At 51.4% G+C, this 68,007-nt stretch overlaps 7 protein-coding genes across 7 annotated transcripts; all 7 read left to right on the forward strand.

Annotated features, from left to right (window-relative positions):
* The first annotated feature begins 262 nt into the window (after positions 1-262).
* On the forward strand, positions 263-28,571 carry LOC128271162 (uncharacterized). Its single transcript, XM_053008602.1, has 16 exons — positions 263-372; positions 5,009-5,519; positions 10,320-10,437; positions 10,542-11,122; positions 11,253-11,375; positions 13,197-13,390; positions 14,065-14,233; positions 14,306-14,406; positions 14,992-15,332; positions 18,488-18,822; positions 24,390-24,504; positions 25,908-26,097; positions 26,162-26,546; positions 26,924-27,460; positions 27,528-27,784; positions 27,850-28,571. Exons 2-16 carry the CDS (start codon positions 5,195-5,197, stop codon positions 28,192-28,194), a joined length of 4,116 nt encoding a protein of 1,371 aa, XP_052864562.1. The 5' UTR covers positions 263-372; positions 5,009-5,194; the 3' UTR covers positions 28,195-28,571.
* Positions 28,572-29,561: 990 nt separating this feature from the next.
* Positions 29,562-31,664, forward strand: LOC128275207 (ATP-binding cassette sub-family G member 4-like). Its single transcript, XM_053013622.1, has 5 exons — positions 29,562-29,793; positions 29,861-30,438; positions 30,505-30,758; positions 30,824-30,992; positions 31,063-31,664. The coding sequence occupies exons 1-5, from the start codon at positions 29,564-29,566 to the stop codon at positions 31,662-31,664; spliced, it is 1,833 nt and encodes a 610-aa protein (XP_052869582.1). The 5' UTR covers positions 29,562-29,563.
* Positions 31,665-32,246: 582 nt separating this feature from the next.
* On the forward strand, positions 32,247-34,146 carry LOC128275208 (ATP-binding cassette sub-family G member 4-like). Its single transcript, XM_053013623.1, has 3 exons — positions 32,247-32,350; positions 32,412-33,485; positions 33,545-34,146. The coding sequence occupies exons 1-3, from the start codon at positions 32,251-32,253 to the stop codon at positions 34,144-34,146; spliced, it is 1,776 nt and encodes a 591-aa protein (XP_052869583.1). The 5' UTR covers positions 32,247-32,250.
* Positions 34,147-34,807: 661 nt separating this feature from the next.
* LOC128275205 (ATP-binding cassette sub-family G member 4-like) lies at positions 34,808-37,960 on the forward strand. The gene is made up of 5 exons (XM_053013620.1): positions 34,808-34,970; positions 35,728-36,022; positions 36,095-37,122; positions 37,187-37,287; positions 37,350-37,960. The coding sequence occupies exons 2-5, from the start codon at positions 35,796-35,798 to the stop codon at positions 37,848-37,850; spliced, it is 1,857 nt and encodes a 618-aa protein (XP_052869580.1). The 5' UTR covers positions 34,808-34,970; positions 35,728-35,795; the 3' UTR covers positions 37,851-37,960.
* Positions 37,961-38,931: 971 nt separating this feature from the next.
* On the forward strand, positions 38,932-42,125 carry LOC128275206 (ATP-binding cassette sub-family G member 1-like). The gene is made up of 6 exons (XM_053013621.1): positions 38,932-39,017; positions 39,973-40,212; positions 40,276-40,850; positions 40,906-41,001; positions 41,061-41,366; positions 41,469-42,125. The coding sequence occupies exons 2-6, from the start codon at positions 39,977-39,979 to the stop codon at positions 42,074-42,076; spliced, it is 1,821 nt and encodes a 606-aa protein (XP_052869581.1). The 5' UTR covers positions 38,932-39,017; positions 39,973-39,976; the 3' UTR covers positions 42,077-42,125.
* A 1,437-nt stretch (positions 42,126-43,562) lies between these two features.
* On the forward strand, positions 43,563-45,827 carry LOC128275209 (ATP-binding cassette sub-family G member 1-like). The gene is made up of 5 exons (XM_053013624.1): positions 43,563-43,933; positions 44,010-44,584; positions 44,655-44,750; positions 44,805-45,098; positions 45,165-45,827. The coding sequence occupies exons 1-5, from the start codon at positions 43,716-43,718 to the stop codon at positions 45,764-45,766; spliced, it is 1,785 nt and encodes a 594-aa protein (XP_052869584.1). The 5' UTR covers positions 43,563-43,715; the 3' UTR covers positions 45,767-45,827.
* Positions 45,828-49,679: 3,852 nt separating this feature from the next.
* Positions 49,680-53,367, forward strand: LOC128271163 (uncharacterized). The gene is made up of 6 exons (XM_053008603.1): positions 49,680-49,700; positions 49,853-49,928; positions 50,370-50,594; positions 50,665-50,834; positions 50,901-51,275; positions 52,597-53,367. The coding sequence occupies exons 1-6, from the start codon at positions 49,680-49,682 to the stop codon at positions 53,302-53,304; spliced, it is 1,575 nt and encodes a 524-aa protein (XP_052864563.1). The 3' UTR covers positions 53,305-53,367.
* The last annotated feature ends 14,640 nt before the right edge of the window (positions 53,368-68,007 follow it).

Raw genomic sequence — 68,007 nt, forward strand, 5'->3', positions numbered from 1 at the left:
TTAAGTTTGGATGCAGAAATAGACTAATAAGTATTCTATCAAACGTTTAAATAATAGTTCACAGTTCATAGTTCATAATAGGAATACTAAGGCATTAGATTGTTATCCGAAATTCGTTATTGAATGTTGAAGAAAGTTCGTAGATTCTTCTTAACACCAAATATGTCCGTCTGTACGATACAAATTCCTCATAGTGCGATCCCATCGTGGCCAGACAAGTTTTCCGCGACCGTTCGGAGCACGGGTCAGTCTGTCCGCGCCCGCCGAAGAGTTAAGATGCGAAACAGTGCTCGGAACTAGTCGCTACAGACGAAAGGATTGTGTGTGGTTCGCGTCGGTAGGGTGTACAACAATAACAACAGCAATAACCGGGTGAGCCGTAGGTTGCGAGCGAACACAATTTAAGGGTGGCAGCAACAGCGGAACGGAACGGATGATTCAATTCGGTTTCGTACGCTTCTCGTGCAACGTCGTCGGAATCGTAACGATTGCTTGTGCTGCCGAGGGAAGCAATCTAACGGCGCTCTAATCAACGGACCGGCGAAAGCATAAGCAAATGTTTACGTTCCCGGTCGTGTGTGTGTGTGTGTGTGTCTGTGAGCGAGATAGAAAGATTGCGGCACATTCGTGCTGGTTTCGATCGATTTCCGATACCCGGACGCTGAACGACGTAAACAATAGTAGCCGTGAGTGTTTCGTCTGCCAACGCCAGAGCTAATCCTCAACACCCGCGAGTGGCAAGTGAAGGAAGAACAAAGTGGTTCGAAGTGTTAAAATATTTCCCAACCGGTCAGCCAGACTCCTTGCGACCCGGGAACCGGATGGTTTCTGTTTGCATTTCCAGTAGCAGCACACAGCAGCGTGTGATAAGAACGCAGCCAACGACGATAAGAACGATCAATTCCGTGCGTTCCAACCACTCTACATGCGTGTGTGAATGTGTCTGTTTCGATGTCTCGACGTCATCGCCTTCAGCGTATGCGGCGAATTAAATCTTTTCCGGGGTGTGATTAAACCTTTGGCCGGGGACACATTTTGCAGTTGAATCGCAGGGCAGCGTAGGAATTTAAAACGGATCCAGCAGGCCATCGGAATGGTAATCGGACCGTTTCGGGTGGCGTCTGGCCGGAAGGTTAACGCTGTTTAAAAGACGGCCCATGTGTGTGGATCCGTTGCTCAAAAGCATCGGTTGTCGTCCGATAAGCCGATCGAGAATGGGCTCGCGTATGGCGTCCGTAGAACCTACCTACCTTGCGACGAAGGGGTGAGGAAAAGAAAGAAGAAGCCGAAGGGCTCAGAGGGGAGAGGGGACGGTTTCGCAAAATCGGAAGCCGCGCAACGGTCGTGACGGTCGGCGGCGGCGGCGGCGGTCTGTGCCATGGCAAACGAGTCGGGCCTGGGTGTGGAAAGAAGCCGCCGGCGGGTCGGCCAGGGCTTCCCGCGCGCGCGAGGCAACACACGTGTGTGAAGGGGAACATAAACAACCTTTCAATGCTGCGCCTAAACGACGGCCCTGTGTGTGTGTGTGCTACTGATGCACTTGAGTGCACTCGAGCGCTCCGTGGCGGACCCTGCAATTGATACGACGTTTGGAAAAGATTGTGATTCAAGAGACTCGCGGTCAACAGCTGTCGCCGGCAGTTCTCGGCGCGGGAGCATGTCCAGCGGAGCGAATCGAGCAGCTCGTGGCCAAGAATAAAACCGCGCGTATTAGTGCGGAAAAGAAAACTCGTCGGAATCTAGAACATCGCGTGTGTTGATCGGCCGTGACTCTGAACGTTGTGGTCGTTAGCTGGACGAGTGGGCGAGAATCTCCGTGTCTGGTTTGTGGCGCCCGATGTTGTTTATACGACCGGGTACGAAATTTTGGAAAACAACAAAGTGGCTGGCAGAAACCACGGAACTGAGTCCAAGAAGGCCACAATCTGGTTTCCAGACATGCTGGAGCTAACGCAGTGTACGGTTTTTATTCTTCGCGCTTTGCGTGCTCCTTTTACAACTCCACTTTATCTTTATCCGCCCAATAAACTTCGACCAAAGAGTTGAATGCCCAGCGCCATTAGCCGAGGCCAGAAATAAACACGAAACTGGTGGCTCGCGAGCAGCCACTCGCTGAACATTGAGCTGGCAGATAATTAAAACTATTTTATGCTTACACACGGCTATACTTTTTGGCCGCGTGATTTCGGCAAGGTCACGATGCCCCCCGGGTGGTCAATGTCAAAGTGCTACGAAACGAGTAAGCCAGCATCAGGGCATTCTAAGACCCCCATCGTGATCTTGGGCGAGCAAAGAATTTGTTGATCGCGCTTGCTGCGTGCCTGCAACAGCGGATGATGCTTCCGTGCATTAGTATTCCACACCACACGCACCCCAGGTATTGCAACAGCGCGCGAGACGTGCATCCCGAGGCCGACAGATTGCGTCTCTGGCCCGACACGGATGTACCCGGAACTGAAATGTTGATAACTCACGGCGATGGTCGACCGCTTGATCGCCGGTTTTATTCGTGCGCTATCTGCCAACTGCAAAAGGATCGATCGCGGCACCGTCCTATCTTTCAAATGCTAAAGGACCCCCGATGACAGCGGAAAACGGGCCGATAAACGATCGATCGACCATCAATCAAAGCCCCGATGTCTGGCCCGGATCGCGGCGGATGAAAGATTGATGCCATTTTGCTATCGATCTCGCGGTGCGCAAAACGCGCGCGCCACGTGGTGTCTGTCCGTTGAATCCGCGCACACACTCGAGGCTGAACTTTAGCTTTAGCGACCCCCGCGGTAGTGCCTTACTTTAATGCACGAATGCTAACAACGGAACGCGCTTGGTTTAGGCTTTAAAACGACGCACCGTCGCCGTCCATTAATCACGGCCGGGCACGTTCCGTGGCCGGCCGGTGGCGTCTAAGAATTCCCTTGACAGAACTGTGCTGTGCGCCATCACGAATTCCGTTCGTGATTAGGTCACCATTGTCAAGCCGCCGCCGCCTCACTCACACACACACCGCTTGCCGTCGGCCTGTTGCTGCATTATTAGCGATTGATAAGGGGAAGCGTCTTCGCGAGTCTTCCTTGGGCCGTTTGGCGCAAGACGTGTCAGAATTGATAGAGGCTAACATTGTTCGCCCGCTGACTTTGACCGGTTTGCAGGGCCCCGACGGTCAAGTATGGTTAGTGGGTCTACTAGGTGAGAACGAAGCCACGCGCGGGAATCGTAATTAGGTTACAGTACCGGATTCACTGATATGGGTCGTTTGGTCACGGTAGAGACACGAGCTCGGGTGGAGCCTGATCTTTTGGTGTCGCTTGGCGAGCAAAGGTCACTGCTGTGTGGGAGCCCCGATCGCCAACGGTCGCGTTTGGCATGATTAGGACTTTCGAAAGCCAATTCGCTGCCGTTGCTACCATTTCGGGCATTGTTTTTTTTTATTCATGTTGCGACGTTTGGGAAAGGTGAACGTCAGATGTTGGCCAATTTCGACCGATGCTAGGGGCCTAAGTCGCCAAGTGGGCCAAAGTCGTTCGCATCGAATGCGCCACCCTTCAAAACCATTGATCGATGCACAGAAAAGGACGCGGCTTGACGGACGTCTTAAGAGTGGATAGCTGTTTGCCGAAATAAACGAATGCACTCGATTCTGCCCCGTGGAAGTACGGAATCAGCGAAAAAATCCAGTATGCAACTGAGTTGATGATTCAGACAATTCTTATCGACGATTGCGATGGGTTCCAGAATGAGGATCATTACGGAAGGGCTCTGTGATCAGTGTGCTGTGGGTGACCCTCTTTTTCCGCCCTGGGAAGGCCGGTTGCATTAATTATTCAAACCCCGTGGCGTGATGATAAACTGCTATGAGTAATGACCCTGTCGATATGGATTTTATTTTTCATTCCAATTAGTGGCTCCATTGAAACTCGGTCGTTCGTGTGCAGTGCAGGAAGTCGGAAGAGACACGGCGATTAGCGGCGATGAATTTGACAATTTTATCCCAACTATGATCTGTGTGCGGCATTCGTTGCATAACTGGCGCTGGCCGTAAGTTGATCATCTGCAACTACCGATACCGGGAAACGTTTGATCGGCATGAATAAAGAAAACCTTGCGAGAATTCTGGATTCACAGTGGCTAGCCATTGTTTATGGTGAGGCCAGTGTTGACGTCATCTTGGCTGACGTGATCTTCGGCGAAAACGATCCGTGTTAGCGATTAGATGGTGGGCGGCGAATTCTGCTTCAAAGCACACCGTCTAATTTGGTGTACTAATTTTATCATCGAGAAATGATCTCAGGCGCGTGTTCTAGCGATTGCGGCGATATCATGGCGCGTGCTTCTCAGATCCCATTTTATTTCCCAGGTGTCAGACGTATTTAATGTATTGCAGCTCTCCGCTCGCGAACAGATGCTTTTTCCGTACTCAATACTTCCTTTGGACGTCAGTGTTCCGTGAGCCTTCGCACGTGCCACACGGTCACCGACGCCACTCGCGGCACATCGTTGGAGCTCCCGCGATAGTGGTCGGACTTTATTTTAATGCAACCTGTAGAACCACGGAACTACACAGAGAAGAATTCGTAGCAAGGAGTGCTTGCGTTACGAGTGACGATTGTTTGTAAATAGAGTGTACGATTCGGTTACATCGCGATAGCTTGCAACTTGGTTCAGAAGCTCACATTCGACACTTGGCGATCGGGTCCGACAATCTGGGTGTTCCTCCACTAAAAGATCGCTCGCTGTCGTGGGGATAAAAAAGTACTCGTTCGTGGCGAAGTGGAATATCAATTACAGAGCGAAGCGTGCCTGGATTCACGGATAATTTGCGAAAATAATTGGTTCAATTGCACCACTACTTGCTTCCCCCCTGATGGAGCAGTAATTACGAAACACTCATTAATGGTGCGCGAGCTCCGAGCATTTGAAATTACGCCGCTCGAATTACGGAAATTGTGTGAGAACGTTGTGTGACGGCGGGAGAACAAACGGTCTAATTTAATGTAACGTTTTCTAGGATATTCATCATTTCGTAGCACATTCCGGAGGAAGCTGCACCTTTCCAATAACGTTTTGCAAGTGCCAAAACGAACGATGGCCGTATTTTAGGTCCACAGTGCAGTGAGTTTGCCAATAGTTCCGGTCGAAAAGAATTCCTGCTGCTATCGCTTGGGAGAGATTGTTCAAAAACTATCGTGCTTAAATGATGAGCCCAGCAAGGGGTGAAACTTGTGTGGTAACCGGCCACCAGCCAGCCGAGAAGATCGAAATGGCCGCACGGAGCAAGGCGAACGCGGCAGGATCATCGTCAGCGTTTAGCTGCTGTCCAGCGAACGGCGAGAGCTCTTCGATCGACGATTCAATCGAGCTGAACGACAGTCAGGAAGGCGCCAACAACAATACGATGTACCACAACGGGTTGCTCGAGGCGCAGGACTATCGCTTCCCCAAGCGGCAGCCCGTCGACATCGTGTTTCGCGACATCCGCTACAACGTGAAGCGCTTCAACATATCGAAGGCAAAGTTTGGTAAGTCGATTCGGCTGGCTAAGGTCGACTGGCCACTTTCATTGACTCAAGGTGGTCTTGCTGTTTTTTTGGTTTATGCTTCATTGGAGACTGCCAGGCGCTCGCCGTACACTACACGTGTGGTTCCGTTCACCGGGCCCACGAAGTCGCACGAATATTTTAGTAACGCTTCACATTTCGTGGCCCAGAAAACACACACACGTTCCAATCGGTGTTAGACGTTCAGATTATCTGGAACCTGTTTTTCCGGCCCGATCACCTGGCCAAACATTTGCGTCAATGGCGACCATCGTTGGTTTTTTGCTAGCGTCCCATCAGCTGTTTAAAATTTCATTGCCACTGGAAGTACAGCTATCGTTCCAACAACGCCCAAACAGCGTCCTGAAAATCCTTACCGGACCTACCTACTTTGAAAATCCAATGAGAATGCAAGGATGTCGTAAAACGCGCTCATAAAATATAGTTCGCTCTCGAATGCATCGGAATATTTTGCTGTAACGATCGGGTGCCACCATTGCTCATTTAGGGGCGCGTAAACCACTGCACTAATCGGCATTGTTGGGGCCACCGGTCTGGCGTGCAGCGATTCCTAGCACCGGGCCTTCTCTCACCGAGCACACGACCAGCATGTGCCAGTGAGAAGTATTTCTAATACCATTCACATTAGCATTCGGCATCTACAGGAGATTACTGTGGCCAAGAATCACTGCGCCGGCCGCTGCACGAGTCATTAGCACGATAAATGTTGTTGTTCCCCTTCGGCAGCATCACCATAAACCGGTCACGAATGTGGCTACCAGTCGGTCTCGGCCGCAGCTCCAGTCCGGCCCCCGATCTGCCCCGTGCTGCCAATCGTAAATCGGCAAATCAATAAATGTTTCTAATGAATGGCATTTCATTACCGTTCCTGCGCCTGTCCATCAGAGACTCCGGATGGTTAGGATTCAAACCCGCGGAACCGAACGGCTCGCGGACTCGATCAACCGGCTAAGGAATATTCAAACGAGATGATGATAAATTAAACATTACCTTCAAGCGGATGTTTTACTGGGTTAGCAGCGGCACACTTGACTGCTTGGCGGCTGACGCCAGGACGCTCGGTCATTAACATGCTGGATAACACGCCGGTTGTGCTGATCGCACGTGATCGCGATCGGTAGATTTTCTACCTAGCACTCTCGGTAGCTTTTTCACGGCACCGGAGTTCCCAGAGAACGTCGTGTGTATTTCCGGCACGGATTTCCTTTGCCGGAGGAAATCCTGCTCCTGCAAGGAAACCCCACGATAACCGGTCTCCGCCGTGAAGCGAACAAACCACATGAAATGGCTTTTTGTCCGCCTTTGCACCAAGCGCGGACGGCACGGGGAAGATCATACACGACCGACGCTCATTATCGCAATGTGTCAAGGTGGGCCAGTGAACTACCTCTCTAATGGCGGGCCCCGCTGGCCCCACTTTCGTTTATGCTCCGCGCAGTCCGCGAAATATTCTTAACCTCGTAGTTTCACGGCGCGCTAATGGCGCTGAGAGTTCTACGCCGCCCGGGCCGGTAGGGAAGTGAAAATAGCCTCGTGCTCCGTTTCAACCCGTTCGGCCACTCTCGGTTTTGCTCAAGGTGGTCCACCGAAGTCCACATACCGTAGGTGCTCTGGCCGCCCGCCGGCATCAATTGTAGGTGCATTACTGCAGCGGTCACTGGACCGTGATGGCTTTGAGCCAATTCTAACGATGCTTTGCCAGAAGCCGGTTGCTACTGGGTATTTGGCCGTCGCTGTCTTACGCCACCACGAAGGGTGCTGTTGAGTGCACTACGATCAATAATTATAGACCGCCCGCCCATTCTTGCCGTCGCTATGCGCAACTCCGGTGTCTCCGGAAAGTATACTATCATTAGAAAATATGCTAGAAGAAGCAAAAAAAACGGGGCCGAACCGTTCCAAACCTGGCCAACCTTCGACATGCAATTTGGTTGAAATCGAACACGAAATCTCAAACACAATCGCCAACACCGGGAATGGAAGCCGTTCCGCAACAACTGCGAATCGGCAGCGATAAATGGTCAGTTTTTTTTTGCGACCATCTGCGCCGTTGGCGTAACACGAGTTTGCAACAACATGGGATCGGCAACAGGACGGAGCCGCCCGATGGTGAAGGGCATCGCTTTGCATACATTTGGCATTAGACGAATTTGACTCTGACGAATCAATTTTCTATCGGATCGGACTTCGCCCGAGACGGCTTAGTCCCGTTTAACGGCGACCGCTTGGTCTACGTCGAAAACCAACCCGAAAACCCGTTCCAAATGGACCTGGCCCCAAATAACCCCGACAGTGTGTGGAGAGTGCATATTTTAAACTATTTAGAAACATCGGCCTCGGGCCGACAAAGTGCTTCCGCTGCAGACACAACCCTCCGGACCTGGGGCGGTTTTGGTCAAACTAGAGGAGATCTTGCAATCCATGCCATCGGCGGATTGGCGGATCGTGCGAAATCGTCGTGAACGTTTGTGAGCATCGAACGGTATGTGGCTCTTGACCCAAAAAAGCCGTTGTTTTCCATACACACACATATTTTGATCGCGATCGCGGCTCATAAATCTGTCCAGAATGGAGGGCAATAAAACGCGACGATAAACACTAATCGAACATAATCTTGTGAGACGGTCGTCAATCGATCGTCCAGCCACCGGAAGGTGTCATCACAGGGCCACATTGTTACGATCAGTCGCGTGCAGCTGACGCACTGAAACTACTTTTTTTGTGCGATGGCTAACAACATTCAAGTCCGTGTCTCAAGATTAGGCACAAGAAAAATCCGTAAATCAATATCCTGCTTTTGCCACCCTCCAATGTATCTTCGCGGGTCGCGAAATAAGGCAGCGCTTTTTTACAACCAGAAGCCTTGTTCCGCGTTTATTTTATCACCAATAAACATTGGCCGCTAGCAAATATTTAATGTACTCCAATCTTTCTTTTGATGTAGTCCCGGTGGACCGGCAGCAAAACCAATATTTTTTCCGGCGAATTGGCGAATCAGGCCCCCCCAAATTCAATGGAGCGAAGCCGTCGTGGCCGTCGCCGCCGCCACCGAAAGTCAACAGGTTGACGATCGTCTCGCAGGCGCGCGCGTGCACGAAAATCGGCGGTCAAGCATAACCTTGGCACAGATCGTTTGCAGGCAGGAACCATGGAACGGGAGTGTGTGCGGGCGCGACGCACTCCCATTGCACCGGCGGCGGAATTACCGTTATGCTCGGCAATTGGACGTCAATTGGTCATCGACAATCATCACGTTATGTGCGCCGCCACATGTTCGTGTCCCGCCGTCCTCGATCGGAGAAAGAGAGTGCTGGCAGTGTCAACATACGGGTCATAAGAGGCTGTGCGATCTCGAAGTTTCAATGTTTAATTGGGGATCGGCGCGATATGGGCAAAAAAAAAACCCCGAACCCAGGCGCGAAGCAGAATGGCAAACATGCCCTCCCCCCGTGGGTCTGCGTCGAAAGTCTCGGAAAGGCTGGTCCGCAAACTGAGTTCAATTAGAGTTCAATTAATTTGAGAAAATTGATGATGGCTTCGCTGACCTTCGCCGGTGGTTCGCACCGTTACCCACAATTTCACTCGATCTTCGGCTCGCTGTCGTCGGGTTGAAGGGCGTGTGTGTGCATTTAATCATAACATTGAAATCTGTTAATAACTTCTTGACATTGATCGGCGGCCTTTGTGGACGGTCTTCATACGTCCATCCCGGAACTTCACGGTTGGCTGCCGATGCAATTTGCCTTTCTTCGCTCGGTGCAGCTCGGTGAAAAGACAAGGAACATGATTTCACTTTCTAATGCGGGCGACAATCGTGACAGGTTTTTGCGGTCCTCCCTCCTGGCCGATGGCATCTAAGGCGGTGCATACTTACTAGTGTTGCATGGGATGATGGCCCCCGGAATGAAACTGCATCGTCGTTGGCGGCGGGGGCCACTCTTCCTTCCGGGGCCGAATGCTCGGAGCGGTGCCGGAGTGGAAGTTACATCACCCGCAAAGTTGAGTCACCACTTCCCGTTGCGGTCGAAGTGCCGGTAATCCATCGATCAACCGTCACTCGAGGCAACGGTCGTAAAGAAGTCGGAAGCAATTGTAACGAAGCCACCAGCATCTCAATGTCGCCGAGCGGTAATCGCAACAAACAGATTCAGCGGGCTGTGGCAGATCGAGGGCCACAGTTTGGGTGAAATCATTCGCGATCGCCATAAGAAATGGTTGAATATTGAATATTCAATTCAGAATCTCGGACGTCACTGGAAGGAATGTGCTTCGGAATAGTCTATTTCATCATTCCCCTTTGGGACTTTTGGACACTCCCGAATGGTTTCAAATGGCGTTTCAAACCTTTGAAACACGAACTGTTGCCGGTTCTTGGAAATAAAAGAAAAACATCCCCGAAAACGGGTTTGGTCACAAGGAATCTTACAGCAATCCCTTCTCGGAACGGTCCGAAACTGATGTCTCTGGACAGGATCGCCACCGAGATGATCGATGACTGATCGTTTCTGTGTTGCTGAACGCGAACGGAAATATGAAAAATTGATGCTCATTCCGTTTCTTGCCAAAGGCCCGGGGTGGCAATGTTCCGAGCCTGACCTTCGGCGCCCAGATTGTTACACGTTGGCCGAGCGATAAGTGGCCAATTTGTTGCGACAGCGGCGTGAAATATGATATATTTTTGGCGGCCTCAATGGTCGCCGGCAAGTGTTCACTGTATTTATAATCATTAATCGGTTCCATCCGTCCGTTCATTCATTGCAGAGTCGAAGGAGATTCTTCACGGGCTGAATGGGTCGTTCAAGTCGGGAGAACTGACTGCTATCATGGGTCCTTCCGGGGCGGGCAAAAGCACGCTGCTCAACATCATGGCCGGTTATGTGTAAGTTCACGTGCGAAGGGCAGCGGAGCAAGGAGCAAGCTCCTCCCGCCAGTAAGTGTCGTAGTAATAATAATGTTTCATGCTCGTCGTCGTCGTCTTTTTAGGTCGTCCGGTGTCAGCGGCATGGTGCAGGTGAACGGCAAAAGCCGTTCGCACAATTCGGAAAGCTTCCGCAAGCTTTCCTGTTATATTCAACAACACGATGCCCTTCGGCCCTGGCTGACGGTGAACGAGGCGATGACCTGCGCGACCCACCTGAAGCTCGGCTTCGGGATCGACCTTGCCGAGAAGCGCAAGCTGATCGAGAAGATCCTGTTCATGCTCGGGCTGGAGCAAAAGGGCTCCACGCCGACGGCCGGCCTTTCCGGGGGTCAGAAGAAGCGGTTGGCGATCGCACTGGAAATGATCAGCAACCCACCGATCCTGTTCCTGGACGAGCCGACAACTGGGCTGGACAGTTCTTCCTGCGCCCAGTGCGTCTCGCTGCTGAAGCGGTTGGCCGAGGATGGGCGGACGATCGTCTGCACCATCCACACGCCGAGCGCGCTCCTGTTCGAGATGTTCGACCAGCTGTACACGGTTGTGCAGGGCCACTGCTTCTACCAGGGCCCCACCAAGGAAATGCTTCCGTTTCTGGGCGATCTCGGCTACCACTGCCCGAGCTACCACAATCCCGCCGACTTTAGTGAGTAGCTAAGCTTACGCGCCCCCCCCAATGTTTCAACCCACAGCCTCGATGTTTCTAATGCTTCCTCCGATTTCATCATGTCTGCGCAACAATCGCCGTCGACTCGCCGAATGTCCACGCCACGCAGTTATGGAGATAGCGGTCGGCGAGTACGGGGCCGACGTCGGGAAGGTGATCAAGGCGGCGCTCAAGAAGTATTACGAAATCAGCAGCCGCTGTATCGAGCTGGATTCCGAGTTCGACGATAACGGTAGGTAGCGCTGTGTGATGGCCATCGCCGTGCCACCGTTTGAATTCTCTTCTCCTCTCGTCTGGTGGATCCGGATCGGGCGGATCGAGCGGATCATCGCACGATCGAAAGGTCGACCGGCGAGACGCGAATGCCGTTAAACCATTTCTTGCGCGGTGCGCGTGTGACCCTCCTAGGCGCGACCTCCGCACGTTCGATCGGTTTACCATCCTTTCCAACCGCCAAGTAAGGCGGAGGGAGAGGCCACCGCGCGGTTGCGCCACTCAGGTGCGCACCCTTAGAAGTGCCTTGGCGCAACCGCCTGCCGGATGGAAAAGCCTTCGGATCAATCATTGAACCGGAGACTCGGGCGCGCGCCGCGCTTAAGCTGTCTGCACTTCTTCGGAGTGCTCTTGCAGCCGCCCGGGCAACCTCTCTCTCTCTCTCTCTCTCTCTCTCCCCCGGGTGTCCGCGGTATCATATTTTACCCCGCAGTAGAAATGCTTACCATAAGCGTGGTGGTCGGCAAACACATGTTGCCACATGTTGTATTACATCCGTCCGACTGCCGAGAACTTTTCGCACTCTCCAGCTTATGGCCAGCTCCGGTTCGCGGGTAGTTACTGAAAGTTTGCTCAGGCCGCGCACGTAATTGGTAGAGGAAGTTCAACGGTGTGCGCCGCGGTTGTGCCACATTTCGCACGGAATATTTTCGAGCCTCGTCGCCAAGATCGTCCCAATATTTGCGCTGGACAGCTCGTTCGCGGGATGCACTCCGATTCCGATCTCCGGCGATTGGTGCGAAGAATGTATAATTAACAACGCTACATTGTTTCGCACGGTACTAGGAACCTGCGAGTGAATGACTAGTTGTTGATTTTGAATGTGCTGCGTGAGACAAAATTTCTGGCCCGTTCGCTCGCCGGGGTCAAATTCCGTCGGCTACTACTGCGTTTCAAGATTCCGCGTGGTTTCGTGCAGTCCCTAAAAAAAAGTATTGCTTTTGCAAGGCCTTTAACAAAACATTGACTCATCACCATTCTGGTCGCCTCCCAAATGTCACGAAAGTTCTAGAATAATTTGTTTAATTATCGATACCTTGGCTGGCTGACTGGCTGTGTCTTAAGGCGAGGTGCTAATTTGAACGTACTGCTGAATTTGCTTTCCGCCTGGAACTTCCTTTTGATCTTAGGACGGCGGAGGAAGCACCGCGGGCGGCTGCCTCCGCAATCAGTGAAGCATGTTCTGAGACGTACTGTACCCATGCGTTCCTGTGCTCAGCATATTTACGCTTACGCTTGAACTGGTTTTCGAGCCCGCCAGTTTGCTGCCACCCCGCAACGGGTGCCCAGCAATTGTGCTGTTTTCAAACACGGACCTCAACACCAGAATGGTGCCACGATTGTGTGCCCAATGTTTTTTTTTGTAGAAAATGTAAATACCGCGTGGCGCGCTGCCACAACACCGTCCCGGCCGCCGACAGTCCCGGCAGTTTAAGAGCCGCAAAGAGCGAAGAATGGGATGTAAAACTCATCACCACGTTGCGTTTTCAACAACCCAATAAACACCGATACGGGCCACCGATGATGATGATGGGATTGTTGTTGTTCTTCCTGTTGTGTCTGGAGGCAGCCGTCCGTGACGGAGGAGCCCGCCTAATGTCGCAGCCATAATTGGCCGTCGGCAGATCGAGCGGAAGAGATCCGCGGGATAATTACTACCTTTCCGTTCCGATATTGTTTGCGAAACCGGCTAAATATGTATTTGGGAATATGTTTTGGGAGTTTGGCGAAGTACATCTGTTGCTACATCTATTTGCGAAACCATTTTTTCTTTTGTCAGAAAAACCATCCTTGCAGAGCTTTGGCATCGGTACGAAGGCGGACGAAATGTTGAAGCTGCAAAAGGAGGCGGAAGCCACGGACACATCGTCGTACGAGGAAAATGGCTCGCTGACGAACACGAAACCTGCTTCCCTGATCATGCAGTTTCTGCTATTGGTTTACCGAAATTTGCTGATAACACGGCGAAACTATGTAAGTATCTACCGGGTAGTGCGAGTTATTTTATGTATTCAGCATGTTGTCTCCATTACCGTGTTAGCCATTATTACTATTATTAACGCGTGCGTTTACACTCGCGTGACAGGCGATTGTGTAGTAATTGCAGACTGTCGGCGTTGAAATCAGTATTCACATCTTAATTATTGTCCGCGAGTTTCTTGTCAAAAAATTTCATCAAACACTTGTTGCGTAACCCATTCGCTGGAAGTCATTTGCCGCCCTCGGGTGGTCCCATTCCGAGTTGGTAATGATTTATATTTCAATCGAATGCAAGGAACCGTGTTCGATCGTTCGTTTGAATTATTCAACGCTTCCGTGCTGTGTGGCTTGAGGTTCTGGAGCAGCAGATAGTAACCGTGCTGGCGCAATTCTAGACCGTGACCGTCCTGTTATCCGTCACCACGGGACTGGCTAAGCAAAAGTGGGTGTTTCGGTTTGACTCGTGGGCCTCGAGAACGGTTCTAACCGGTTCGGTTGCCACGGCGAGATCATTGTCACGCGTTGCTTCTTTTCATCTCTCTCCCTGGCGTAATGTTTATTCAATTACTGAGCATTACCATTCATCGGCACTACAATCCCCCATATAATGTGTCAACAAACACGCATTTAATCGACTCTCTCTAACCGTCAATCAATTTTCCGTACAGTTTCTGCTGTTCTGTAGAATCTTGGCGCACGCGACAATCGCCACCATCTTCGGTTATCTGTACATCGGCGTGGGACCAAACGCCAACCAAGTGCTGGCGAACTACGTGTATCTCTACGGGTCGATGCTGGTGATGGTTTACACGGGGAAAATGGCCGTCGTGCTTTCGTGTAAGTTGGTCCACGGCACGTCCAATACTCCTCCGGTGCCAAACATCCTCCTCTTCTCCGTTCTTTGAACAGTTCAAATCGAGATGGAGTCACTGACGCGGGAGTACTTCAACCGCTGGTACAAGCTGGGTCCGTATTTCCTGTCCGTATTGGTCCTCGAGATACCGGTGCAGGTAAGTGAAAGTGTAGCGACTGAACCTGGACCGAATCCCGTTACACGTTTTTCGTCCCTAAATTCACCATCCACACGATGGGGTGTTGAGATGTTTCTTTAGAAACGGCCAGCGGAACAATGATTCGTGTCGTTCACGCCCTCCGCGCCGCAGTGACTCAAGCGATAATTTTTTCTGTCGGTTATTATTTCTTTTAGATTTTTTGCTCCATGATATACGTAGTCATCAGCTATTATCTTACGGGAAACTATGTGAACTTCGAACGCTTTTGCCTGTTTGCCTTGTTCTGCGTGGCCGGTTCAATTTGCGCCCAAGCGTGGGGTTTCTTCGTTGGAGCAACACTCTCCGTAAAGGTACGTGGCGCTTGATGGTTGTACGGAAAATGATAAACCGACACAATTGGGGTTTCCAAAACGCGATTCCGCGATCACTCAACGGTCGTTTATCATTTTTAAATTTTATAGCATGTTGAGTGCAAACTTATTATGGGAAACACGCTTTATAGCACGGAGTTTTCTGTGCGCGACAAGTAGGTGGCGCTAGTATTCATTTTAAACGGCCGTTTCTTTCTTTTCTTTTTTTCAGCTCGCGGTGTTTATCGGTCCAATTTTGGCGGTACTGTTCTCCGTGTTCGGTTTCTGCACGCGATACGTTGATATAACTCCAGTTTTCAAATGGATGTGGCACATCAGCTACTATCGAGCCAGTTTCCACGGCATCCTGAACTCCGTTTACGGCATGAACCGCGAAGATCTGAACTGTCCGGAAACGCAAATCTATTGCCACTTCAAGAACCCGGTGCTGTTCCAGAAGGACATGGACATCGAGCACGTCGACATGGAGTCAAATTTTGTGCTCATCGTGCTTATCATTATCACGATGTACATCAGCACGCTTTTCGTGCTCTGGTATAAGCTTAACAAACGGTAAACACCGGCGACGCACGGTTCGCGTGGCTCTTTCGTGTGCTCTAGTGTTTTACGTTTGCATCGTCCCTTGGTCACTGCCCTGGCGGTGGGGCGAAGGTTAATTGTGTGTCCTGTGGTAAAGTGAAAACGCGCAATGTTTTGTTTCATCATCAATTACTTAAAATCTTTGCCGAGGGCCACAAGAAGCCGCAAACCAGCAGTACGAGATCGAGTGCCGCAAGGCGACCAATTTGTTAGCAATCAGTATCTGTGATCAAATGCCTTAGCTATGGATTTTTTCGTTTTACGTTTTAATGGTGTGAAAAAAAGGAGCAAATTTGATGCGAAGAGACCAAGCGCCCTTCATGTTCTTGCCAATTAGGTAGAGATCGATAGGAAAGTAAATTGCCAACGTAGCTTGTAAGTCTGGGGAACACAGCTGAATTGGTGTGGTGTGGAACAGAATCTTTCAATCTTTAGTGATAGTGAAGCGCCTCAGGAGATGAGCAATCTACGAACTTCGAATGGTATTACATGTTGCCACTTGTCGCACAGACAGATGTTGTATTCAGCGTACAGTTCAATCTCTTCGCGTGTACATATAGGCGTAAATAGGCTCTAGTGTTAATGATATTGGATTTTCAAGAAAACACAATAAAGCGAAACAAACACCAGTGGCTCATGAGTCGAATGGAAAATGAGTGAGAAACAGCTGTTGGCAACGAAAGCGGCGATTACTGTCGGACGCACGAGAATGATTTGCACCGAACACAATGGCCTTTGGGAGAGTTTCTTCCTTATCGATTGAACTCGCGTCAAGTTGAACCGCGGCTTCTTCGACGCGTGCAGATAACGTGCTAAGCCTAATCTCTCGAACAATGTGAAAACGGTAGTCCAACGCGTCGCGGACCCATCAACAAGGGACTTAGGAGACATTCATCCGGTACTTTTTGCCCGTCAATTGGGTTTGATCGACTGCCATCATTTGACGGCCACCGAGAACCTCCCGACAGTGGGTCAAACAATGTTTCCGAACCTCGCTTCTTATCGCCTACTCGACTTGGATTGTTATCGCAGAATAACATTAGGAATTGTTAAGTGTAGCTTAGCTGCTTCGCGGTAATCAAAGCGTCCCCTTGAAAGGCGCATAGTGTTTTGGGGTAATGAGTTTTGTAACCCACCGACACCAGTGCTGGATGTGACAACCTTCTTCCCTTCGAGCAATGATTGACAGGGTCGCTTTAAAATTATTTCCTATGCCCCACACATTGATCGGTGCCTTGGCGTGCAGTTGCACATTTGCATACATATTTCTATGCAAAATGGCTCCATCCATTGGGAAATTGTTTTATGTTTTGATACCCCGGAAGTCACCCAGAGAACAGCTCTACCCATTGAATTGATAAGAAGCTACTGCATCCGAGGTCAATCGAAACACAACTTTCCAATGATTCCTGATTCCAAGACACAATCCTGGGTTTTGGGGGCGAAATTTAGCACAGCTGATCTTGGTCCAGACTAGTCGAGAGTTTAATGCACGATGCTGATAGCACGGAAACACAACGAGAACGGGTATGATAAGGTGGCCGGAGCATTCATCGTCCTCAGCTGCTGGCTGGACTACCAGCTTCATCGGCTAGAACAACGTTTGCTGAAATGAGCGTTATCGGCGGGTTCATAGTGCTGTTTGCCTCCAGCATTGTGTTCTCGCTGGGAATCTCTGAATTTCTGTAAGAATATGATCAAGTTTGAGCCGTGGATCCGTGAGCTAATTTGCTGAGCAGCACTTCCCACGAGGAAGTTGAAATTGGATGGCAAATTCGTTTGCTTAAAAAAAGGAACAATTGTTTCGGCGTGGCATCCACAGATTACCAGTGAGTTGGGAGAAATGTATAGCACATACTTTGAATAAAATAGAATGTTAAATTTCAATATGTAGACCCCCTGTGGCGAATGAATTAAGTCTTCTGTTTTCTGTCCCTTCCCCGTGTTTTATTCTTCTGTCTTCTGTCCCGTGTTTCACGCCATCCTTTACATGAAGTAGTATAAAATGTATTAAAATCATGTACACCAAAATTCGATTTGTTTCCCCGCGTAAACTTTTCAGCCAACCCAATTGAATTTGTCTTCGGGTCGAAAAACCAGAGAGCGCAGAAAAATGAGAGAAATACAGAGAGAAAAGTTTCTCTCTCTCTCTCTTTTCGTGTTCGGGATATTCGTAGGTTGACTCGGAAGTCAGGTTCGTCATCAAAGCTAGGTTCGAAGGTACAAAGTTAGATCGATCGATCGTTGGGATTCTCAAAACAGCCAGGAATTTTTTTCTTTCAAACAACTTTTGTCGATCGGACGCATTTCGCGTTTTGCGTGAAGAGATAGATAATTTGCGTTTCTTATTTGCGTGGTTGCTTATATTTTCGACTTAAAGTACAGTAAAATGAACGGTTGATCCTCGCGCAAATCGGCATAAATAACGGATTCAGTATTTGCGGTTCGGTTTGTGTGCAATGTTATAGAATCCAGAATTCGTATCCGATAACGGCCGTTCAAAGAGGCCCAAAAGCAAGTGTTTTGTGATTGGAACCGTTTTATGTTTCCGAGTTTAAGCAGTGTAATTAATAAAAGTGTTTAACGCAAAATCCAAGGACGGGGCGCGACCGTGTTTCGGCTACTGGTTGCGGTGAAAGGGTTCCTTTCCCCCATTGCGAATTGCGCGATCAGCGCACCTCGAGTTTGGCACCGAGGGGCTGTGTCCTATTTCTGGTACAGCGAATGTGTGCACCGTAGCAACGGCCCGCTAAGCCACAGAAACCAACACCAGCCAGCGTCGAAGTGCCCTATCGGCCGAAGCGGGTTGATAAGATTATGTTCTTGGTGGTCGGTTCCCGAAAACGTCCCCAAAACCGGGGATAAACAAGTGTAATCAAGTTGTTGGAGGCGACGCTCAGGCGATCCTGGTACATCCGCGGTCAGCTGGCCAGCAGAGATAATGTACCGCGCGGGCCTTGTTTCTGCCTGGCGCTAGTTGGGGCTTATTTTTAGCCCAATTATTCTGTGCCTAGTTTCTGCAAACATGTGGTTCGTCAATCGTTACCGACACGTCACCGTTTGACAGGACGCTTCGTGGTTCGTACCGGGCCAAACCGGTAAACCGAGTCGGTAATCGCCAGATAGAGAATACTGTTAAGATATTGCGACTGCGACGCGGACACCATGAGCGGATCGGAGGAGTCGTTTGAAATGAACAGCACGCCGCCGGATCTGCGGGCCGCCGGATCTTCGGCGGAGAAGCTGACGATCGACGAAGGAATCGCGCACAGTGCGCTGGACAGCCAGCGGCTCGCGAAAGTGAAACTAAAACACCTCCACATCCCAGAACCGCTGCCCTTGGTGGCCACCAACGGTGAAGGATCTACGGCCAGTTCGCTAGTGGCGGCGCGAATTTTCAAACCGGTCACACTCGGTTTCAAAAACCTGTCGTTCTCGGTCCGCAATGGAATATTTAAGAAAGGTAAGTAGCACCTAACTTGCGTGAACGATCCTCCTATCTAACATTGAATTAGGTCGGTTTATGTTGCGAGGATCAACCCGACTCGTGAGAAGCAACCCTACCATCCGATGATCGAAAGTTGTAGCTACGGAGCAATTCAGTTGAAGACCGGTGGACGAATAACCCTCCGTTTCGTCTCTCCCCGGGGATCGTTGTAATAAAGATTTGCACGACGTCCAGAACAGGTTTTCGCGCCACGACGAGTATGCAAACACAGCGCTTGTCTAATTCTTTTTCTTCGCAATACCTACTGGTTGACTGCTGCTGATTGGTACTCGATGTTTAAACTGCATTTGAAACGATCCGATTGAAACGACTTCGCGGATCGTTGCGTTGTAATCATTTGGCTTGTTGGACACCAACTTTGTAGGTTGTTTTATTGCGCTCCCAAAAGTGCCAATAATAAACATCAAAAACGGAGTAATTAAACTGTTTGGCACATCCATACGAGGTGTGTTAAGGTGTGTGTGTTTAATTGGCCAACATTCGGCATTAAGTAGTAAATTACTTAAAATGTACAAAATGAAGCAAAGAGGCCTTCGAGAAAATGATGATCAACATGTGTCCCCACGACGGTTTCTTGATTCGGCAGCCTGCGCTTAATTTGTCACCAGGGAGTGACTTTGACACAATTTGGCAACCCCGTTACACACGCGGCATGTCTCGCACGATTCGCTGGCAAAAAGCCGAGCGAGGACCGCAAGGCGATCAAGATACTACTCGACATCTCCACTCGGTTTATGAGCCGCGTCGATCCAATCGAAGGTGGTCGTGTTAATAGATGCTAATTGTCGTTCGAACACTGTTCAGCCTCTAGCACCTTTTTCTAAGCGCCACAAAGGCAAACGAACGGAAACTAGCGGGAACCAGGCCAAAATTAGGGCCTGTCTCGATTGCCGGTCATTACACCGCTAAAAACACCCGACCGCAGGGCGTGAAGGCACGGAAATCGGCAATGGGAAGCTATTAAACGTCTTTCGGCGGCTCAATTCATCAACCCAAAAAGTAATGTCAAGTGTTTTGGCCGTTCCTTCTTTCGCTGTCGTTTTCGTTTTTGTGCGTTTGGTAAGCAAATTTGGCACAAAACTGGCGCGTCCGTGGACGACATTCTTTCTGCTCGGTGGCTTCTTCCGCGTCCGTTGGCTGTTCTTAAATCATAACTCGCTCTCGCTTGTGCGCGCTGTTCTGTGGCAGAAACAGTGCTCGAAATAGCTCACAATACAGAAACAGATCGTCGCTTTCGTGTTTCATGTTGAACCCCAAACAAACGGATTGTGTACCTTCGATAAATGAGTAGAAATCAAGAGTGAATCATTTATATTTCTCTGCCGACGCTTTACGTCTCATATCCCAGGGTTTATGTACCAGCGGGGGGGGGCTCATGATGGAAAAGATGAAAGTTCACCTTCTTCCGTGGGCATCCGGCTCTTCTTGATCGACGATCGGTCTCTGAAGCGTGGTTTTCGAGCATAGTTTTTCGGGTTTTAAAATTCATGAGACACAACGCAAGCGCGTGGTCGTGTCTTTGTTGCCGCTTCGTGGGTCCACCAGCAAACTTTTTCCTTTACTTCTTCAACCGAGAAGCGATCCGCGGTAAACGGTCGCCAACGGACAAAACCGTTCGGCAGAGAGATTGGTCTTCTAGGTTTAATTGAATCATGGAAACGCGCCCACCACATTTCGCGCTGTATGGTTGGCATCTTGCGACGATCCAATACCACACCAGTTCCTGGTTCCAAGTTCCTGCCGCCCGCCCCTTTCGGTTATGTCATCCGAACGAAGTCACGACGATCGCCAAAACGTGGTTGTATCGTTTCACGCGTCGATCGGCAAACAGGAAACACACACGCACGAACGCACGCACACACCCGAAGCCATTTTTTGCAAGAGTTGAACGAACTTCAGATAACCTTCGCGACGGTTGGGAGATTATTTTGGGCCGCGCGCGGATCGCGCGAGACACCGCGTGGTCGGCGTGCGTATTGTTGGCACGCGGCTGAACCTGGTCATGTCTTGATTTGTTTACCCTTTTTGGCTTTTTTTTTCACTTTCCAAATGTAAGTGAAACGTTGAAGGGTTGAAGTGCACCCGTTCTGTGGAGGTCAGCGAAGCGCATACGATTGATGGTGCGGTTCCGGAAACCGGTTCTATCCGGAAGCAGTGAGTGAAACAAAGTGTGACCCTCGCGCAGCTGATGGGCTGGCGGCTGGGTGCGGCTCGGAACTGCAACTAATACCAAAGCCACCAACGGCCCATCACCACGACACACGTCTACACGATGCGCATCGAAACTAGAAGTGCGTTTGATCGATGGATAGCCAGAGATCGTGCAAAATGGCAATAGGCGTCTCAAACACCAAGGGGGGGTTGCGCAATCCACACGAACACCACTCTCTGTTTGGTTTTTGATTAACTCCCACACCGCATCCAGTGGAACTGGAATCGAACCTGTGATCTGGAGGTTGTAGGTGGGATCAGTATTGTGCGAATATCTTCGACGTGCGTGCTGGAATCGCAAAATTGACAGTGGGGCCCCTTTGGACTTGAGATTACGCCCAATGGCCATGACGACGCGGTACGTGCGCATGTGGACATTTCGGATCGTTCCTTCCAGTGTCTGACTGACCCCGTTCCGTGTGCAATCGTCTCGCTGCCCAAGACAAAGCGCAACGGCCACGGGAGAGTGTGCGTGTTTTGCTGTAATCGCATGCCCGTGGTCCGCTTGTGTCATGGTGTGTCAGTCACTTACTCTGTCTGAAATGTTTAGTTTAGTTTGTTTGCACTTTTTTGCACTGGCCTCTGGCCACTTTATCAATCCGACGACGACGTCGAGAGTGGCGTCAGATTGCCCGACGGCGGCCACGGCGATCCGCAAATCCGCATACGGGTTTGCTAGATGAGTTGATAATTTGAACCGGGCGTCATTGTTTCACACAGCTTTCCGCTTCTTCCCACAGCCGTTTTTTTTTAGTAATCGGGCCCTTCCGAAAATCTGCTCCAAAATCGATAATCAATCAGCGAAACCGCCTGACTAACGACTGGACAATACCGATCCGATTAGAAGGGGTTTTGTGGGTTACGAAACGACGCGAATAATGCTCGAAAAGTATGTGCGATGCAACACGCGCTCCGGCAAATAAAAGAAGAAGACGTGACGCTTGAGCAAATTGCGGCGCGCATCGGCCCTTGAGGGGAATGTGCGATTCACCGCGAGAAGGATTGCGTCGCAGGGAGCTGTTGTAGTGCGCAATGCAGCTGCAGTGTCGGTTGATGCATTTTATTAAAATGCAAAATATTTTCATTCGGGGCGCGAGCATGCGCGCTCTGCGTTGCGCTTGCTCGTTGCGATTACGGGCTGCTGTCTAGCGGCCAAGTTGATTGAGGCCAATAGAGAACTTTGCGAATGCGGTATTCGCTCAAGAAATTAAAAGAAATTTTTGCCGCATTTGGTGGCTCAAAATCGATCCTCGTTTGTGAGTCATTTATTTGGTGAATCATCCGAAGGACTGAAGCCTCCACCTTCGTGTAATCAGTAAAGATCGATCAGTCTAGTCTAGACGAAGAAGTGCGCATTCAACTAGCCATTCAAGTGATTCACCAAGAGTGATTCACCTACAGCATAAAATGTTGATTCGATATCTATTATGCACCCCCCAAAAGTACATAGCTGTGACTCATTCCCGTGGTGGTCTCCGAAATGCGTTCAAGTACCGTGTTACTGATAAGTAGCAACAATTGAACGCCAACAATCTCACCCAAAAACTCGGCCGATCCTATAGCGTCCGCGTTTTGCGTTCTGCGTCATCGCAAACCGCGTAACATTAACGCGCTTGTGTGAGGTTAGGAATTGCTTCCACCGAGCCAAAACAGTTCGCATGACGTCGAACGGGTGATTGAAATGTGGTTCAAGAGCATTCTTCTGCTCGGTGACAGTGATCTTCCACGAGGGCACTCGCCAGCCAGCCAGCCAGTGGACCACAGCAAGTGGTTCATTGATGCCGCCGGGAAGATCCCGGCTTCGATTAAGTCTAATGTACGCGAATACATTTGACTTGCGATGTCGACGAGAGCGCCCGTGGCGCACATTTGGGTCACGTTCCCATGCTCGATTTATGATAATCTTTGCTACGAGTAAATTAACATTGACCGCCTCGGGGGGAAGGACACACGCGACGCCCACAGGCGAAGGTGCATTTCCCGCTAGCTTTGGATGGTTCGATTGTGCTAATTGAGCTTAATTGGCGAGGATGCTCGCCGAGGATCGCGGAATTAACTGTGCGAATGTTCGCTGTGCAAATGACGATGGGTTATGATTCGGGCGTGCTGCTGGCGACCATAGAAATTAGCTCAAAAATGACAGAATGATTGCGAAACGAACAGGTCTCAAGAAGGTATCTAACGTTCGAATCCCTTCTGGGAGGTGAACCCGGCACACCGTCCCATTACCTGTTAGCTTCTATGTTTCGAGCCACAGAGACGATTACTCCGGCAGAACCGGTTTTAACGTACACGATGCCCCAGACCTCGGCACACCTTTCCACTGTGAGAGAACGCGATTGCGGTTTGCTTCGAAAGTCTGCTCGAGAGAGCGATCTGAAAAGACTGACCAGAACCGAGAGGTGACGATCGCCTTCACAGAAAGCAGCTGATCTGCGATGGAGTGCAACTCTCTTGGCTCTCCGGGGCACCTTGGTGGCGGAAGGTGGCCTAGTTAATGCCACACGCCTTTATTGGCCGCTTGCTGCGTGTTGGCAGACCGTGAACCGGTTCTTCTCCCGGCTGGTAAACCGTGAACCCCAACGAGTCGCGCATCCTTCGCGTAGCAGACGCGACGCGAAAATGCGTTTAATGGAGATACATTGTGTGGCCTTTGAAAGGACATGGCCGTCCGGAAGATTGACCATCAAACCTCGCGCTGCGAGAGAGTGCCATTTCTTCCTGGCTTAAGCAAGGACAATAGTCAATCCAATAACACGGGGGCGATGTTTATTTGAACCGGTGAACCAGTCATTTAATAAGTTTGTTGAATAAATAAACAAGAAATCGAGAGAAGATTCATCAACAGAACACAGATTTCATATTGCAGCCGTGAGAATGCTCATTAGAAAATACAAATACTACCTTCTACCAACACCAGGGTTGTTCTCGTCCGTGAAGTCTCGTGAAGCAGATCGCAAAGTGCAGGTTCACGTCTCGAGGTCAGCCAATAAATTTGCACAAACTTATCCGCCTTGTGTCTGCTTTGTTGTCTTGCTTTTTATTTTATTCGTTCGGCTTCCACTTCGACCTCCACCAAACAAGAATCCCCTGAAAGGCCCTCTGTGGTCCCCTATTGTTTGTATATAACTTAGTCACCGCACTCAGTCGGTGGCGCTAGTATTCAAGGTTAAACGCTGTCTGCAATGAGCAATACCTTGGACACCACCTGCCAACCTATCTGGCAACCTGGCCCATCGGGCTGTTTTCCAAAGTGTACGCCACATGAGAATCCCAAATCGCTGATCGTTTGCTTATCTTTATTTTCGCAGGTCGAGACATACTCAAAGATATCAGCGGAGAGTTCCGGGCCGGCGAACTCACAGCCATCATGGGGCCTTCTGGCGCGGGCAAAAGCACACTGCTGGATATTTTGGCGGGTTTCACGTAAGTGGCTTATCAACAAGCGAAGCCTATTCGAACACATTCCCTACTAGCTACTTCCTGGTCGCGGCAGTGTGTGGTAAAGCAATAAAAACCCACCGTAGCCATTGTAAAAGGTCAGCCAAAGGGTTGTACTTCCCAGAGCCATTATTAGTTTCATTCACCTGGACGAGAAGCGGCAATCAGAGGTTGAGAAATGATCGGTAGGTGATTAATACGTGGCCCTACCCTTAGAGCTACGATGCGCTATGACTTTGTAGCAGGGATCTTTTGCGGAGTGGCTCAATGCCGCACCCGCCTAGTAAGTCACTGGACAACAAATCCCCCTGGCTAAGCTACTGCATTGGCGGAACACAAAGGCAACTTCGCAACAAACAACCACTCGCAGGATTGACCGTTTAATCCGCGAAACAAGCCGCAGCTGAGCCATTAGCGGTGATGGATGAGCCAAAGTTGATTGACACTTGAGCGTCTAATCACCTGGCGGAACAGGCTCACGAGGCGCAATCTACGGAATGTGAAGCCTGGTGCTTCTTCTGCAACTAGCAACCGTCTTGTTTGCTTTTCCTAGAATCTTGTGACATGACTTAATTGTCGCTAAGCATACGTAACAAAGCACACCTCCCGCTTTCTGCTGCACGAGAAATTGAAGCAAACGGCCGCAGAGACCAGAGACTCCGCGTTTCTTATGAGTCAGCAACGGGGTGATCGTGCCTTGCACTTTGGACCGTCGTGTGGACGACAGAGAAACATACAGAGCTACAACAAACCCCCTCGCCAGCCACAGATACCCCTAGCAGCAAAGTCTCTATCCGCTCATTTTCTTTGTGTGCTGCTTCCAGCGCTGCTCTGCGTCGGTGCACGCGCACTCGAGGCCACAACGCGGCGGTACATCTGCACCGGCCGCCGGTGGCTTCTGGGTACAAGTGAGTGCCCTGTTGCACGATTGGCCCCTCCGCCGCGCATCGTGCACCCTGCAGCGGTACACGATCATCAGCTGTCCATTTCGAAGTACGGTCGAGTTTCGTATATCAGGTTTAAAAAAACCCACTAGAAATGAGTTCCCTTTTCTCGCGACGCCCGCCGTGGTGTGCGTGTGCGTTCCAGAGATTGGGTTTTCCTTCTTTTTTTGGGCCACACGAATGAATTCCAATGTTGTTCCTGGATGATTCGAATGAATGAAAGCAAATCTCTGAACTGCTCGCCAGCAACGCGAATGAAATGACTTCCCGTGGATCAAACACCCGCACCTCGGATAGGGTTAGTTGCTACGTTGTGCTGTGTTATCGGGAAGGGTTCTTATCAGGAAATAGTTTCTCCACCAGAAGAGGAATCCGACCTTGGTGGGTCTATCTGCGCTGTTTATGGTACCAATGCTTATTGATCCGCTTTTTTTCGCACCACAGGGAAGATGGATTCACAGGCGAGATACTCGTCAACAAGCAGGCCCGAGATCTGAAGCGCTTCCGTCGGATGTCCGCGTACATCATGCAGGATCACGATCTGCAGCCACATCTGACCGTCCTGGAGGCGATGCACTTCTCCGCCAATCTCAAGATCGGAGCCGAACTCAGTCCGGTGAGCAAGAAAATTCGGGTAAGCATTACGACCGGTGCCTTAGTTTACAACAAATTATCCTCACCTTCCTGTTCTCCAACAGATGAATGAAATACTCCGCGCCATAGGGCTGTACGAGTCGAAGAAGACCCGCACGGGAAAGCTTTCCGGGGGCCAGAAAAAGCGACTCGCGATCGCACTCGAGATCGTCAACAATCCACCGGTGATGTTCTTTGACGAGCCCACGAGCGGCCTCGACTCTTCCACTTCGACACAGTGCGTGGCACTGCTCAAACAGTTGGCTCGAGAGGGTCGTACGATCATCTGCACCATCCATCAACCGTCGGCCCTGGTGTTTAACATGTTCGACCATCTGTACGCAGTGGCGGAAGGCGAATGCATTTACACCGGTGGCACCGGCAACATCGTTTCCTTCCTGAAGGAGCTGGACATTGTTTGCCCGGAACATTACAATCCGTCTGATTACCGTAAGTGAGCGCCGAATGACCCCAAAGAATGCATCCAAACTGAGGCCCCCAAAAATGTTAAGCACGCTGGGTGTCTGATTCAGCAAAACTTTGACCCCCTACGCTCGTCGCGAAGCTAAAGGCTATAAAAATATTACACGCCTTATCAGCAACATTACTTGCACAATCTGCACACATACCCCCCCCACCCCCTCCTCCTACAAATTGGCCACAATTTCGGAACGATTTGTTCTGTTCGTTGCTCGAAGGACGAGCAGAGCTTTGCTAGCTTTCCGGAAAGCTGCTTTTGCTGACACATAGATGGCGCTCACGACATACCGTTTGCGTGGACCGGCAGTTTAAATAAACGTATTCTTTCTACTTTTCGGTTGCGGCAGTGCTGGAAATTGCCACCAACGATTATGGACGCCTGAACGATAATCTAGTCGAGAAGATGATGAACGGCCAGAGCAACTTCTATCGCAACCCGGAGCAGCCTTTCTCAGCGTCGTTGTTGCCGATCAAGGAGTCGCCCGGTACTGCCCGGGACGGGCCGATGGTGCTGCTGGAGGTGCCAATGTTTCCCGAGCGGGACACGGCCCCTCAGCCAGTTTCGCCCGTGCTAGACAAGCCAAAGAAAATCGCCAAGAAGCTATCGCTCAACCCGGAGAAATGGTGTGGCCGAGACGAGGTGTACACGACCAGTTTCTGTCGGCAGTTTTCGTTGCTACTGTTCCGCACGTTTCTGATACTGAGCCGCGATCGGTCGCTGATGACGATGCGCTTCCTGATACACTGCCTCATCGCTCCACTGATCGGTATGCTGTACTTTGGGATCGGCAATCAGGCGTCGCATATCTTCAACAACTACAACTACGTGTTCTTCTCCATCATGTTTCTTATGTTTACCGCATTTAGCTCAATGACCATGGCGTGTAAGTAACCTCGAGCGATTCGTCCCTGGTGCTGGCAATCATGTTCTAACCTATTTTTTTCCGGCAGTTCCACTCGAGCTTCCGATCATCACGAGGGAACACTTCAATCGGTGGTACTCGTTGAGAGCGTACTACATCGCCATGACAGTGGCGGACATTCCGATACAGCTGCTCTGTACCCTAACCTACATAGTCATAACTTATTTTATGACCGGTCAACCGCCGGAAGCCTTCCGGATCGGATTGTTCACGTTGATCTGTCTGATGGTGGCGTGGGTTGCCCAAGGGCTCGGTCTGCTCGTCGCCTCACTGTTCGACGTGAAGGTAGGCCGATAAATTTATAGTGCCATGATATCCCCATACCAATGTCAATGTTTGTTTCTCCCCAGAACGGTGCGATCTTTGGGCCGTTCTTCATCTGCCCGTTCCTGATATTCTCCGGCTTCTTCATCCACCTGACCGACGCCCATCCGGTGATGCAATGGCTGTTCCACATCTCGTTTCTCAAGTATGCGCTTGAGGGCGCCTCGCTGGCAATCTTCGGTTACGATCGGCCCCGGATGGATTGCGACGAAACGTACTGTCACTTCGTGTTGCCAAAGAAGTTCCTCAAGGAAGTCGACATGTTGCAGGCGGACTTTGTGCAGGCTGTGATAGCGCTGAGTGTGATCTTTTTCGTCTTCCGCGTAGCGGCATTCTACGTGATGCGTTACCGTATGAAGAACAAAATTTAGCCACCGTCCGCAGTAGCGAGGGTTAGCTAGCCGCACATTCCAGCGCGTTCCCCGTACGGCGCACGGATTGTCGAAGGGTTGAAATTACAAATTTTGCGTAGAATGTGTAGTACCGTTGGTTTGTGACCAACCAGGTGGCACTGGCGTACCCCAGGGCCAGGTTATAGCATTTAAGAAGCGTCCCCTTTTCCGATTTAGGCTTTCGAAAGTTAAGAACGTTTCGGCATTTCAACGCCGCTACCAAAAACCCCATCTCAAGGGTCGGAAGCAGGGTCGCACTCTGCAGCATACGGTTTTATAAGCGACCTATCCGTTATCTGCTTTGTGATATACTTTTGTAAATATGGAAAGCGAGAAAAATAAAGTTCTGTTTTGTGTAAATTTAAAATGGTGCATTTTGTTGAGCGAAAGAAACAATCGATTCGAACATCGTTTCCTTTAATGCGATTCTACTCTTCATTTGCATCACGATCAAATTATATATGATTAAGGGTTTGGTGGAAACCTCCAAACAACAACTCCGCCGCTGGAGGAGCTCTGGTTAACCCCACCACTCTACCCGAGTGTGCACGTGCTGTTTTTCACACCGCGCTCGACGAGAGAGGGGCTGCTCCGGCAATTGACATGAAATTATAGTACATCGTAAAAGGATATCTCGTCTGCTATCGAACATGTAGCTCAAACACATGATGCCGGGCAGTAGATTGATGCTCTCTCGCCATCGCGTTGCGCGATTGTTATGTCAATCGGACCAAGAGCCGGCGAGCGAACTCACGGGCGTGAGTTGTCGGGCCTTTGAATCACTAGACTCGCAACCGAAGTTCACGAGCGGAGTGAGAAAAACGCAGTCCGCGATCGTGGTACCGACGATCAACGATCGCCATTTCGCGCGCAGTCGCTGCGGTGAGTTGAACGAGCGTAGAGACTTGTGGCGTGATCGTCGTTGCCAGGTACTTAGATGATCGTCTGGAGACCATAACATTTGCAAGAAATACAGAGCTATACGTGAATAGCTTAGAGTCAACCTTTCAGAGAAACTGGCCTATGGTGATGACGAGTCTCTTTTGACGCTCTTGTGTTAAGTCATAAAACCGCCATCACCACAACTCTGTGGGAGATTGAATATTAAAAACAACTGTTTACCGGTGATCCGGCGTCTGGAGGAGAGCCTTTGCATCGTTCCATCATCATCATCTATTAATTGCAGTTTGTACTTCAAGCGTTCAAAACCAGTTTTGGTCGAAGTGCTAAACAAAACCTCCCGAGAATCGCACATTGCAGTGACCTCTGATCTCGGGGCAAAGCTACGCGCGTTCCTAGAAGCGCACAGTGAAGGTGGTCGTGAGTCGTGCACGGGCCACACCAGCCAATGGCCGAGGAGAGCGTGGACTCCGTGGCGCTCAACATAGACGATCCCATATTGGGCCAGCGGTTAACATTGAGCTTCCGTAACATTTGTTATCGCCGCAAGGATGGCAAACGGTGCAAGGACATTCTCAAGAACGTGTCCGGGACGTTCCAACCTGGCCGCTTGGTGGCGGTTCTGGGGCCATCCGGGGCAGGCAAGTCGTCGCTGTTGGGCATCATCTCCGGAATGAAGTGAGCAAAGCGAACCAATCAGCTAATGGTCCCAAATTTTGACACACCTTCTTGGGGATACTTTCAGACAATCCGGAGTAATCGGAACGCTCGAAGTGAACGGCACCATCCTCGACCGGAGAAAGTACCGGCAGCAGTGTGTCTACATTCCGCAAGATTTCGACCTTATCGAGCATCTGACCGTGCTGGAAACGATGAGCTTTGCGGCCGACCTGAAAATGCCCTCGCATGGCCGGTCGGAGATGGTGCGCAAGAAGAAGGTAAACGATATCCTTCGTGTCCTGGGACTGGACTCGAGCATGCAGACGCTGGTAAAAAGTTTGTCCGGCGGCGAGAAGAAGCGCCTATCGATCGGCATCGAAATGGTATGCAATCCCCCGATCATCCTGCTCGACGAGCCGACGAGCGGATTGGACAGTGTTTCGGCGATGCAGCTACTGCGCTACGTGAAGACACTGTCCGATGAGGGCCGTACCGTGGCATGCGTAATCCATCAGCCGTCATCGAGCCTGTTCGGTCTGTTCGACGATCTGTATCTGCTGTCCGGTGGAAATTGTATCTACCACGGGCCGGTCGATGCAATGGTCAGCACCTTCAGGGAGACAGGCTTCCACTGTCCGAGGTACTACAACCGAGCAGACTTTGGTGAGCAATACTGACCAATGTAACTGAATGGAAGCGGGTCTGTAACGTTTCTTCGCCACTGTGCAGCTCTTGAGGTGGCTTCCAAATCTTCCAAAGAGTTGGACTATCTGGCGCTGAGATACAGTAAACAAGCAGCTGCGGCCCGGAAGACATCCCGGCAGGACATCATCGCTGATCAGGATTGCTTGGATTTGGTGGTGCAGAACGAGGACGCTGTCGTAGCCCGACCCGTCACGACGGGGTTGCGCTACCAAATTCCGCAGTGGAAGCAGTTTTTCATTCTTCTGCGACGATCGTTGCGAGTCACTTCGCGTGATTTTGTATGTTTTTGGAAACAACGACTTGTTGCCCGCCATTTTAACGTAGGTTTGCACTTCTTCAACAGTTTTTCGCCCAACTACGCGTGATCGCACACGCGCTGGTGGGTTTTCTGCTGGGTGTCGTCTTTTACCAGTGCGGAGAGGATGCGTCCCAAGTGATGACGAACGGCGCCAGTTTGTTCTTCTTTCAAATGTTCATCTTCTTCGGCAACGCCATGCCATGTGTTATCACCTGTAGGTTGGTCCGGGCTTTTTTGTGGTGGCTAAGAACTGACGGAACCTTTTCTCCTTCCCCCCAACACAGTTCCACTCGAGGCGAAAGTATTCATCCGCGAGCGACTCAACAATTGGTACTCACTCGAAGCGTACTACCTTTCCAAGATATTCGCCGACCTGCCGCTGCAGATCATCTGTCCGACGCTGTTCCTGGCGATCGCCTACAGCATGACGGGCCAACCGCTCGAGTGGGAACGCTTCGCGATGACTTGGCTCGTGGTCTTGCTGCTGGGGATGTGCGCCCAAACGATCGGGTTGCTGTCGGGAGCGGCCTTCGACGTACAGATGGCGACCTTCTTCGTACCCTGCTTCACCATTCCATCGCTCCTGTTTTCGGGCTTCTTTGTGAAGTCCTTTGAAATGCCCGAGTTCCTGCAGCCGGTTGTGTACACTTCCTTCTTCCGGTACAGCTTCCAGGGCTCGTTGCAGGCGATCTACGGCAACAACCGGACCAACTTTCCCTGCTCGGAGATCGTGTGCTACTTCAATAGGCCGAGCAAGTTTCTCAAATTCATGGACACTCCGGAGACCGGGTACTGGGATAACGTGGCCGTGCTCGGCGGGTTCATAGTGCTATTCCAAATCGTTCTCTACATTGTACTGCGGCACCGCTTGAAGGTGTACCAGTGAGTCCACTCGTTGGAACTTCACAACACAGAAAATGAATAAACTACCGCTCGGGAAACCCAAACAGAAATGGGGGGCCTTCGCCCCGTTCCGCGATCGATGTCTCCGTTGCATAAATCCATCGTGAGCATGAGGGCGGCCGATAATGGCGCCGTAATTAAGCTCCGCCAGCCGCAAGGCGGCACTACAGTTCTGCGAAAAAAGCAGTAACCGGCCTTTCAGCACGCATTCTTGCACACGATAGCTGGCCGTACATTCACCAGCTAATGATCACTAGTGTTAGAGCTAGGTGCATTCGCACTCGGCAATGACGTAACGACGGCGCTTCAGGGCAGCCGATTCGGTGGTGGGGACAACAGGGACAGAAGGGCTAAATTCAATCGAGAGAAGTTTGAAAAAGCTCACGGCGCGCTGAAACAGTGCTTTGCACACAGCAGTCCGGCGTTCTGTAGTCGGTGGGAAGCGATCGTTGTGAGTGCCGATCAATGAGCCTTGTGTGATGTGAGAGAGGTGAGTAATTTCTCGAGCCAAGGTCCGGTAGCTGGTTTAGTAGCAAAAGCGGTTTAGTAGCATCGATGCAGTCACTACGATGGGCAGCGAGGAGATCGAACTAACGCCGGTGGCCACACCGCTACTCAACTTTGTTCCGTCGACATTGCGCTTCCGAAACGTCGTCTACCGAGCGAATGGTAGGTTCAACCGAAAACACACCACCACAACCCAACTCCTAACGCGATTCCGCGCTTTCAGACAAGGACATCCTATCGAACATTTCCGGTCGCTTCCAGCACGGCCGGATGGTGGCCTTAATGGGACCGTCTGGAGCCGGCAAGTCGTCGCTTCTTAACGTTCTGTCCGGGGCCCAGATGTTCGGCACGCTCGGCACAGTGACCATCAACGGTGAGCCGGTGGAGGAGAACGATCCGCGCAGTGTGTACGTGGAACAGGAGTGTCCGCTGTTGCGGTTCCTGACCGTGCAGGAGACGATGCAGTTCGCGGTCAATATGAAGATGCCTAGGCGATCGGCCCTTTCGGTCAAGGTGGCGAAAATCAACGAGATCCTGCAGATGGTGGGTCTCCACGGTTCGCGGACAACTCTGGTGAGGGATCTGTCCGGTGGCGAGCAGCGCCGGCTAGCCGTGGCGGTGGAGTTGATCATGAACCCACCGATCATGCTGCTGGACGAACCGACCAGCGGTCTGGACAGTGTTTCGTCCACGCAAGTCATATCCCACCTGAAGTCGCTCGCTATGAGCGGGCGAACGATCGTCTGTACGATCCATCAACCGGCCTCGAGCCTGTTCCAGTTGTTCGACGACGTTTACTTGCTGCGCCAGGGCCGGTGTCTGTACGCGGGTCCCGTCGACAACATGCTCGAACGGTTCGCTCGCGTCGGCCTCACGTGCCCGGACTACTACAATCCGGCCGATTTCGCCCTCGAAGCGATCAGTGCCGATCACGGCGAAGCCCACCAAACGCTCGGCCGGATGGTGGACGATGAGATGCGAGAAATTAACGCAGCGGCCCCTTCGAGCCCCACGACTCTCGCCGCCCAGCGATCGCCGGCCAACGGGCACGCGGCCCGCTATCAGACCGGCTTTTGCTACCAGCTCTACACGCTCATCAAACGCTCCGTGCTCGCGTCGCTCCGGGATGAGTTTTTCCTCAAAATGCGCCTCGGACTCCACCTGGCGCTGGGGCTAGTTTTTGGGGTGGTGCACTACGACGTCGGCGCAGATGCCATGAAAGTGTTTGCCAATATCGGGTGCTTCTTCCAGCTGTTCGCATTCGTGTACTTCTCGAACGCGGTGGCGGTGGTGAACTGTAAGTCGCGGCTCAGAGGGCGGGCTCGGTTTTTCTCACGATGCACTAATTTATTCCAGATGCCGACGAGGTGCACGTTGCCGTCAAAGAGATCTCCAACAACTGGTACTCGCGCGAGGCGTACTATCTCGCCAAGTTGCTGCACGATCTGCCGCTGCAACTGTTTTACCCGGCCGTGCTGCTTCTGATCGTGTACTACCTCACCGGGCAACCGTTCGAGTGGTCCCGGATCGGGATGTTGCTCGGTGTGTTTGCGGTCGGCGGTGTGATTGGCCAGAGTCTCGGCCTGATCGGTGGCATCTGTTTCGATGCGAAGATGCAAAACTTCTTCGTCGCAAACGCGTGCATCATTCCGCTCCTGTTTTCCGGGTTCTTCGTCAACGCTAAAGAGCTGATCGCCATTCTGAAACCCCTCAGCACGGTGTCGTTCTTTCGCTACCAGTTCCACGGTGCACTGCAGGCCCTGTACGGCTACGATCGGGGAAACATGCGCTGCTCGGCGGTCTACTGCCACTTCAAGAAACCGGCCACAATACTGGAACACTTTGGCATCGATCCGTACGGATACGGCGAAAGCATCGTGAAAGCGCTCCTAATTCTGCTCGTGATGCAGCTGATCATCTACGTTGGGTTCGTGGTCAAACTGAGACGAATAAAGTGAAAAGTGGCACACGGCGCACAACCATTCGCCAACGGCGCATTTGAATTCCCAAACGTTGCGGCTAGAAACCACTAGATGGCGCTCGACGGATTAGCGCGGTTTTTTTTTGGTTTTGTTTTGGTCGCCTTTTTACCGCTCTTTTTTTCTCTCGTGTTGTTTCTCTTCTCGAGAGCTTTCTCTTTGCGTTGCTATGGAAACGGTGAAGTGGATTTCGAAAGGAGTAGAGCATGATCGCAACCAGCTTAAGCGGTCAACGATCGATCGCTGGGCCAAAGTGAATGGGCCTGCAATTTAATAAAGTCACCACTTCACTTCTTTTTAGATAAATCCTTTCCAAGGCGGCTCTCTCGCTTTCTCTCACACACACGAAGCTGTTGCATTTTGTTTGTAAACGAATAATTTAATGGATTGACTTACTACTACGCACAACGTTGCTTCTTCGACTTATCTCTGCTGCCTTCCATTCATTTCTCTCTCTCTCTTTTCGTCTTGCTATTTAATTTGGGGTCTCTCTCTCTGTTCCACTCTCCCGCGCTGGGAATGTTTGCGATACGGTTATGTGCTTAACCGGAGCAATCGCTCCACGACCGATCATGCCCAGGTTTTATTCGAAGGCGAGCCCGGACACTTGTGGACGCGGACTCGGAGCGTAATCGAAGCTCTCTTATCAGCCGCCGCCGGCCGCTGATTGCTGCGCTGTGCTGCCCGTGTGTGCCAACCAGATGTTCCAGACACAAGTGGTTCCAAGCAGGCAAGCGGGTTATTAAATTCCTACAATCGACCCGTTGTTCGTTCGACACAGTTCCAGTGGATAGCGAAACGAGGTAAGACGCGAGCTTGGGCGACGATTTAATGCGACAAAGCGACGTGAGCTGCGTGCCAGATGCTAAGTAGTGGCCACCGAGGCGATCGCCGCGATCCGTTACGCAGTGCTCCACGGCGCAGGCATCGTTAAGTGCAATTAATTTGTTGTCGTCTTGTAACAGTAGATGTGACCCGCGAGGGTGAACTGTAATGTGAGAGGCATTCGCGATGGGCGCGCCATAACTGCGATGTTGCCTTGCATTGATTGAATTTGATATCGTTCTGTGATTCACCGTCAGCATCGTTCAGGGACGCCACAAGTGTAAGGCAACCTTGTCTTCCTATGCTGGCGCCGCAGAAACCGCGCATGGAAATCAGAAAGTCCGGGTTCAAAAGAATCCTTGGGCTGGCCTTATCAGCAGGCGCGCCGTGATTGCTGTAACCAACGTATGGAGTTTATTTTTGTACCTAAAAACTGTAACCTCTCAGATTGTGAATGGCAGTGAAATTGTTCAGCACTGAAGTGAGTGATTGGTGAGCGTTTTGGGTAATACGTGAAAAATCAACAATAAGCAAATTCCGTATTGAATGTTATTGTTGGCAACGGACGCGATAAGAGATAGTAATGCACTCCAAATCCAATGGCCATTTGTGTGACCTGGGTGATGTTGCAGTTCTTTCCGGAAAAGTACCACGGCTGCTTGGCAATAGAGAAATATAGAGTTAATTTAATCTTGAAATTTATCCCTTCTAAACATCTTCCTTTGTAACTTTCAGCCTTGGCAATGCTATAGTTTTAAATTCGAGCCGCTATCCAGTTTGTTGCTACTATCAACCGACACAGAATGGGAACCGATACGGCGATACCGATCGAGTCGGGCAAACCGGTTCCATCCGCCGCAACGACGCTATCGTTCGAAGACATTTCGTACCAAGTGCGTCCCAAGGATGGCAGCACCAAGCACCTGCTAAATGGGATATCGGGAACATTCCGCTCCGGCCGGTTGGCGGGCATTCTTGGACCTTCCGGTGCAGGAAAGTCTTCGCTGCTCAATATACTAAGTGGTTTCAAGTAAGCGTTGGAACAGTGTTGAATGCTTCGTTTATCTGTTACTAATCCGATTTTGAAACCTTTGTTTTGTAGAACAAATAATGTCACCGGCAGCATACTGATCGACGGAATGCCAATCGAGCGCCGAAAGTACCGCCGGGAAGTTTCGTACACACCGCAGGAGGTTTCCCTTTTGGGCAACATCACCGTGACGGAGAGTCTTGAGTTTGCTGCCGACCTGAAGCTACCTTCCGACGTGCTAAAGTCCCGGAAGCCCATTTTGGTGGCGGATGTGTTAAAGTTACTCGGTCTCTCGAAGTGTGCCCACAATTCGGTGTCAACGATATCGGGGGGCGAAAAGAAGCGCCTCTCGATAGGGCTCGAGTTGATTTCAAACCCGCGGGTGATGTTTTTTGATGAACCCACCAGTGGGCTGGACATTATAGCCGCAATGCAGGTTGTAGCGCACCTGAAGGATCTCGCCACCAGTGGGCGGTGTGTGGTGTGCGTAATTCATCAGCCCAGTTCGAGCATTTTGCAAATGTTCGACGATCTACTGGTGCTCTCTGAGGGTCACAGCATCTACCAGGGGCCACTCGATGGGCTGGTGGATGGTTTTAAGGCTTGCGGGTTCGAGTGTCCCAACTACTACAATCGTGCCGACTTTGCGCTGGAAATAGCGAGCCTCAAACACGAAGGCAATCTGCTGGAGCTGAGGGAACGGGCAAAAGGCCATATACAATCAGCAGAACCGGTCGTTACGGCGGTCCCCAACGATGCGTCCCATTGTGACGAAAAGGAGTCAATGTTAGTAGAAGTCGTGGATCGACATTCTAAGGATGTTGGGGCACCGGAACCAGAATCACCTCACAGTCGACAGTATCAGACGTCTGAGTGGAAGCAGTTTGTAACGTTAACACGCCGAACGATGCTGTGCACGTTGCGCGATCTACAGCTCACCAGGATGCGTTTGTTGGCGCACCTGTCGGTTGGTATCCTGATCGCAGTCGTGTTCTACGACGTAGGTAACGATGGCTCAAAGGTATTGAGTAACGCATCGTGCCTGTTTTTCTTCCTCATTTTCGTCTTCTTTGCCAACTCAATGCCCCTCGTCATGACATGTAAGCATGCAGCACTAAGGACATCCAAACTTGGTACATTTTACATTGACAATCCCTCTTGCAGTTCCACTAGAAACGGCTGTTTTCGTGCGCGAAAGAATGAACAACTGGTACTCACTTAAGGCTTACTATTTCTCCAAACTGGTGGCCGACTTTCCGTTCCTGGTAAGTTACGATTGACCGTGTTTTGCCGTTGACGTCTTCTAACTTGGTTTTTGCGTTTGCAGATGCTGGGCCCATCGATGTTCTTTGCCAGTGCATACTACCTGACTGCTCAACCATTGGAGATGGATCGCGTCCTGATGCTGTGGAGCATATGCATCTTCACCAGCTGGATCGCCCAGCTGACCGGGCTGTTGGCTGGCAGTGCCCTGCCGCTGGAGCTGAGTGTTTTCTGTGTACCGTGCTCCGTCATTCCGATGCTCATCTTTTGTGGGTTCTTCGTACGATTCCGGGAGATGTTTGGATTCCTCAAACCGTTCACATACGTCGCCTATTTCCGATACAGCTTCGAAGGTTCGATGCAAGCGATCTACGGGTTCGATCGCGAAAATCTGCCCTGCTCGGGAGAGTTTTGCTATTTTAGCAAAGTAACCAAGTTCCTCGAGAGTTTCGACATGCTGGAGAACACGTTCGTGATGGATGTTTGTGGGCTGCTCTGCTGGATCTTGTTGCTACACGTGGCCCTTTATGTGAGCCTGGCGTGGAGGCTGAAGCGAACGCGATGACGGGCAGTCGGCAATATCAAGTGCATCCAAGAGTTGCGTATTAATGAGTTGGCATTTAACGAGCGCTTTTTTAGTGCCAACGCAGTTGTTTTATACTTTGTGAAGATTTTTGAGAACCGTTTTATAATAAAAAGAAAAAGAAATAATAAAGACTCTTGGAGATTTTCATCTTTGGCGAAGCGAACAACTTTAGGTTGAAGTGCTATTTGTTTGAAATAGTACTTCAAATAGACATCCAACGTCCCACCTCTATTTTCGGCAGCCTCAAGCGCTTATGCCATTCACAGCCCCTTCGCCGATAGCTGTTTCTCTATTGACATGTTTATTCGCACGCATGCAAGTATTTTTTGTGCTCACACAACGATCGACGCTGCATAAGAACAAAAACAATACGATGTTTTTCCCCAATGTTTTTTACACTTGGTGCCGTTCTATGGTCTGATCTTCTCGACCCGAAACGGAGTTAGGCATTCCTTTCGTAATTCTTCTGCTCACGCGGCGGCGGTGACATCCTCCGAACGCTGCTAAAAGAGAACAAAACATTGGCCGGGCCTTTTTTCTTCTTCTGGGACAATAAAAGATGGTTGTCTTTGGGCAAACAATCCCAAAAAAACACGAAAAGAAAGGCTAAAGGCGGTCCCTGAATGACTCACGGCTAACGCCGCGATCTACCGACCACGTGTAACCGCGCATGCGTCTGTCGATCGCGCAACGAACGAGTTCTTTAATTCTCCAGCTCTTGGACCCACGGACCGCACAAAACCGGTGAAAAGAAAACGACTAAAACAAACTCCGGCCCAGCGGATCGCAGGCGGAGCTCCAGTTTTTTTTATTTAATCTCTCGCGGTTCTAACGCTGCTCGCTTCGCGCGTCTATTGTCTCGGGCAGTGTGACACTCCGCGTTCCGAGTGGGTGCGGCGTAGGAATCGGGAGAGTGAGAGAGAGAGAGAGCGAGAGAGATTTAAAAGTCGCCCGCGTTGCGTGCTGGATACGGCGGGATAGCCCCAAAAGCGGCTCCCGCCGTCCAGGTTCGAAACATGATGATTATGCTCGGTCAGCCGTCAGTTTCTCGGATCGGATCGCGGTGAGTGGTCGTCGTGGGGTTCGATCGTACGATCGGCCAGCTAGTTTCTAGACCGCTGGCGGACAGTCGACGGAGTTCTACATGTGAGTTAGTTAGTTCTGAATGCCAAACAGCCACGAGCTGTTGGAATGAGAATTAAACAGCTCATTTGCATAGGGAGAGGACAACATCGCTCACACGCGTGTTCTTATGGGAATTGACCAAATCGGTACCCACCAGTGAAGAGATCAGGTTTTTTCGGATACCGACGCTGTGTTTGTGTGCGTGTGTCTGTGCGTGCGTGAATCGTGGTCTGCGATCGCACGTTGACCCGAACGACCGCGGCTGCCTTCGCCTGGCTGGGGCAAGCAAATTGATCTTCGTTAACCACGGCTCCGCGCGGCACCCCCTCGCATGGGGCCAATTTACTAGCGCCCCAGCAACAGACGGCCGGCTCTTTGGGGCCGGAAGTAGCGGGCCTAATCGAGCCAGCTAAAATCCGATCGAAAAAGGAACGCCTGAACGCAGGAACGCGTGCGCTGCATAGGAATCGCAATGCGCGGGTCAATGTTTTTGGGAGAATGTAACACGACACCAGATGGTCCGACCTGGCGGTATCAGGGTGCTTCCAGGCGTAATGTGTGTTCCCCCCGTATGACGTCATACCGGTGAAATAACTCGTGCATCCCACCTGGAAAGATCAAGGAAAAAGAAATGAGTGTAAAAGAGAGAGAGAGTGGTAGAGAGCAAACGGAAGAGAGAAAAGGAAAGCGAATTTGACATTTAAAGAGATGGAGAGCGTGGGATTCGTGAGCAAGGTTTTTGAGAGAGAGCGAGAGATTAAAGAGAGCCGAGATCGCCGACTTCTCGCGATCAGGTGAATTTTAGGCGTGCTGATCAGTGACGTCATCGCGCCAGACAGTCGTTGACAAGTGTTGGTGCCGTGTCAGTTTGTGTAGAATGTTTACAAACATTGCCGGCGGCGGGCGGCATGTTTATGGCGAGCAATGTAACGAGTTTGTAACATTTCTGTGTTTATTTTGGTTCCCTCCGATGCAGCGTCATGAGTTCCGACGATACGGTGCAAGTGGTGATACCGCTTGTGAAGAGCATAACCAACCTGACCTTCCGGAACATCTCCTGCAGCGTTACGCAACCTCCGGCCCTAGGGGCAGCAGACGGAAGGAAACAGGTTCTTCGAAACATTTCCGGAACCCTTAAGTCGGGAAGATTGACCGCGATCATAGGCCCACCCGGGGCGGGTAAATCGACCCTTCTGAACATACTCAGTGGTCTTAGGTAAGGCAATCACGGCCGATCGTTGATTGGTGGCCATTAAATATTTCCCTTTTCACTTCGCAGAACACAGGCGGTGAGTGGTAAAATACTCATCAACAACGAGATAGTCGATTGCCATAAGTACCGCCAACTGGTGGCCTGCGTCGCGCCGGATGTTCCGCTGCTAGCAAATCTCACGGTGCGTGAGACCCTGCATTATGCGGCCGATTTGAAGTTATCGAAGAATGTGTCCTACATCCACAAAACGAAGATCGTGAACGATATCGTGGCGCTGTTGGGGTTGGACAGTTGCTCGCACAGTCTGAAGCGAGTACTGTCCAGAGGCGAGAGGAAACGGCTTTCGATTGGACTGGAGCTCGTGTCGAATCCGAAGATCATGTTCTTCAATGCACCGACCCACGGGCTGGACGCTAGGGTTGGATTCCAGGTGACCGCCTGCATGAAAGATCTCGCTCGGCAAGGTCGGTGCGTGGCCAGCGTTATCCACCAACCGAGCTCGGAGATGCTCGAGCTGTTTGACGATGTGTACGTTATGGTCGATGGCCGCTGCATGTACCAGGGATCGCTGAACGAACTGATACCTACGCTGGAAGAAGTAGGCTTCACCTGTCCGCCATACTTCAATCGGGCCGATTTCGGTAGGTCGGCGCAATCTAATTGGTGCCGGAGATTACTGATTACTTTCGGTTGCAGTGCTCAAGATTGCTTCCCAACGTGATGCCGATACGGATAGTGTGGAGAAATTGATTGCCCGGGCGGATACGGCCATCAATGGATACCTGGAGCACGGTAATGCATTCACCATCGGAAACATAATGCCCAATAATGATTTAACCATCTGTTTTTAGATACACCGAACGGCGAGGAAGGATCGAGTGTTTTGGCGGTGAGTAGGAGAACCACTTGTATCAAGTATCCCATCTCCTGGTGGCGTCAGTTTGTGGTGTTGACGCGCCGCACAACGCTGGGCACGGTGCGGGATGCCACCCTCACTAGCTTTCGCTTCCTAAGTCATCTATTGGCGGGGCTCGCGATCGGGAGCATCTATTACGACGTGGCTGACCATGGTGCTAGCGCGCTCTCGAACGTGTCCTGCCTCATGCTGCTTCTCGCGTTCATCGTGTTTACGAACGCCATGACGTTGGTTCGGACATGTAAGCAAAGCTCTCCAAATTAGCATGTTAATGGTGAATCTGATACTCACAACCGCTTCCTATCATCGATCATACGCGATCGCCTACGCGGTTATTTTGCAGTCCCACTGGAGCTGGCCGTGTTCAGGCGCGAGCACCAGAGCTGCTACTACCCGGTGTCGGCGTACTACTGCGCAAAGATCATCGCCGACTTTCCACTAATGCTCGTGGGGGTCACGTGTTTGCAGCTGATCGTGTACTATCTCACGGGTCAACCGAACGAAACCGATCGCGTGGTAATGTTCTGGGGTATCTGCGCACTGTTCGGTTGGCTCTCGCAGGCGTACGGTATGCTCGCAGGAAGTATGTTAGCCGTCGGCGACAGCGGTTCATACCTAGTGCCTGTGTCCATCGTCCCAGCTGCACTGTTTTCGGGGTACTTCGTGCGCTACGGTGAACTGTTGACCGTCTATAGGCCACTGACGCACGCTAGCTACTTCCGGTACGGCTTCGAAGGCCTTGTGCAGGCCGCTTACGGTATGAACCGCACCGAGCTAAGGTGCAGCGATACGGCCACATGCATCCACCGCGAACCTGGTGCGGTGATAGAAATGCTACAGTTCGAAAACGACCGCTACTTGTATGATGTGATCGGACTGGCTGTCTGGATAGTTGCTCTACACGTTTTGCTCTACATACGGCTTCGAGTGTGCCTACGGCGGAACCGGTAGACGAGCCATTACTCCAACGCAATAAACTAACATCCCATTAGCAGCGTGACTGAGAGTGGTCAAAATTCTTAGTTTTATTACGAAAACAAAATAAAGAACGAAGTGTACTTTTAATGCACATTAGACTGCTGCCCACTGTATAGCCTAGAATTAAGCAAAACACAACCTCAAAGCGGAAAAAATACAAGAACAGAACCCAGTCCCAAGTGCGCTCGGTGTCGTTTGGTCGTTTTATTTGCTCCGCTCCGATTCCAGGTTGGATCATAAACGCAAACATTTATCATCCGGAGCTCATCAAGTTATGTGTTCTTTTTTTCGCACACTCATTCCCGTAGAACTTTGTTTATGCTTTCTATTAACACCGGCCAGTACCGTCCAGGATTCACAGAAATGGCGGGTCAATTTTTTCCGCATCACGTCTCCCGCGACCAGTTTTAAGTGGCGACCCACAGCGTATCGCTTTTATCCGCGGGCACTATTTAACGTCCGAGAATGGATAGCCGGTAGGAGTGGCGCATCCATGATGCATTCGTATCATACGCGGCCACCGCGTGTTAGGTGTACTCGTCGGCAGTGTGTTTTCTGAGACAGGTAAGTGAACATCGTGCTGCTGAAACGGAACAGTGTGGCTACAATAAGTAAGTAACTACGGGATATGTCCCGTATTATTATGAACTTACAACATTTGCATTGAAGTTGACGCACGAACCACGGGAAAAGTTTAGCTCGCAGTCACGTCGCGGTTGCGACTTTAACTCGTGTACTACTCACAGTTAAGGTTTAAGGCATTCCTCCAACTACTCTCTACGTTAGAGTAACTTTGTGTGAAGCGTTTTGCTTGAGTTCCGTCTGTGGAATGTGGCTGGAATGGAATTGCTGATCAATTCTCGCGGTTGGTGGTCCATTCTCATAGTTATTGCTGCTCTACGGTGTCTCGGGACTTAGTTTCCTGCTGTAATGCCTGAAGGGTTTCAATCAACAGTAGCGAGAGCCGAGAAATGCGTGAATCACAATTATCGGCGACCAGCGCGCCAAGTCGGTTAGCCGATCGCTGAGCTGCAGTCACAGAAAACGCCATAAGACATGCGCGTAAGTCAGTGTCTAGTGTGTAATAGTGGTCCCTAGTGTGCGGACCGGTTTTATCGGAGACGACGCACGGAACATGGATGTAACTTGTTCCCTACCAGTGTAGAAAGACGCCTGGAAAGCCGGTGTAGCGGGCAAGTATGTAAAGTATTTACCGCGCATGACGTCAAGCTTACGGAGGGGCGTAGTCATAAGTAATGCGTTGATTAAAGTGGAATATTACGGAAAATTTACAATAAAGCCAAAAGATTGATGTGTGGTGCCCGTGAGCAAAGATTAACAGTGGCTAGGCCTCTCTCACGGTGCGACCGATTCGATCAGTACGAGATCAGGTGCCGTTTCAACTAGTCAGTCTAGTCTAAACCGCTGTATTCAAGCAATGTGAAACTGTTTTTCGATGAAGTGTGGTTTCGTGAACGAATTCTAATCTTTCCCCGTGAACTGTACGTGACCTCGTATTTGCGCGGGGCCCAATTACACTCCGCGTCTAGCGTATGCTAGCGCTGTGCGTGCGAACTAATTGTATGTTTGCATTGTACTGTGTGCCTAGATAATGGAAGATAACCACGCGGTCGAGATATCGATTCCCCTGATGCACAATGGGGCGAATTTGGTCTTCCAAAACATCACCTATCTGATCCAGCAGCGAAAGGAGGAGAAACAGCTGCTGAAGAACATCTCGGGAATATTCAGAGCCGGGCGTCTTACGGCCATTCTCGGTCCATCCGGTGCCGGCAAATCGACACTGCTGAATGTGCTCAGTGGGTTCAAGTAAGTGGTGCGCTCGGGTAGCCGCTTCATGGAACGCCGATTTTGAGTCGCTTTCTTTTGTACCCCCCAAAAATAGAACACAGGGCGTGAGTGGTAACATAGTGATCAACAACGAAGTTATCGATCGGCAACGCTACCGGCAGCTGGTGGCCTACACGGCTCAGGATGTGGCCCTGCTGCCCAACATAACGCTGCGCGAGAGCTTACGCTATGCGGCGGATTTGAAGCTATCGAAGACCATTACGCAGCAGCAGAAGGGCAAGATCGTGGCCGATGTGATTGCGGTGCTGGGGCTGGAGAAATGTGCCCTCACGCAGGCGCAGCTGCTTTCCGGGGGCGAGAAGAAGCGCCTTTCGATCGGGCTAGAGCTCGTCTCCAATCCACAGATCATGTTCTTCGACGAACCTACAAGTGGACTAGACAGTGTGGCGTCTTTGCAGGTGATCTCTTACCTGCAGGACTTGGCCCGCCAGGGACGGTGCGTGGTCAGTGTCATCCATCAACCGAGTTCGGAGCTACTCGAGCTGTTCGACGATATCTACGTAGTTGTTGATGGCCGCTGCATGTACCAGGGATCGTTAGACGATCTAATACCGACATGTGCGGAGGCCGGCTTCCAGTGTCCTCCCTACTACAACCGGGCGGATTTTGGTATGTGGAAACCGGGCGGCCCCTGAGCATTGGAGCGATTTGTAGTGATTCGAAATGGTCCACTTTTCAGTGCTAAAAATCGCGTCCAAGTCCAACCACTGCAATGCGGACTTTGAAAAGCTAATGACAAAATCGGAAAAATCCGTTAACGCAACGATGAGCATCGGTAAGTGGTTAGGGTGAGACAGCCAGGCAGATCGTTTAATTTGCATTCCCACAGGAGTGCAGGAGTTCGGTTCCACGGAGTTTCTGGCCGATGGACGTGGCCCGCAGTATCCGATCGGGTGGTGGAAGCAGTTTAGCATCCTGACGCGACGCACCTCGCTGGGTACGATACGCAACCCGGCGCTGATGGGACTTCGATTGTTCGGCCACATACTGTTCGGACTCACGATCGGGTTCGTGTTTCTGAACATTGGCGACGATGCGTCGAAGGTGCTGTCGAACATTTCGCTGCTGATTGCCTTCCTGATGTTTATCATCTTTGCCAATGCAATGACCGTGATCCTGACGTGTGAGTTATGCCGGAAGAAGTTATCGCCCCGACTGCGGTTACTAAATCATGCATTATGTTCCACAGTTCCACTGGAGATGGCCGTGTTCGTGCGGGAGCACAAGAGCAATTACTATCCCGTTTCGGCGTACTACTTCTCGAAGCTTGTGGCCGACTTCCCGTGGATGATAACGGGTGTGACGGCGTTCCAGCTAATCATGTACTACCTGAGTGGGCAGCTCAACGAAACCGATCGTATCGTGATGTTCTGGGGCATCTGCGTGTTGTTTGGCTGGTTGTCGCAGGTGTACGGCCTAATCGCGGGTTGTCTGTTCTCGATCGACGTGAGCCCGTTCATTGTGCCTGCCTCGATCATACCAGCGTTGCTGTTCTCTGGGTTTTTCATTCGCTACAACGAGCTGATGGATTGCTTCAAACCGCTTACGCTGATCAGCTACTTTCGCTACGGGTTCGAGGGGCTGGTGCAAGCTACGTACGGCCACAACCGGACGGAGCTGGGCTGTGAAGAGATCTTCTGTTACTACCGGAAGACGAGCAAAATACTGGAAGCACTGCACATGGAACCGGACCGATACTGGACCGATGTGGTTGGGCTGTCCGTCTGGATTGTCTTCCTGCACATTGTCTTGTACTTCAGCCTAAGGTTGAGACTACGGATGAACCGTTGAACGGGATGCGAAAGCTAGCGTTACTCGAATATAAATCCCATCGAAGAGTGTTCCGGCAAGCGAGATGGCTGTTAATGTACCGATGCGGAATCGTCCAAATGGAGTTAATTGCTGTTGCCTCGGTGCATCGTTACATCACGCCCAAGCAACGGGCGAGTGGACAGGAACGAAGTAGATCAATCTAATCTGTGAGAAATACCACAACTACACCTGTTACTAGAACCACGTTGCGTGTCGCAATATTCTATTGAATAATCATATCCCCTACCGTGTCCTATGGACGGCTAACTAAGCTAACAGACAGCTGGTAAAGGGTGGTACATTAAAATCGAAATAAACGTTATACATACACCGTCGTGTCGATACAGAGCGCCGGGTTTCACAATTGTACGCTGCTTCTGCCTCCAGCCAGATTAGTCCATCGGTTCCAAAATATTTCGACCCAAATGTCCCGAACACGATAACGAACGTTAGCAAAACGGTGGCGATTGATGGCGGCTTGCCGCCAGCGTTCAAGCGCCCGAATGCTTATGATGCCTCTCGAGAGTTGGCGCGGTTGGTGGCAAAAACATTTCTACACCCAGCAATTGCAGCATAGACTCAGCTTGACCTCTAGTGGATGGCTATTGCGGTCTGTCTGAGGTGTGCTTCAACATTGGCCAATCGGCGGCCGAAAGGGCAAAAGGGGATCCCACCGTCCAACGGCGGGTTAATTATGGAACTCTCGCTTCCAACATGGTTTGCCAACGGTTTCTATGGCAGGGTTGACAGCACAGCACAGCCCCTGCTATCGATTCTTAACGCAATCTGGAGCGCTTCCAGCGTGGCCTTATGCTGCAACATTAGAATAGCAGATGGCACGAAAGAAAAGAAGCAAAACACGGCCAATCTCTGCACAAATCTTTCGAATCATTCGCGCGCTGAAATCCGGTTTCGATGAGTAATGGTTGATCGTGCACGCGGCCCGGCCGAGGCGCTGAGCGTTTGAAGGTTGCGGGAAGATTAAGGCACGGTCAGTGACTGCAGCGCAGCCAACTGCGCACTGCGCAGAGCCTAGAGGTGGAAGTGGTTCCGTTTTGCATGCGAATTGATCTGTCATTCCCCGGCCAATTACTGTTCCAGATAGGCAGGAAAACGTGAGCATCTCCTCAATTATCGCCGGCTTGGTGCAGGTGAATGGGTAAAGATCCGGCCATCTGCCGTTCCCTCGGGACGAATAAATCATCAGGCACGAAGCAGGTGCCTTCCAAGGGCCAACCTTCTCACGTGTGCGCAGCTCGGGCCGAACACCATTGGGTTTAAATTAAATCAATTGGATGAGCCAGGCGCGATCGATCGTAATCGCTGGCGAGAGATCTCGAAAATCATCGCCACCGCAGCTTTATGCGCAGTAATTAATGTTATGTGAAAGAAATTGAGTACTACAAAACTAGAATGCAGCGAAATAAGTGGTAGATAGAAAAAATCATATCTACCTTGACCGATTGTGAGAGAGCATCATTAAATTAGACAACGGCTCGTTGGCCGTAACGAAAAGCCCAAGTTCGTAGCCTATGGCGGTCGAAGAACTGGTTTCGTTTTGCCTCTGCTAACGCACAATAAAACCTTAATAAGCTATTGGTGTTTTGGTAGAAGAAATTAAAAAAACCTTTGCTACGGTTAAGACTCATCTCTCACCTTCCTTACTGTGCGGGGTGAGTAACGTCGCGATAGCTATCACACGGCACCGGAACTGTTTATTTCACCTCGATCGTCATACATCACAACGAAACTATTGTTTAAATTTGTAATTCCAGCCCCTGCGTGATGCAGATGCGTCTCTGACTAAGCTACACCGGGGAACACTTGTGTCATCGTTTGCTGGGCTCCTGAGCAGCTTGTGGGTGTCTTTTTTGCTGTTTATCACTACTGAATGCACACAAAGAAATCTTCCATGGACATGAAGTAGACATTTTCTATCGGTGACAAACTTACAACAAGCATCTGCTACAGGCATTCGGAAAATGTCACGAAGCGGTCCTCACTTAAACGCGACCCTAAACGATAATGGCTATGCTAATGATGCAGAACGAAGAAACACGATAAATGGCTGCCCAGAAAGCGAGCTGCGGGGCGGAACCGTAGGTCTCAAATTTTTGAACCTCTCTTCGAGGTCCGAAGCTTTCACTTGCGAATGGTTTGTTTGATCGAACTCTCTTCTAACAACATCGCCCGATACGAGACGCGTGGAAACTATTTCCACATCTGAACGAACATCAGTCAAGTGCTTCAAGAAGGTGACTATTTTGATGCAGAAATCCCAGAGGCAAATTATGAATGTGCAAAACAAAAGAAACAAACCCGAGCAAAAAAAAAACGATGCCGGAACAAAATGGCGCATTCATGAGGGGCCTTCCCTCCACCGCCGTCCTTTCCCGGTTGCAATTAGGGTGCGGTAACCATTTCCACCTGACTTCGTTCCACTAGAAATGACAACCGACTAGATTGCGTTGGACTGAATGCCACTGCTATTGGCTAGGGTAAGGCCAAGTTCTAGAACGAGTGGGGAAAAAACAGCACCCACCGGCCGCGACCTTGGCGGGACCCAACCGAACCGAAGATAATAACGGCAAGACCTTGGGCAGGGATGCGAGAAACGACCGGCAGATGCAGCCCGATTTGCAGTATACACTCCATCTAGCGTGACGTGATCAGATATGCCTACACCGGGCCGATCGATTGACGGGCCGTGCCTCGCTGGCTGTCCCCACACCGATCGGTGGACCCTGGGCGCGCGATGGCGTGAAAAATGCATTCCAGGGTGCGCGCTCCCATTCGCTGTCACGTCGATGTACTGTTTGGTTTTCGCCCCACACAATATTCCAGTGGACCGTTTGGCTGTCGAGGTTAGAATTCGATGCGGTTCGGATGGACCCATGATCGGTTGGAATGTGTGACAGGTTGATCAGCCGCAGCCGCAGGCAGCAGAGTTATGGAGTTACTCCGAGCCGAGCCATTCCGAGACGCATCCATCGGCCGTTAACTGCTTAGAAAGTTCCGTTTCTGTTGACGGCATTTCCGTTTAGCACCAGCACCACCGCCATCTTTATCGGCGATCGATCGGCGTTTGTTTACGTTTCCAGTTTAGGATTGAGACACTAATCGATATCCGATTGCGCTTTTTATTGCTGTCCTCGCTGTCAACACGCGTTTGGAATTGATACGCCGAATTGGAAGCGCTGTCGGTGCCGCCGCCGCCGCAACACGGATTAGGGCAGAATCAGGAACAGATCTAGACTGATCTAGGGTAGGCTATAGGTACTTTCGAGTGGAAGAAGGCGATGCCATTTGCTAGCTTTCCGCCCCTTATACGGAGCCATCACTTCTGGGCGGTGAAGGTGAGTAATTTTTTTTGCACGTGTCCTCTCGCGACACTTGATCGGAGTCGATTCAGGAAATGTCAGACGCTCAATAAAAGTGTCCATGTGAAAATATCTCCTCGGGCGTTGATCGTTCTCTGCACACTCGGAGCTTCCTCATCAGATGATGATTATATTGCTATTAAAATATAGTTTTGCTAGGTATCTGTATAGGTCGCAGAACGACTCTAGCTTCCGTGTGCCATCGCCAGCCCTGGTCGTGCCCCAACATCTCCGTGCGATAGATGAGTTTTAGAAGACGACCCTTAAAAATATTCCTAAACCAGCAACAAGTGGGGTCCGCCATCAAGCACGACGGCACTAACATTATTATCTTTCACCGCTCCGGGACGGGAGGCACCGAAACCGTCACAACAGAGAGCAACAGACGGGTGAGGTGGGACGGTGATGCGGCCCGCATTTGGGGCTGTTGCTCGCTGGTTGCTTGCGTCCGCCTTGGCCGCCGTGGCGCGAACGGGACGGACGACGGACGACGGACAGAGCGAAACGGCCACATGACAATCCGTGTGGCCGCCGTGAGTCACCGCCGTCGCCCGCATATATAGCGCCAGCGCGAGCAGCGACCACCGGTTAGTAGAGAAAACGTGTTCCGAGAGTGCGGCTCGCGAAAAAGCGCGCGCTGAATCCGTAGTAGTGAACCATCCTCCTCGCCAATCTCACGACACAGGTACGCGCTCCGGAGCTCATCTTTCTCACCGTGCTCCGGGTCAACTCCGGGTTTCTCTCCCACACGCACTGGGAACGTGCGTACGCAATATTGTTTTGCCTGTCGACGACGCGGACATATTAGAGTGAAAACAGAGCAGCTGGCTGTGCACCGCGGGGTTGAACCCCCCTTTGAATTTAATCCTAGTTACCATTGATTTTGTGTCATCGCTTTTTTTCGCAGTGCCCGGAAACCCTTTCCGCCGGAGTGCAGTTCCGTTTATAGTGTCTGTGTGAAGACGACGCCTTAGGTATGTGGCCACACCCATCTCGGGCGCTGGAGATGAGGTTTATTTTGCTGCGTCAAATCGATTTCACCTTGATCGAGAACTCCGCGCTGTGATGAAGCACTTTTGGAATACGCATTAAGCAGCGCTGCCGTTGCGGTCGCTGCTGCTGCTGATGATGATGATCGATAATTGATTAGCCGTTTTTACGGGTTGATGATTTATTTTTACGTCGCGTGCCTATCGTTACAGCGAGCTACGGAGCGAAGGAGAAGGAATCGGACGTTTCGGATGATACAGAGTACGTGGTGGTGCCCCTGTCGGCGCAGCGTCCTACCTACTACAACCGCTACCCGTCGTCGTTCGAGGGCTTCGACGGAGTGATCGATACGGCCGACTTTGCCCCGGTCCCCGTCCGGCCCGTTTACTTCCCGTCGTACAATCCGTTCTCGTGGCATCTGACCGGATACCTGGATGGTGAGTAGTTTGCGAGCACTTAATCCGAGCAAGCAATCTAATGGGCGGCAACCATCACTCCGACTTGCAGATATCCTGAAGCGTATGCGGGACCGCTTTGCCGGTTCGTGGAATCCGTTCTTCAGCGGCATTCCTTCGGCGGGCGATTTCGTGCCTTCGGGTCCTGGCATCTGGCCAGCCGACGGGATTCCCGATGATTCGGCGGAAGATGGCAACACCAACTCGACTTCCACCGTCAAGGTAGGTTCGCTGTTCTCGAACGCGGTGAGGCGTGGTAACTCCGATCTGTTTTGCCTTTCGTTTTAGGTGATCGACGGACACAAGGTTGTGATCAACGATACGTACTACACGAAGAAGACCGAGTTCGGTACCTCGATCTTCAAGGTGCGCGTGATCGACGTGAAGCCGGCCGGTGACGATAGCAGCAGCAGCAGCGAGCCGACCGAAAAGCCCAAGGAAACGCCGACCGAGGTGGAAACGGGCAACCGGAACGGGGCGGACGATGTAGAGAGGAAACCGGCCGTCCCGGCCACCGAGGCGCCGAAGCGCGACACGGAGCTGGAGTCGAGCGATGAGGAGAAGACGACGGCCGACGACAACCTGAACACGATCGACGCGGCCGATGACATCGATGGCCCGAAGCCGAAGGAGTCGGAGGGGCCGGCTGACGGGAAGCCGGAGGTAAATACGGAGAGCACCACTGATACCGCTGATGCTGATGCTGAGGAAGCTACTACCACCCCAGCCTCTGCTGCCTAATTTTCCGAATGCTCGCAATGGCTTGTCTAACACATTCTTCTCCTGTCTCGGACCTTGATCTATCTCTTCCTTCAAATTTTACACTACACAATAACACCAATCGGCTCCGAGTGCAATGGCAGGCTGGCAGGAGCGGTGTCCGATGAAGATCTCTCTGCCCAGGACTGTTAAAATTACGGATGTGTACCGCATACCTTGTGTTGCAATTGGAATGGAATTGAAATGACCTACTCTCTAGCCCTTCAAACGCCTGTCCTTTACTTTTTCATCCATCCTACTCTTACTTCCGCTCGGTTTCGTACCTTCCCAACATAGCATGTACATACGGCGAGTGCAATGCGAATGTTCCGTACATTGCTCTACAGTTTGAACTATTTACTCCCGCCCATTAACTGCAGGGTTAGAGTGTGCGAAAAGGTGCGTGGCAGACACACCACTGGTTCGGCCGACCGGCCGAGTTGCGGATGACGGCGAGGCGAGGCGAGAGAGTTGCATTTCTAGGAAGTGGAATCATCGGAAGAGGTGCGGGGTTTTTGGTGGTGTAGATATTGAGATGGGTAGCTCGACCCGATGGGCGCTGCTGGAAGGATGGGCGTTGCTGGGTCCTTGTATCCGCCGTTCACTCCACGCCGAACTGTACAGTATTGATGTGATCGAGATCCGGCCACCGAGTGAGTGGGACACGAGATGGGGCGATGAGGCGGTTGGCGGACACCCGCCGGTCAACCGCCCACCGCTGGCAGGGTTTGCTCTTCCGATTTTTACCTTAAGTCTAACCATTTAAGCGAACTGAAGTGAATGATGTAAATAAAGACGATAAGAACTCAACCGCTTGTTCTCATTGCGATGCGATGCCGAGCGATAGTGCGAACGAATAATGCCTGACTATTGCTTGCATATGATTGGAACTTCATCTAACAACATCTACGCATGGCACTGTACATAATCATCGTATCCTTCAACGTATGGAATTATTCTTTACTTTGCCTCTTTTCGATAAGAGCTTGAACAGAAAACCAATACATAACCTGTTTGTCTTTTTCCGGAATTAAGGAAACGTCCAGCAAGGGCGCTGTATAGAAACATGAAACTATGAGTTCTTCGAAAATCAAAATTGTACAGAAAGCGAAAGCGACAGTTAACAGACTAATCGAGTTCCCGAAAGGTTGCGCTTGCTCGTTGTTTAATCCGTAGCCCGCTAACCTGTAGCCTTGTGATGATTAATGTAACGTATTTGAACCAGTCCTCCGCACAGTGGTCGGGACTGGAGTCGTTCGAGGCGGCCTCGAGGCCGCTGGAGAATCTCAGTGCGTCTCCGGAAATGGCCGCCGCCCAACGGAACCGTGACCATAGTGAGCTACTCGAATCGAGCTCGGAGGAAGAAACGGAGGATGGCCCTTTGCTGGCGCAGCGGCCCCTGTCCGACGAGTGGCCCCAACCGTGGACGGCGGACGATCGCAAACGGATCATCGTATCGAACCGGGTCGACAATCGGATCAACGCGAACCAGCAGAAACCGAACCCGTCGCCCGGCGTGCACGACCTGACGAACGATATCGCCATCAACTTCCGGTTGGCCACGGACAAAACCGTCACCACCAACCCGAACGCGATCGTGTTCAATCCGAACGATCCACCGGCGGTCGTCGTACAGCAGGATCCATTCCCGTCGCCGGCGGGAGGACCGGTTTTCCTCGGTGGCGGTGGACGGCCCACGATGGGCTTTCCGGCACAGCAGCCACCGGGAGGGGCCGGTTTCCTGCGTCCACCATTCCCGGGATTCCCCGGACCGTTCGGTGGAGGCCAGTTTCCGGTGCAACCGTTTCCGATGCAGACGCCCATTTTCGGCGTACCGACGGGGCCGCAGGGAGCGGGAACAAACTTTGGCGTACCGCAAAACCCGCAGGTGCCGCCATTTTTCTTCGGCAACGGACCGTTCGGTCGCCCGTAACGGGCCGGCAGCCGTCGGAAAGCTTCACCACTTCTGCTAGCACATAAGACACGTTTATTTATTTATTGAGCTAAATTATTTGACTCATGTTAGTCGACCAACAGCCGGGGACGGCGTACAAGTAACTCTATCCCTCTCTCGCTCTCTTCTGGGGTGCCGGACGGCAAGAGTTTCTGAGGGTGGCAATGAGGGAAGCGAGTAAAGTGAGATTGGATCGTGGGCTGATAGGATGCATTTGTCGGTTTCGGCCTTCCACCATCGACCAATACCAAAGAAGTTTGCTTGCTTCTTCGGGAAATGTAGAGCGTAAGCGTAACAGCATCCTCGAAAAGAGGTGAACCATCCGAAGGTGAAGGGCTACTTCTGGTGCCTGGTGAAGGACTCGGGTGGCGGCGAGGCCCTGGCAGCGAAAGCGAGCGCGAAGATTTTACCGTTCATTGGATAATAATTTATTTACAACAGTTTCGGACATTCTTCGTTCGTGTGGCTTAAAACTTTTCCATCAACCTGCCAGACGCGCAACCGATGCCCACTTGTGTGTGTGTGTGTCTCGTCCGGAATGGAAGTAATTTCATCGAAGAAGCTGCAAGAATTGGCCAGGACCAAGAAAAATAGAAAAAAAAGATTTCCAATAAATTCTTCGCTTCCACAAACTGACGACGATGGCTTTGTTTTCGCGTTTTCGTTCACTAAAAATACGAAAAGAAACCCCCCCCCCCCCCAAAGGATTAGTTTAAGAATCAGGCTCTGCCGGGGGAGGAAGGCTAGGTTTGCTGATCGGTTACCGTGGCCACGGCTTGGCCGTGGTGGGATTGATGTTTCCAAGCTCCATTACGGAGAGAACTAATTCTTCCTTAACACCGTTGCAGTGAGTTATTTTGTGAGTTTCAAGTGAAAGAAAACGCGTTCGTGTGGTTTAAATAGACAACTTTAATTTAGGCAACTTCTCTGTCAATAGTTTGTTGGAGAATCTTTTTACAGTATTTGACATTACAGTATTTGTAGTCGGGCAATAAACTGCAAGGGTTTAAAGCTCATTTGAGATGCTATTGCTTTAGTTGCGTTTACTTTATGCTGTTTCCATGTGTAATGAAGTGAATTGCTCACGAAGATTATTGAAGACAAAAATGGTCAGCAAGTCCGAAACAAGCGATGGCGTTATTTCTGTAATATCTACATAATGTTTATATTATCTATTACTTACTTACTCATCCGCTTACAACCGCCAGGCGGTCTAGCCCTGCATCGAAGACTGTGCCACCGTTTATGTTTTTTACTATACTTTTCATCAACAGGGTGATTTACAGATTTCGAACGTTTTAAGGTAAGTTTTAAGGCGTTCTTCGAAATGATTATCTTCGATTTATTGGCCCATAAGCTAGAAGAATTTACTGCAAGCAGCGCGTAACGTATTGCTTAGTCACATTGTAAAACGTAAGGAAAATTACTTTTCGCTAATTTAAACAGCGTAACCGAAAGGAAAATATCTTGCCTTCGACCTCAGCAATTGGAGACGAACGGAGAAACACTGGAACACAGGAATCGATCAATAAATTCCTATTCAGACAGCAAAATCGGAAGCTTTCCCAAAGATCACTTGTTTGCTACGAGATGCGAATCGGTCTTGGGCCTTCTCAGATCCGAAAGCCCACAAAGGCCCCCCCAAGGTACTATGCCCAGCGCCGTGCCCAGTGTTTGCCAGCACCCAAAGTCCTGGACGAAAATAAGGTTTTAATTAACACTTTCAAAAATTAATTTATGTTCCGCACACCCAATTACTTTGCAACTCGCCCGGTCAGGATTATCGTCCACCGTCCGGTTCCGGCAGCGCAGCCGGAAACGGATCGAAGCAGAACCGCATGCAGTTCTTCGGCTCGGTCCGGTACGCACACTTACCGCGTGTTGGTGCCAACTGGCCTGCTCCATCACTGGTCAGCAGGAACCTTTCTTCCTGTTTGGGGCCACCCCGGGTCGCCTAAGGATTTTCCGGGATTCGTTCGATTTCCCTATTCCCCATTGAGCCAGCATGAGGAAGCAATTTTCACCCTCCGGGAGCGAAATCGAAACCTTTTTCTTTTATCAACACACACACACGTACAACCAGTTGCAGTAAAAGGGACGCTAGGGGTTGCCGACGGTTCTATTGGTATCGAGTTTCCCGAGCGCCGGTCGAGCTTCCGGCGCACGGAGAGCGATGATATCAAATTATATTTATTGAAAATTACTTTTTATTTAATTTCTTCCACTCTGGAAGCCCTTCCAGCGTGGCCCCAGGGCTGCGGCGGTGGCGGAGGACCGGCGCATGGCGGGCGTTAGCCGTAGAGGATAGATTTATTGTGAAAAATGCTCACTTCGTTCAGTTGTCTTTGGGCCCCGGGGGTGGCTAGAAGCAGCAGCAGCAGCACATCCCAGAAGAGCGAACTGAACATCAATCGCATCCGGAACAGACGGTGGCCGTGGCTGGAGTTGGCCAACCTCCCGGCGGGAGCTGCTGCCGGGGAGCTTTGTTTGCCTTTCGATTGCAGTGCACTCTTCGCCGGCTATGGTTTCATCGCTCCCGGGAAATGTCGCCCCATTTTCTTTCGCCAGTTCGCTCCTTCTCCGTGGCACGTCTTGTTAGGTTTTCGGTGCTGCTGCTGCTGGTGCCGTTGAAAGAAATCTGATTCTTCAGCAAATCTCTTCCGGTCCCCGACACGCCGGTGCCGGCTGCTCCGGTTCTTCTCGTCTTCCGCGATCAGCCGTCGCCACCGACGAGATGAGCAATTCAAATACGAACAATGAATCGGGCGATCGGGCGACCGACCGACAAGTAAGACAGGGCCCCCGTCCCGGCAGTCCTTCGGGAGCTGCTGCTGAAAGCGGATTCCCGGGGAACGGAATCTCCAGCATGAAGCAGATTTTTCCCGCCCGGAGGATATTGGCGCTTGCCACGAGAGGCCACGGCGACCGGCGAGCTCTTTGATTTTTAATTCCTGCTCCAGGGTTACCGAGACGACCGACCGACTGGTTGCCCTTTTTCCCGACGCCACGTCACGCTGGGTAGCTAGCTAGTTACTTTCGGGTAGGTATTGTTGTCCAATGTTTGCCCAGCGATTTGCTTCCTGCGCTGAGGCTTTGTGGTGGTGGTGGTGGCGAACTAAAATGCCGTCGGCTTAAAGTGAGTTTGGAGTTCTGGGCCGCTAAGTCCCGGGAAGTCTTGTACCTGTGTGCGGGGAGTCTCGCAGGAATTAGGCAACGAATTGATCGCATCTTCGAGCGCCATTTCTCCACTTAAATCCGGTTAAAGGTTGAACGAATACGGGTGCAGTACCGGTGCTAAGACACTCTCTGCCGTCTCGTTACGTTTTTCCAGATAACAGGATGATTTAGTACTTTGTTTTTAAGAAAATATGGCATCATCTGCTCCAAACGCGATAGACCGAGAGAGAGAGAGAGAGAGTCTACCGACCGGGTTGGTTTTTGCGGTCCCGGGTCGAGGGGGCGGTCGCTTGGTGGTGATGAGTTGGCACTTCCGGCTACCGCCAGGCTAAGGAGGCCCCCCATGCGTCCTGTGTGCGAAAGGCCATAAATCAAACACGCTTTTCCGGAAACCGTTGCAGCGTTTCCAAGGGGGGGTGCCTTGCCTTTGAACCTCCCGTTTTGGCCTGCCTGCCTGCTGTGACACATTTGCTGCTGACCACACCACCCGGACAACACATCCTGGAGAGCTGGCCGTCTATTTGTTTGATAATTATTCCGATTAATCTTTGGCCCGAATAATCCAATTACTTTTCGGTCCGCCTTCTTTCGGTACGAGCTTCAAGGGGATAGACCGGTCGGGAAACCTTCTTAAGGAGCTTACGAACCTTAGGGAACGTCAGACCAACACCATCGAAGTCTCATTTCTCACTGCGGAACGCGGCGTTGCAGTGGCTTCTTCTAGACACCGCACCAAAGCCTTTCAGGCGACGCTATGTAAATGTCATTACAACCGTTTCACGACCCATCGTCATCGCCTTGTGTGTACCCTGGAGTCCCGATTCCTGTTTGCAATAATCTCTCACCACTTCGACGACCGAACGACGGCGGACCAATGATTTTCTTATGCACCGCATCTGTCAAAGGCCGATCTCAAAGATCAATTACGGTGCCCGGGGACTTGCCAGTAGTTGGCTGCCAGTGGTTCGGTGAGCTGGAAGATCAAGCTCTGGCTCAGCTTTCACTCAAATATTCATCGGCTGCCTTCGGTCAACACGTTGGTTGGTTCCGAGTCCGACTCCGAGGAACGGAGCCTTCCCGTCCAAGAGACGGTCATCATGCGACGGGTCTATACAACGGTCCCGACAAGACCGACGCAAACATTTACCCACAATGAGGTGAATTTAATCCGCCGTGCCGTGTGTCCGTTTGGCCGTATCGTTGTTTCGTCCAAAGGTCTGGCTGCCACTTGCGTGGCCATCTTCGGGGCGCTCCCTTTGACAATGTTTTCCCTTTCAATGTAGCTAATGTTGGGTTTCGGTTGCGTGCCCGAGACCGATTCTCTGCGGTGCGTTCGGCTCGCTGATTGATGTCGCGGTGAAGTGGCTCGCGTGGCCTACTTGGAGAACGCGATGTGCCTTCAAATTAATTGCCGCTCAGTTCGATCGATCTGGAGCGCTTCCTCGGAGTGCACTGGATGGATTGCAACTGAAGTGATGCAGCCAGCCGTTGCAGAGCAGCAAAAAGAAAACTAGGTGACGTGGCTGTGTAATGGAACCGGTTTTTAGGTCGCATCGTACGGCTTCCGGTGAAAGTGGCTGCCATTTTCCGTAATCACTCCGACTGCGGGACAATAGTCCTTCGGCTTCGCGTTATCCCGTTCGTGACAGTGCCCACTTGCCTTTGTCCTTAAATCATGGAGTTGCGAGTCGGTCGTGCTGGTGATTAAACATAAATGTCGAGTCCACGGAGTCCTTTGGGGGGCCCCTCGAGCCGCTCGCGGCCTTTCGTTTATGACTGGCAGTGAATCCTTTGGCGCGGGCGGTGTAAAACTGTGAACCGGAAACAATCGGGACGGGGACCGCACAGCAAATCTCACAACAAATTGCTTGTAATTCGTGATTGTCGTCATCATTCCGCGCTTAAAGCGTCGCCGGAACCCCGGGGCCGCCCCCGTTGCCGTCTAAAAGGCGGCCGTGCCGGACGGGCGAGCGCGATTGCATCCTCACCCGCGCGACTACCAGCCACTTAATTACGCTCCCCAAGGGAGGTCCTCGGGACAGCCGGTGGAGATTCTGGCCGCGGCAGCCACACAATGACTGTCATAGTATCCGAGCGCTCCAGATGAAAACGGCTCCAGGGAGTGTGGAGCACGAGAATACGATGCAGCGCAGTAACTTCCGGCTGCGTCCGGAGGGACCAACCAACATGCGTGATCCGTGGCGTCACGTTTTATGCTAGGCCGTGACTGTGCCTTATCGTGCACACGACCGGACGGAAGAGGCACCGTTTGGGGCCATCGCGTCTTCACCGAACTCCTTCGCAAGATTGCGGCTTCGGATCGGATATCCGCGGGAATTCTTCCGCTCAAGCATCCTTCTGGGACCGAATTCTGGAGCACTTTGGAGCGCGTGGAGGATGAAGTGGCCACGCGAAACCACGGAAAGGGTCCTCGGACATTCCAGGCGTCCCTCGTTCCAAGAGTTCCCGGTAGACCCCGGTCCAAATCTATCGCGCTCTCGCCGCGATCAGGTTTCAAATCAGTCAGGCTAATAAATCTCGTATCTGCTACAGACACTGGATTTCGGGACACTGGAGTTTGAAATTTGATTCGAAGCGGCCAGCGGGTGCCGCAGGAATTTCTGTCACTACCTGTCAATGTTAATTTTGATTGAGCACCCCGAAGATGGCGTGCCAAATCATGCCGTGCGTGACAATGTGTACATCTAATACGCATACCCCCCCGGCCCCCCCCCCCCCCCCGCCACACGCGAGCCCAGCCCTGTGGAGGGCTTAAGGAAGGCGGCCGGATTGGAGACAGATTGAACCTGTCAGCTCGCGGCATCCGGAGGGAATTAGACGGCTGATGTTGGGTGATCTGTTGCGTAACAAACAAGCCGAGCACATTGTCGCCCCGGCTCCGGCGACCGCGGAAAAGCGGAAAAGACTCATTTACATGTGCGGGGGCTCTCGGTGTGTGCGTCTGCGTGTGTGTGTCCGGGGGGGAACGTTGCATAATAAGACAAGGTGATAAAAGCGGGTCGGCAGTGGGGCCGACGGAGGGGGATAGTCTTGTCATGTTCTAGCGATTAGTTTTATCGTTTTCCGGTGTTACTCCGCGATTCCGACACCGGTAAGCGGCCCGCTCGAATTTGTGAAAAGAGTTCAACAGTTTCTAATTAAGTTTCAGCGCGATGCCAGCGTACTCGGCGAGGATATCAACATCGTCATCATCGTCGTCGTCATCGTTGCCACCACCACCGTAGCATAGGTCCTTCAGGGTGATGGGTGTCGATGGGCGGTGTAAATGGAACCTTTAAACAATGCCCCACTCTGGCGGCGGCCACCGCCAGGGATTAGTAGCTCGGCCTGGCGGGTCCTGTCACTTCCTTTAAGCGAATCAGAGGTCGTTGCGATAAGTTCAGAATTAATCGCCTGTTAAATCCACCCCGGTTAAAGGCTGCCGTTGACGGTGGCGGCTTTAAACGCGGTTGAGAGTGAGGGGCCAAAGAGAGGGCCCAACTGACGATTTTCGGTCTTCGGTGTGAATAGATTCAATTTATAGACCACCGAGCAATCTCCAGTGAGAAGCAAGCAGTGAATTGTTTGCTCCGTGACGTCATTTTCGGTGTTTCGCCACACGCTGCAACCTGTAATCCATTAGATAGCGGCCACCCTCCGCGTTGCCACTGTACAGAAAGGCAGGAAAAGCGTGAAAAATCACCCTCGAACAATGGGCTGGGTCGGGAAGCTGGATCCTGGGGATTTCTGGGGTGGGGCCGTTCAATCAATTGACAACAAAAATCTCTGTACCATATTTGTCGGTTGTCCTGCCGCTAGCAGCGCCAGTACCAGGACACTAGGACCCGTGGAAGCCGTGGACTAACATTTGATTTCGAGCCCCGTTTAGGGCATTTGGACGATTGTTTACCTTTTCTCATTTCGTTCACCCCAGAGCGAGAGAGAGAGAGCGACAGCAAGCCCCCGGGCAAGGCAGCCAAGCGGGGAGGGCAGAACACTCCCCGGAGAGTGTGTCACGGTTGCCGGTTGGTAATATGATTCGATCCAATCTCGTATCATAAAATGAGTTTCTGCAAACCACAGCCCCAGCAACGCCTTGGCCTCCGCATCCGGGGGCCGCTTCCGCTGCCGAGCAAAAGGACATCGACTTCGTAGAATATCCGTTACGACCTGGAGCATCCTGGAGGGCAACCAAACTCCCCATCCGCACGGGGGCAACTTCTCCGTGGTTCGTGGCATTGCCGAGAAACTTCTGCTGACTATTGCTACATTCTTCACACAGCGTCACCGTCGCCACTCCCCGCGGGGAACAACCATGCGGGAAGGCCCTACACCGGCGGGCCCTCTTTTTAGCAGCTCAGTAAGCGGATTGCTAGTGAATCCTTCGGCCAAAGCTCTCGGCCAAAGACCCTCGGCTGTCCGGGAAGGGGTCGAATAACAGCGAGCCGCCCCAGGTACGGCCCGGGTGTGTTATTGGAAAGCATAACAATTTGATATCGTTAAAACACCCCATAAATGGGCCCGGACCGATCCCTGGGTTTGAAGGAAAATCTATGCGTTCAGTAGCGCGTCCCGGGCTAGCACGGGTGCTCATCAGCATAATGCAAATAATAGTCGGACGCTGACTCTATGCTCGGCTCTGTGTGTGTGTGTATGTGAACTCAAACCACTTGTGTCGGTGAAAATCACTTTAGCCAAATGGACGCGTAAGACGATGGACTCTGTTCACGCCGCTTTCTTTTATGCTCCCCCAAATGGCACAAGTGTCTCGCCCTTGCCGATCATTCCGTATCGATTGGCGAGTGTGCGTGCGTGTATGTGGCGACAGCTTGATTCTTGCCCTGCCTTGGGCACGGCTGCCAATCTCTTATCTTCGGGCGAGTTATGTTTTATGTTACGGCTTCGATTTCCATTACTTTTTGCACTCGAGCGCATCCGGTGTGCGCTGGCGGCATTCCCGGTACGCTGGCCGGGCGGAATGATAGGAATGGATTGGAGCACCAATTAGGTCAATCCTCGTGAAGGGAGCATTTTTCTTTGCCTTCTCCGGGTGATCCTCCCGGGGTGGTAAGCGTTGCTACAAATAGATTTCCTTGGGCAGTGCCGATTGCGTCAACGACAACGTGCGAGATAGGTCCGTGTGCCACCGGAAGTCCCTTGTCGCCCGGGAACGGACTCACGGCGAGTCGAAGGGAGAATGTATTGATTTTAATTAAATTCTCCCGCCGGCGGGTGGTTCGATAATTGGTGTCACGTTCGATTTCTTAATCGCTTTAATTTGAGCCCGACGATTCGTGATTTCTTGCGTTCGCCACCAACCGTGTTCGAGCCCCTTACACGGGGCCGAAATGGGGCGCGTGACAAGTCAAAAATAAGCTGAAGATGTGAAACACCCACCGAAGCGCATCCTTGCAGAAGCTTCAAATTAAACAATTCAATTTAATTTGCTACAATTCGAATTTGAAAAGTACAAGAAGCTTAACATTTTGCATACCTTTAGGCGCTGGAAAAGTCCGACAACGAGTCCGACAGTCGCAGAACTGTGATTCCCAGTGTGTGTCCAGCACGGTGCTGCGGCAGCGGCAGCGGCAGCAAACGTGTTATTAAAAAGATTAGATCGAATGACGAGGGTGTTTGTGGGCCCCCTACGACGAGGTTGCCACCGGGCGAAAGCCATCCGGAGGCGTCGGTCCGTTGTTTCCGCCGCCGTCGCACGCCGTTGACGGGAGAGCAAATCGGTAAATTGGCAAAAGGGATACCGGAGCAACTTGTAATTGCCAAGCCGGAACCGATCCCTGGGTGTGTGTGTGTGTGACCGTATCAATCCAAGTCCGGTTGGTTTGCGCGGGGCGAACTGGCCACCCCGCCGTGCCCAAGGGACACCTCACCAAGGGCAGGACCAAGGGCTGACTGCTCGGCTGACCAACCGCACGGTTTTCCACGGTTCCAATTTCCCATCGGCTTAACCGGCGGGGTGGGATCGATCCGGTCCACGGGCCGTCCCTGGGAATCACGCTGATTTTTATCTCGTTCCCATCCCCGGGCACAACTACGCCGTGGGGCCTCGCCGAAGTTGATCACTCCGCCTGCACGGCCAACGGCAAAATCGCTTTGTAATTAATTAATTAAGTTAGGATTTTCCTTTCCGACTCCTCTTGGTCGGGAGTCGAGCCGTGGGCTCCATCGATGATTAAACTTTATCACTTCGGGGGACGTAGTTCGGTGCTTTTTTCCGCCCCTTTTTGGGTTGGCTACCGGGCCGGGCGAGTTTGATTGAATTTGATTTCTATCCGCAGGGATGTTCGTTGTTCGGTTCGGAAGGCCGGGACAGCACGTACTGACTGCCGAGAGCAACAGCGAGATTGTGCGCCAATCCGCCGTACACGCGGCGCCGAGACAGTGTGGCGCGCCGTACAACAATACGCGAAGGAACAGGTGTTGCAAAAGTAAAATATGTCCTGTTCAGCGCTGCCAGACAAATCCTATTACGTGGCGGAGAACCCCGTGGCAGACGCGACCATCTGCGCGCCGACACCGCGGAATGGCTCCGACTCCGGCTGACGGTTGGCAGAGATGCGAAGTGGAAAGCAGAGCGCTTGCTGAAAATGGCAAACGATGAATATCTCAGATTACAACTTCTTTACGCTCGAGCGATGATGTGTCGCTCGTCGCCGTAGACAGCCCTTTGCTGAGGTCGGCACTAGGCCCGGGCCCGGTCTGACTGCATGAAAACCGCACGACAACGACGACGACGACGTCGGCGACGACGATTTATTCGCGCATCCCAAAAGTTTACCCTCAAATGCAGACATTTTTCACGAAACGCATCACAAGCCGACGGAGGAGGTCCACCACGACAGGACCGGGAGGACCGGAGTGTGGCGGCTCATGTATCATGCTCACGCAGAAGTTGGTCGTCCTGCGTGCGGAGGTCGCCACTCGGCGGTTCTTGTGATAAGCGCGACACTGATCCTGCCGTCGAAAGGCCCCAAGCACGAGCAGAAGTAGTGAAATATGCGCTATTCCATCATCTTAATCTTAATCTATTTATTGTGCGAGGGATGAGCGAGTGCGCGCGTCACGCAATGACACGCACTGCCAGAAGGGTGCATATTTATAACCTCCGCATTTTTGACGACCACCGTAGTCCGGATTTGGTGTACGACCATGCGGTCGGTTAAGTAATCAGGCGCCCCGGTCCCGGATGATGTGTGATTTTTCTGTGCCACGCGAAGGTCAACCGCGAGCTTGTCAGAACTGAAGCATCGCGAGTGATGCGCTTGAATGGCTTGTGAATTTCTGTGACAGATGACTTGGATTGGCAACGATTCCTGTCGGGATCAAGGTGTCGCCAAGCGTCGCCTGCGAGATGGGTTCTCGAGAATCAAGAATTCGAACAGACGATCCCATCAACGGTTGGCGATCACGCCACCGGTGAGTGCGTGCTGTGGTAATCGTGATCTTGCGGTGTGTTTTGTCAACAACCGGGACACTCATTAAAGGGGTGATATAAAACCCTCCGGTGGCAAAGAAACCCGGCTGGCTGCAGTTTTTGCCCGGGGCGTTAACAACCGAACTACGCCAACGGGCCAACCGTCTTCGATTGCGGCCGATGCTGCTGGTCGCGATAAGAGAAACGTGCCCGTGTCGAAGTATTGGTTGTGAGTTGGCCGCGAGCTCGCGGAGTTACAATCGGCGCCAGCAAAGTCAGACGATGTCGGGTTTCGTTCTACCTTCACGCGCGTTAATACAACATCCGTACTACCACACGTATACTTTTATGAATATGAGTAATTTTTGGTCGCCTTTAAATGTTAAAACTAATAGCAAAACTAAAGAAAAGGCGTAGAAACTCCAATTGGCTGAATTAGACCCACCGTTTTTAGATTAGTCATGTTAAGGTAAAAAACCAAGTTTAGCTGTTCATTGAAACTGGTCACCATGCTGTTATAATTATTGCCCTTTTATGTAAAATAATTGCAGTATTTTTCTTTAAGTTCGAATGTTCATATGGTCACTTTTATGAGTCGCTAACGTTTCAGAAAGAGTTAATGTCTAAAGGTTAATCAAAGATAGGATAAGGTTAGCCTGCTAGATTTGGTCAAGTTAGGCAAACCACCAATTTATCGGGGCACCAGCGAGTGAAACAAATTCTAATTACCTTTCTAAAGCCACCTTATCTTTCGACGCATTCGCGACTTCCTTTAACCGGCACCGGCGTGAGTTGCTAGAATCAATTCTTGCGAAACGCTCCGCGACGTCCTTGCGCTAATGCGCCAATGCGTTTGATGACGAACAAGGGTGCCAAGTCCAACGCACGCCCGGTCGGACGGGAGATTGCTGATGCTGTGCTGTGCTGTGGGGGGGGCCACCGGATTTTATGTAGGTGTTGATGTCGGCGTCGCGTGAAAAACCGGCCAGCCAGCCGGCGGTGAGCGCATTTTCCATTATCGGATCAATTAAAAGCGGCGCGGCGTCGACGGACGAGAGAGAGAACGTCGCGCGAAGACGTTTCTGCGCGTTCTCTATCGATCACCAAGGCGCAAGGCACACACACACTAAAAGGGCCGCGACCGGCGATAGGCGAGTATTTGTTTGCGCGATTCTCATCTTTCACCGGCGCACCGCGACCAGAATGCACGCGGCTCAGTTCTCTGGCTGACGCTTTCCACTTTGGATGCGGCCGCGTTCTTGGGCTGCGGACGATCGCGAACTTTCTTACTATTTCTTACTAACCTCTACTCCTTGCCCCCCGCGGGTGGCTTAATTTCGTATTGCGTGCGATCGGGGCGCCCCGTTTCTCTCTCTGTCGGTGTTTACGTGTGTTTGCTTCTGTTTGGTGTGCAGTGTGAAGTGCCCATAAACGTGTAATGTCGTGGCGGTTTCGTGGCGCCCCGCGAACCTGCCTGCCTGCCGAGTAGATAGCGGCCCATTTGTTCTGTATGTGTTCTGTGTGCTCTCTCTCTCTTGTGTGTTTCTCTATGTTGTGTTTTGCATTCCGATCCGTGCCAATCATTAGCTGACCCCGACATTGATTCTGCACTCTCGAATGCACCACCTACTGGCTTTTCTCTGTCTTGTAAGGGGGTTTGCTCCTAATTTTCCGACTTCCGTCACCCTGCCACTCCATCCGGGGCCACGTGTGACGATCTATCTGTCTTTCTGTGTGTCGTTGTGTGTGTTTCTGTGTTACGTTCTATACATGCGCTACTGTCTATAGAACCACTCTCTGTGTACCGGCATTTCAAAAGTAGTCTCTCGATCTCCTAACCTATCATTCCCGCGCAGACATTCTGCTCCTAACTTCGACTATACTTTCCGGGGCTGCTGCTGGGCACCGGACGGACCACCGAATCGGGTGCCGCCGCCAGCGTGCGACGAAGGTAAGTTCCAACCATGCGCTGCTGCCGCATGATTTCCCTCTTCCTTCTCCCTGCCTATGCTCGTTTGTGGCCATTTATGTTGGGCATTCTTTCGCCTCGATCACCCTGATACAGTAGTGCCATGCCCCGCCGGCGTGACACGGCGCTATTCACAGCCGGTCTTTTCGGGTTCCTGGGTGTGCGGTCGTCGGCGTGCGTGCGTGCCGTTTGCGGGTTCTTGGTATTTCAGCTCAATTTGCTATTATTTTTAAATCATGTCGCCTCCCCTGTGCGGACTTATGTATGTTTTTATTGTGTTTCTCGTCTTCCGTGTCGCGTGTCGCTCTGTGTGTTGCTCCTGTTGTTTATGTTTCTCTCTATTTCTATCGCATCGGTGTTTGTTGCTCTCTCTCTCTGTAAAACAATCGTAAATTGCAAACAAAGTGAGGCATTAAATAAAACCATAAATACATACTCTGTAGAGTGTGTGTAGCGTAGCGACGATCGGCCTAGTTCCTCAAGCACCGGCAAGGATGATCGTCGGTGCTCAGCGCATCTGCCGTGTATGAAACGGTTCTTATCTTGCCCATCGTCTCAGCGGCGACAATGGTGATCGTAGTTGGGCCCAGCACAGCACTAGAACCTCGTTTTGAGCCTCGAATCGCGCGTTCGCTTATCTTATCTCTGGCCGAGAAGTGCCGAGGCCGCCGATGCCGTAGTTTGTTGGACCGCCGCCAGAGTAAACAAACCGTCAACAGTGAGCTCCGCCGTTGTGTGCGTGGCACGGTGAGATGTGCCCCACTAGACCACAATTATCAGCACTATCAGTCGCGGTGCCGCCATCGCAGCAAAAAGAAGAGAGCCCCTGTGGGAGAGAGAGATAGAGAGAGAGAGAGAGCCCCGCTGTTCGTGACCGCATGTTCGGGTGTACCCGTGTTTACACAATCTGTATTTGCGGCCCAGTGCGCGGCACCGAACGGAGCGGAATCGCTGACGAAATGAAATGTGGCACCGAAATGTGACGTTCCGAGCAAACGACTTCGCCGACGACGACGGCCGGTCCACCCCGAAAAAAAAGACAGCCTAGCCCCTAGCCGGATGCAGTTGTAGGGGGCCACGGCCACGTGCGCTGGGCGAACATAAAATTGGCAGAGAAAACAAAAAAATGGTCGACGTCCGCGAGCCGCCCAAGGCGACGTCATCGGCAGTCCTCGGAAGGTCGTGCTTCACGGTGACACGATCACCCGGCCTTGCTTGCAGTTAGAGGCGATCGTAGCAATAGAGGGTGCTGTCTAGACGCCAGACACACGTGGAACAATTCGCCCGCAAATAAAGATCACCATTGTGGCTGTGGCGAAAATAGCGACGCAGACAAGTACATTTACATAAGTGCGACCAAGAATGCTGGGTGCCCATAAAAACACCGATCATGTGGTTGTCAGAAGCTGACCAACATTTTGGAAAAGGGTTTTCGTTGCAGCTATAAAAGTCACCGTATGTGGGGGGTACACCGATGACGCGGCTTAGTCAGACTCCGTGACGAACGTCACGAACGTCTGGATTTAGTTTCCCTCGAATAAAATCCTCAGCGCATCGCGATGCTTCGCACTCTTCGTGACGGCAGCACTGGAGGCCCCGGCGCTCGGAATGCCGCATGTTCCGCATTCGTCATAAATCTTCGAAACGAAACCCATAAAATAACGGGCCACCAACCCGTGCAAAGTTTCTCGCGACGTCCGAGATCAGCTGTTCTGTACCGATGGAGGTTGATCGTTAAGACTGTTGATCTCATCCGCCGGGAAGTTAGATATTCACTAATGCCTTAGAACCCCTTCATTATTATTTCACAACTCCCGAAGAGCAAGACGATTTAAAAGTACAATAAAAAGATCCATTAAGTCATCAGTTCCATTTAAAATGCCGTGGTTTGAGTGAAACACTTGTGAAACGATGTCAATAAAGAAGGTATTACCATTGAACCATCGTCATAAATTGTGTATCACAAATTTAAACAAATTTGCCAAATTATTCATTCGATGCATCTTCATTGTCGGTGGCAAATGTAAGAAAACAAGGAATGGTCAACAGACAGGGTCAACACGATCGACCGGAGCCGTCCTTCTGGCAGCCACTCAAGTACTAG

The sequence above is a fragment of the Anopheles cruzii genome, chromosome 3, assembly GCF_943734635.1.
Source record: "Anopheles cruzii chromosome 3, idAnoCruzAS_RS32_06, whole genome shotgun sequence".
NCBI classification, from domain to species: domain Eukaryota; kingdom Metazoa; phylum Arthropoda; class Insecta; order Diptera; family Culicidae; genus Anopheles; species Anopheles cruzii.

Excerpts from the sequence above, each read along its gene's own strand:
- LOC128271162 (XM_053008602.1), top strand. The coding sequence starts at position 5,195 with ATGATGAGCCCAGCAAGGGGTGAAACTTGTGTGGTAACCGGCCACCAG. Across the intron at positions 14,407-14,991 it reads TCCTCGAGATACCGGTGCAG|CTCGCGGTGTTTATCGGTCC; the intron begins GTAAGTGAAAGT and ends TCTTTTTTTCAG. Across the intron at positions 15,333-18,487 it reads TGGTATAAGCTTAACAAACG|AATACTGTTAAGATATTGCG; the intron begins GTAAACACCGGC and ends CGCCAGATAGAG.
- LOC128275207 (XM_053013622.1), top strand. The coding sequence starts at position 29,564 with ATGGCCGAGGAGAGCGTGGACTCCGTGGCGCTCAACATAGACGATCCC. Across the intron at positions 30,759-30,823 it reads GAGTCACTTCGCGTGATTTT|TTTTTCGCCCAACTACGCGT; the intron begins GTATGTTTTTGG and ends CTTCTTCAACAG. Across the intron at positions 30,993-31,062 it reads CATGCCATGTGTTATCACCT|TTCCACTCGAGGCGAAAGTA; the intron begins GTAGGTTGGTCC and ends CCCCCAACACAG.
- LOC128275208 (XM_053013623.1), top strand. The coding sequence starts at position 32,251 with ATGGGCAGCGAGGAGATCGAACTAACGCCGGTGGCCACACCGCTACTC. Across the intron at positions 32,351-32,411 it reads CGTCGTCTACCGAGCGAATG|ACAAGGACATCCTATCGAAC; the intron begins GTAGGTTCAACC and ends CCGCGCTTTCAG. Across the intron at positions 33,486-33,544 it reads CGCGGTGGCGGTGGTGAACT|ATGCCGACGAGGTGCACGTT; the intron begins GTAAGTCGCGGC and ends AATTTATTCCAG.
- LOC128275205 (XM_053013620.1), top strand. The coding sequence starts at position 35,796 with ATGGGAACCGATACGGCGATACCGATCGAGTCGGGCAAACCGGTTCCA. Across the intron at positions 36,023-36,094 it reads AATATACTAAGTGGTTTCAA|AACAAATAATGTCACCGGCA; the intron begins GTAAGCGTTGGA and ends TTTGTTTTGTAG. Across the intron at positions 37,123-37,186 it reads AATGCCCCTCGTCATGACAT|TTCCACTAGAAACGGCTGTT; the intron begins GTAAGCATGCAG and ends TCCCTCTTGCAG.
- LOC128275206 (XM_053013621.1), top strand. The coding sequence starts at position 39,977 with ATGAGTTCCGACGATACGGTGCAAGTGGTGATACCGCTTGTGAAGAGC. Across the intron at positions 41,002-41,060 it reads CAATGGATACCTGGAGCACG|ATACACCGAACGGCGAGGAA; the intron begins GTAATGCATTCA and ends ATCTGTTTTTAG. Across the intron at positions 41,367-41,468 it reads CATGACGTTGGTTCGGACAT|TCCCACTGGAGCTGGCCGTG; the intron begins GTAAGCAAAGCT and ends GTTATTTTGCAG.
- LOC128275209 (XM_053013624.1), top strand. The coding sequence starts at position 43,716 with ATGGAAGATAACCACGCGGTCGAGATATCGATTCCCCTGATGCACAAT. Across the intron at positions 43,934-44,009 it reads AATGTGCTCAGTGGGTTCAA|AACACAGGGCGTGAGTGGTA; the intron begins GTAAGTGGTGCG and ends CCCCAAAAATAG. Across the intron at positions 44,585-44,654 it reads CTACAACCGGGCGGATTTTG|TGCTAAAAATCGCGTCCAAG; the intron begins GTATGTGGAAAC and ends TCCACTTTTCAG.
- LOC128271163 (XM_053008603.1), top strand. The coding sequence starts at position 49,680 with ATGACAATCCGTGTGGCCGCC. Across the intron at positions 50,595-50,664 it reads TCTGACCGGATACCTGGATG|ATATCCTGAAGCGTATGCGG; the intron begins GTGAGTAGTTTG and ends TCCGACTTGCAG. Across the intron at positions 50,835-50,900 it reads ACTCGACTTCCACCGTCAAG|GTGATCGACGGACACAAGGT; the intron begins GTAGGTTCGCTG and ends CTTTCGTTTTAG.